The 70407-nt window shown below is 40.5% G+C and overlaps 4 protein-coding genes across 6 annotated transcripts; 3 read left to right on the top strand and 1 right to left on the bottom strand.

Annotated features, from left to right (window-relative positions):
- The first annotated feature begins 406 nt into the window (after positions 1 to 406).
- Positions 407 to 9816, top strand: Ccng1 (cyclin G1). 2 transcript variants are annotated; one of them, XM_055604409.1, is made up of 7 exons: positions 407 to 663; positions 1562 to 1822; positions 3287 to 3540; positions 4067 to 4145; positions 4225 to 4323; positions 4541 to 4735; positions 9390 to 9816. In XM_055604409.1, the coding sequence occupies exons 2-6, from the start codon at positions 1562 to 1564 to the stop codon at positions 4730 to 4732; spliced, it is 885 nt and encodes a 294-aa protein (XP_055460384.1). In that variant the 5' UTR covers positions 407 to 663; the 3' UTR covers positions 4733 to 4735; positions 9390 to 9816. The 2 variants fall into 2 exon arrangements, with proteins under 2 accessions (XP_055460384.1, XP_055460383.1); XM_055604408.1 differs by lacking the exon at positions 9390 to 9816 and having other exon boundaries at positions 4541 to 6999.
- Positions 9817 to 13347: 3531 nt separating this feature from the next.
- On the bottom strand, positions 13348 to 19998 carry Nudcd2 (NudC domain containing 2). The gene is made up of 4 exons (XM_055604407.1): positions 19493 to 19998; positions 17723 to 17771; positions 17364 to 17515; positions 13348 to 13749 (listed from the first exon to the last, which is right to left on the bottom strand). The coding sequence occupies exons 1-4, from the start codon at positions 19679 to 19681 to the stop codon at positions 13666 to 13668; spliced, it is 474 nt and encodes a 157-aa protein (XP_055460382.1). The 5' UTR covers positions 19682 to 19998; the 3' UTR covers positions 13348 to 13665.
- A 233-nt stretch (positions 19999 to 20231) lies between these two features.
- Positions 20232 to 45154, top strand: Hmmr (hyaluronan mediated motility receptor). The gene is made up of 19 exons (XM_055604406.1): positions 20232 to 20344; positions 23531 to 23629; positions 24207 to 24286; positions 25598 to 25645; positions 27120 to 27308; positions 28613 to 28699; positions 28790 to 28890; positions 33700 to 33774; positions 34130 to 34305; positions 34689 to 34837; positions 36103 to 36317; positions 39092 to 39208; positions 39751 to 39897; positions 40276 to 40422; positions 40741 to 40893; positions 40992 to 41091; positions 41561 to 41737; positions 43459 to 43621; positions 44347 to 45154. The coding sequence occupies exons 1-19, from the start codon at positions 20299 to 20301 to the stop codon at positions 44364 to 44366; spliced, it is 2289 nt and encodes a 762-aa protein (XP_055460381.1). The 5' UTR covers positions 20232 to 20298; the 3' UTR covers positions 44367 to 45154.
- Positions 45155 to 48724: 3570 nt separating this feature from the next.
- On the top strand, positions 48725 to 64407 carry Mat2b (methionine adenosyltransferase 2 non-catalytic beta subunit). 2 transcript variants are annotated; one of them, XM_055604777.1, is made up of 7 exons: positions 48725 to 48956; positions 55718 to 55912; positions 58162 to 58276; positions 58692 to 58844; positions 60861 to 61054; positions 62649 to 62762; positions 63540 to 64407. In XM_055604777.1, the coding sequence occupies exons 1-7, from the start codon at positions 48927 to 48929 to the stop codon at positions 63708 to 63710; spliced, it is 972 nt and encodes a 323-aa protein (XP_055460752.1). In that variant the 5' UTR covers positions 48725 to 48926; the 3' UTR covers positions 63711 to 64407. The 2 variants fall into 2 exon arrangements, with proteins under 2 accessions (XP_055460752.1, XP_055460750.1); XM_055604775.1 differs by lacking the exon at positions 48725 to 48956 and adding an exon at positions 51128 to 51298.
- Positions 64408 to 70407: the final 6000 nt, after the last annotated feature.

The raw sequence follows: 70407 nt of genomic DNA, 5'->3' as shown, positions 1-70407 counted from the left end.
TGGGTAAAGAGAACGAAGCATGCTTTTCTTTTTTTAACTTGTCATTGTGTTTTTAGAAAAGGGGCGCTGAATCACTACACAACAGCTAAACACCAGTGGACCAACAAAAGACAAAAAGAAAAAAGAAAGAAACAAAACCCTCCCAGTACATTCTGGAATGCTAACCAGGCCAATCTGGCTATCAGCTGCCAAACCTGCCCGGACAAGCCTTGGCACTGAGAATACAGCTTGGCAGTTTAGGGAAGGACAGTTCGGAAATGCTCCAATGAGAGCGGCTGAGAGATTCGGGTGTGGCTTCAAGGGGGCGGAGAATTGGCAGCTGGACAATGGGAAGTGTGCGCTGATTGGCCCAGCCAGCTTCCTCGGAGGCCATCCATCAAAAGAAACACGCCAATCAGCGGCGAAGATGCGTCCCCCGCGAGCTAGCCTGGTCCCCGACCCCTCTCCCCGCGGCCCTTCGCTCTGCGCTGACCCCGCGGAACGCAGCGCCTAGCTGGGGCGCTGAGGGTCCCTCCACCCGGGACGCCGGCCCCTCCCCGGGCCTCTGCTCTCTTGCCCGCCCGCGAGTCCGTTCCCCTCGTCGGCTTCTCGGATCGGGGACGTGGGCGAGCTGAGAGCAGGCCCGGGGAGGGTGGTCAACGCAGAGAAGACGTGGCTGTCAAGGTGAGAGGGGACTGTGGGGTAGGCGGCGGGGGCCGCGCGCTCCGGGAAGCTAGCCCGGGCTAGCCTGCGCTTGGAGAGGTGCAGCGGGAGCCGTGCTCTTGTCTGGTGCCTCCCAGTCCCAACCTGCACCCTTGAACCGAGTTAGTGGTTCCTCGCCGAGACCACTCTCAGCTCCTGTTCTGTCTTTAAATTGACAAGAGAACGATCGTCCTCTGTATCCAGGACTTAGGTTGTGCTCGGAACCCCGAGGAAGAGTACAATGCATGCTTAGACCAATGCTGTCCCCACCTTCGCCTAACTTTTTCTTTTGGTTTTTAAATGGTGTTAGACGGAGGAGCACCGTGTGCTAAGCACTCCGCCACCTTGAGTCATACCGTGCGTTATTCACAGACATTCCAAGAAACAGCTGTTGTTTCAAAGATGCGGACATAAGCTCATTATCTGGCGATAATTAAGCACCTATCTATGTGCTAAGCGGTTTGTGTGACTCCGCTTAAGCTACGCAATCTATGAGCTTAGGTAATAATCTTATTTCGACGTCACTGGTAAGGAACTGAGTAGGTTCACGCTGTTAATCTATATGGCAGAGTACGCACTGTCATTTGCCTTTTTGGTTTGGGTGTGTCTTGTGTGGCTGTGTCAGTTTGTGGCATGTGCTGACAATGAATAAGTCTTTCCTGAAGCTGGGAGTGTTTTCGTTTGTGTGCTGTACAAACTCACAATTTAGGGAATGTGACCGACTGGGAAAAGGTAGAAATTAACTTGCAGCCCTTTGCAGTGTCGTAGACTTAATGGAGGGAGGGGGCCATGCGCTCTAAAGCACTTCTTGGCACAATGCAAACATGGCCAGGCAGGAAAGCGTTCTTACTCTTTTTTTCTGGGTTTGTTCTATTTATAGATGATAGAGGTACTGACAACTGACTCTCAGAAACTGCTACACCAGCTGAACACCCTGCTGGAACAGGAGTCTAGATGTCAGCCAAAGGTCTGTGGCTTGAAACTAATTGAGTCTGCACATGATAATGGCCTCAGAATGACTGCAAGACTAAGGGACTTTGAAGTAAAAGATCTACTCAGTCTAACTCAGTTCTTTGGCTTCGACACAGAGACATTTTCCCTAGCTGTGAATTTACTGGACAGATTCTTGTCTAAAATGAAGGTATGTTTAAGCTACAATACACTATTTCTTAATTTTGTTCTGAGTGTGTTTAAGAGATCAAATTGCTCAGTGGTTAGGACTGCTGGTCTACCAGGCAGCAGTTCAGTTCCTAGCACCCAGGTGGGCAGTTGACAGACATCTGAGGCCCTCTTTTGTCCTCCTTCAGCACCTACAGAAATGTAGCAAACATTCACATATATACAAATTAAAGTTAATCAAAAAGGGGAAAAAGCCATCAAATTGCTGGTTTAGAGCTGGTATTGAAAACACATTTTCAAATATTATGGTAATGCTTTCTTCTCATAATCAAGAGTAGTAATACATCACTTATTAATTGTATACTGAAGTAGAAAATAATCCAGCATCAGGCAATTAATTGTAGTACTCTAGTAGGAAAGCTGGCTATATTTAAAAACCTTCCTTGGGCCAGCAAAATGATTCTTGCTGCATATGTCTTAGTCAAAACTGAGTTCTGTTCCTGGAACACTTAGTGAAAAGAGAAAACCAACTCCCAAAAGTTGTTCTCTGGCCTTCAGACATGCCCTCATATCCATCTCTCCCTTAAACACACAGAATAGTAATGAAAATAAAATTAAGGGCCTGTCATAATGGCACATGCCTTCAATCCTAGCACTTGAGAGGCAGAGACAGGCAGATCTCTGTGAGTTCAGGGACAGTTGGATCTATCATGTGTTCCAAGACAGCCAAGGCTACACAGTGAGTCCATTTCAAAAGATAATTAAAAAATTAGAAATCTTTCTCAAAAATGTTTTACATACATTTGTATGTTTGCATGTGTGTGGGCACAGTCATGCTACTTCCTATGTGGAGGTAAGAACCACGGCAGGAATAGGTTCTCTCCAACCACTGTGTGGAATTGAACTCAGGTCATTAGGGTTGGTGACCAGCATCTTAACCCAGTGAGCCATCACACTAGCCCAATCAAAACCTTTCTTGATAGACTGGATATTTCTATTCATCTACATATGTTCATAGATTTAAAGATGTTTGTTAAAGTCAGAATGTTAGGTTATAGTTGAGAATCAGATGTTTCTTAATCACGATCCATGTATATTATGGATCGTATATGTATACGTTCTAATTCCATTAACCATTTGGCATTTCCAGCGTCAACATTTCCTGCATATAACAGAAAAGGTAGCATTGTCTGAAGGAAGATCATTTATAGTTATTTCCCAGTCACTGACAAAATATTTATATGGCTTTTAAAGCTTAGCTGTTAAAACTGAAGCTATCTTCCCTACCCACTCAAAGCCACTGGTTTCATAAAGTCAAAGGCACATAAGACTTACAGCCTCCTGTCCGAGTAGATGTTAAATTTGTTGGAGCTGAGATATTTGTCTCAGATACGATGGATCTTTCATAACGATGGTTCAGTCCTAGGTTCTCTTTGTGTTCCTTTTACTGAAGCATGGTAAAGACGCACTGCTATTGTGTTTGTAGGTACAGGCAAAGCATCTTGGGTGTGTTGGACTGAGCTGCTTTTATTTGGCTGTGAAATCGATTGAAGAGGAAAGGAATGTTCCACTGGCCACTGATTTGATCAGAATAAGTCAGTACAGGTTCACAGTTTCAGACTTGATGAGAATGGAAAAGATTGTGTTGGAGAAAGTATGTTGGAAAGTCAAAGCTACTACTGCCTTTCAATTTCTGCAACTCTACTACTCACTCATTCAAGAGAACTTACCATTTGAAAGGTAAATGAACTTTGTTTTGAACAGCAACAAAAAGGTTCAGAAATCAAAGGAATACTGTCTGGCTGTTGCATAAAGCTGGTATTTTTAAAGGAGTCTGAGAAAAATCAGTGTATGGCACCTGTGGTCCCGTGGACTCTGCTGCCTTAGAGAAGTGAAAAGACAGCTGTTGATCATTTATTGAAAGTTCCTTTTTAAGATTAAATGGCATTTCTACTTTACAAAACCTAGGAAATAAGCATCTAACACAAAATACAGAAATACGTTCAAAAGATGTATAAATTTTTATTGAAACAAAATCATGCTATTTGTGGTATACTCCTGTTCACTGAATGGTTTTTTAACCAGAATCATTCAAAACTCCTGCTTAAGAAGTTCCTGTCACTGATAGGAGAGAGTCCTTTTCTTCAAATAATTTTCTACAAGTGTATACGAGTTTCATTTTAAAACTGACTTCAGTACATGTCTAAAACTGCCAACTAGATATAATACTGTCTACATAAAAGCAATCTCATTTTCTTTTTTAAAGGAGAAATGATCTTAATTTTGAAAGATTAGAAGCCCAACTTAAGGCATGCCACTGCAGGATCATATTTTCTAAGGCAAAGGTAAATATTTTATGAGATTACGCATAATCACAATGACCTATTTTTACTGTTGATTTTTACTTTATGTTTATCTTTTCAGCCTTCTGTGTTGGCATTGTCTATCCTTGCTTTGGAGATCCAAGCACTGAAGTATGTGGAGTTAACAGAGGGAATAGAGTGTATTCAAAAACATTCCAAGGTATGCCAACGTTGTAGCATCAATCCTATTTACCAGCTACAAATTTATCTACTATATATCTACAAATTTATCCGAAAATAAAATAATGTCATGTATTGATTAAAGCTTAAGTGGTTCTCCCCTCATGTTCTTTGGATGAGGAGGAAATATGGGATTAAATTTATTACTATAAATACAGTGGGGCTTTTATTATATGTTTTTTTAAATTTATGTACAGATAAATGGCCGAGATTTGACCTTCTGGCAAGAGCTTGTATCCAAGTGTTTAACTGAATATTCATCAAACAAGTGTTCTAAACCAAATGTTCAGAAGTTAAAATGGATTGTGTCTGGACGCACTGCACGGCAACTGAAGCACAGTTACTATAGAATTGCTCACCTCCCAACAATTCCTGAAACCATCTCTTAGTTGGTAAATCTGGTTGTTCTCTGTATACAGCTTCCAATGTGATAATTTTCTGTTCTAACTGAAGAATTGAAATACTCTCAATATAAACATGGGATTAAAATAGTAAAGGAAAAAATAACTGTTAATCTTGTTAGCGAACACTGAAAGATATTCACTGCATACAATGTACAGCAGTTTTAAAAGGGACTTAGCAAACCTCTAGATACATGGTAACACTTTTGTCAAATGATTAGCTCAAGAAAGAGAATCCTCCAAACCTAAATTTTAAAAGCAGTTACTGAAATAGCAGTTTTTAATTACATATCACCTCACTGAGGCTTAAAGTTACAGCCCAAGCAGAATGACAAAAAATGTGACCTATATATAAACAAATTTGAGTCTGTTCATTATGAAAGTGAAGTATGAACTTGGATGATGGACTTACAAAGTAATATAGGGGAGACAGTCTCTACATTAGATTTCTGGAAACTCCTGAGGTGTCTCAGTTCTACAGTTAGTATTTTACCTCTATCGCAGTCAGACTAATATAAATTATATGCATAAAGATATAAACTTGGTCTCTGATACATATACATTTTTGCCATCTAACTTTCTTAATCATAGCAAAAATTTGTCTTTTTATGATTAAAAAATAATGTTGCCAGGCATGGTAGTGAATGCCTTTAATCCCAGCACCTGGGAGGCAGAGGCAGGTGGGTGTCTATAATTTTGAAGCTAGCCTGCTCTACACAGTGAGTTCCAGGACAGCCAGAGACTACATAATAGACCCTGTAAAAACAAAAACATAAAGGAAAACAACAACCAAATAAAAAAATGTAAATGTTGCTGGGAAGATGTTCAGAAGGTAAGGGTGCCTGCCCCAAGCCTGACAACCTGACCCACACTACAGAAGGAAAACAAACTCCCACAAGTGCTTTGGCAAGTTCTTCTCTGACTTATGCACATGCCTCACAGCCCTGCAGTTAACATGTGATCATGCATCTTAGACATCACCTGTTCACCTTTAGCAGCTCACAGAATGTAGGCAGATTTCTGTTGACTTGGGTTTGTACTGTTTGCCTAAGCAGTAGGATTGCAGCAGCAGTTAACAAAAACTGTTCCTGCAGTTTTTCTCTGCCACTGATAAGATTTAAGCTAAGAAAGCTCACGTTAGCAAAATGATTTCAGCGTTAGGAAAACTTCTGATTCGAGGCTTGGTAGAGCTATGCTTAGATTTGAATTCACCCACGAAGCATTCAAATCCAGGCTAAAGACAAATGTGAAATAAAACTGTGAACCTTCATTTAAACCTTTATCTAACTTCCTAGATTGGATCAATATATGGTGTATTGAAAATGATAAACTACTTAATTTAAATCTCAGAATTTAAATTATGAGGTTTACAGCAAAATGAACATTTCACAAACGCACTTTTAAGGTATTTTAAGAGGTACTTAAGCAGTAAATGGTTTAAATGGTTTCTTGGCACCCATAACCAAGTAATAGCTAACTTAGAGGTGGGATTTTTTTTTTTTAATTGCTATATGAGAATTACATTTGCACTTGTGGGTGTTTTATATAAAGCAGATCTCACAAGTTTTGAAAATTTATTGTTACCTTTAATATTTCTTCTAGAGAATAGGTGGTTTGTATCTATAATAAAAGAAAAATTCTACAGATTTGCTGCCTCAATCTAGTCCCATTTCAGAAAATTTGTTTCTACTGCATTAATAACTGGATGAATTATCACTCTGAAAATTTATTAATTGCACTAAACTTAGTTCAGGCTTGATAAACACACTCTAGAAGTTTTTATCAGACTTTTTTTTATAATCTCTTAATGTAGACTATTGTTTTAAAAGAATGAATGTATTTGCAAAACTTCCCTTACTGTGTCTTAAAGGAAGTAAGGAGCCACATCCATAGTTATAAGACCACCATGGTTGTGTTCAGATTCTCCGTGCTGGCCTTGAATGTAGAGCTACACTGTTAAATTGTAGGCAGGTCCTCCGTGCACTGTGCAGCCTGAGTACCCAGAGTGGCTGTACCCATTTTGACATGTAATGGATAATGACATTTTCCACTGAGAAGCTGAAAAACAAACCAAAGAACCAGTGTATTTTATCCTTAACCTTTGTCAACCAGGTTTTAAGGATAACATTTCAGTTCTTCCTAAAGGCTGATTTGCTTCAAATTGAAAACAATGTTGATTTTGAGTGGACAGAAGCAAACTAACCAGCTATCATGTTATGAAGGAATATACCTTTCAATAAAATTATTGAAATGCAGCCCTTCCCTATGTGATTTTTTTATGATTTAAGTAGTTTAGCAATATTATAAAATAAGTTTTCTTTATATTTTATATTAATTTTACTAAAGTATGGTGCACAGAAGTAAAAACAGAATCTTTCAATAGTACAGTTATGAAGCTGGATATGGTGGCACATGCCTTTAAGCCTTTAATTCCAACACTGGGTCCAGCCTGGTCTTCATAGCAAGCTCCAGGCTAGCTACATGGTGAGACCCTATCTCAAAAAAAATAGTACCATCATCACCTAATTACTTCCTAATTTTTAAAAAAAACACAGGGTAAATATGTTTGTTAAATGTACACTAAAACACTGTATAATGCTTTGTTGTTAATCAGGTTTTCATTTAGACACACTACTGCTATGGCTGTTATTCATAATGAAAATTTACATGTGTGCTCCTTACTAAGCTTAAGTTGAGCATGGGTGAGAACATACCGGAACATAGGAAGCTTCTCAATGGGTGCAACCCTTCAGAAAACAATACCCTGTCCCAGGTAGTTTTATATCAGTTTTGATACAGGCCAAAGTCATTTTAGAAGAGGGAACCTCAAATGGGAAAATACCTCCTGTGGGTAAGTCATGAGGAACAAGCCAGTGAGCAGCATTCCTCCTGGGCCCCTGCATCTGACCCTGTCCTCCTCTCTTCCATGATGGGCAATCATGTGGAAGTGTAAGCACAATAAACCCTTTCTTCCCTAAGCTGCTTTTGGTCCTGGTGTTTTCTCTTAGAAATCCTAAGTAAAACACACCCCTTCCCCCAATCACACAGTCAATATTCCCTCAGATATGGGTGGGGCCTCAAGAACTCTTTTCCTTTCCAAAATGAAATGTTAATGGACCCAGTTTTTTACAACATTTAAAGAGTTATAAAGAGGGCATTGTGAGGAAATGACAATAACCTATTGTATTTAACACCATAAACTTGGACATCATAAACTCCCCTTTCCAAGTACTTGAACTTTATGTATTTCCAAATATAAGCCACACATATAATTACTATTTCTGCTCTAATATCTGTAGCCAGCACTGAGTCTTTGGTATACCTATAACTCACCTCACATAAGTCCTAAAGAGAATGATGTTATCAGTTAACAAATGTACCTTGTACATATGTGGTACTAGGGGATGACTTTAAAATTCAAGTACTTCTGACTCTAGAGCCTTTTGCTCTTAAGATTCTGCATATTCTGTCCCAAAAGATAACTAATCCATGTGAAATTTCACAATCTCCACAATTTAAACCATATTCTGTGTGCTATCATGATAGAATAGTATGTGGACTTTTTTAAAATAACAAAGTCATTTTTATCAAATGTGCCATCACAAAACAGCCTAACAGAATGTGCCATGTGTCTTACAGTGTTAACTGGGAAGCTTACACTTTTCCTAATCCAGAGCCAGATGATTTTTACATTAGTTCAATACATAGACATAGGAGCAATCAAAACTGCTACAGGATAATTCATAACCGAAGGTTATATAGTGATATACTATATTACTACTTAAAATATATTAAGCAATGCACAGCAACAAAAGGAGAAATCTTCAACTATACCTGGAAAACTAGATATTACTCTTGAAGATCCACAGAATTACTAGAAAATTAGTGATGATACAAAGCTGAAAACCAATAAATGAATAATAAGCATTGCATCCTAAACAGCATATAACCTTTCTAAGGTGAGTATGGAACATTCAATACAAGATAAATCTTGGGTCCTAAAAGCTAAAAAGCTGAAATCATATAAAATATGTTTGTTGAATAAAGTAGAAACATGTAACAGGTAAAATTCCAAGAACTTAAAAATGAAACTAGACTTTTGTGTTTCCAAGGATAAGCTCAAAACGGAAAGTTCTTTAAACTGAGTGAAAATGAATAGCACCATGTGTGGAATGGGCTAAATCAGTACTTGAAAAGCAAATTACAGTCACTGCATTTATTGACTCCAGTGGTCTTAAGAGCCAATTAAGATTCGAGTTTGAGAAAATGGGATGGAAGAAAATGTGAAACCCAACGGAACGGAGGAGAGAAAGCAACTGTAAACAGCTTACAACTGTCTACAGCTCTAGTTCCAGGGACTGTTAGGGCCTCTGTGAGCACTGCACATGTGGTACCTATTCATACACACAAAATGAAAAAAAAAAAAAAAGGTTAAACTATAAAAAAAAAAGTGATACATGTGACCAAGTTTGTGTGAGTGATTCTAACAAGCTAATTCAAAATGTAAAATTAGCACAATTTACCACTGTAAAAAGGAACCAAACTGAAGCAATTTTGAATAAAACTTCCATTTTGAATAGGGGTCAAGTGAAATAAAATGCAAATTCCCAAGAACTCCCTTGGTAACTGACACCTTGCTTGGCAGCAGTGATATACGTGGGTACCTGGCCTCCTGGTTGAGACAAGCTGAAACATGGACACTAGGAACGTCGACCTGCCACAGATGAATAATACAACCAATGGGAACGGGAGAAGTGTACCACCACAAACACATGCTCCTAAGGAAGTCCCCATCCCTACACCCTGATTGGAGGGATAACTCAGCACAGTTGTTTGTGCTTTTAGAGCTCAAAAACTCTGAAATATTCTGGATTGGGGTCGCAGCTCAGCTCCCAAGTCTGTTCTGTAGCCATGATTGATCAGTAGCCACCTGAATACAAGACATTTTCGTCATATGCTTAAATACTTACTAAGATGAACATTCAAGGATGCGGTCAGCTCCTGGGCCTGTGCTGCTGTCCCTGACTGGTCATTTTCTGCTGCCTAATTCAAATAAAGATCTTGCTTTGCTGAACTCCTGTGACAGGGTTGTTCTGGATTTTCGGACCCCAACATCACATTAACAAGAGGAAAGAAAATGAACAACTGATACAGAAACATCATCTGGAAATATTCATCACGCTTTCTTTTTTCTTTTCTTTTTGTTTTTGATTTTTCAAGACAGTGTTCCTCTATATGGCTCACTGGCTGTCTTGCTCTGTAGACCAGGCTGGCCTTGAAATACACCTGTGTCTTCAGAAGTACTGGGATTAAAGGCATGCAGCACCATACTTGCCTTCTACACCCTTTTAAGTTCAGGAACCTACAAATTAATAGTTGGGAAATTCAGCCTGATATAAAGGAAGTAGAGAAACTCTGCAGATAGCATTCCACATAATGATGAAAAGCAATATGCTCACAATCATATAGCAGAGCTGGTTCAGGGCTGGCTGATTTCTCTATTGTCTAGCCAGTAGAATCAGAAAAGATCAATAGGTTAATAGGTCTAATCTCAGCATTTGGGTGGAGGAAGGAAATCAGGAACTTAAGAACAGCTCAGCTACAAGTGATTTCAGGATCAGCTTGAGATTCCATCTCCAAAGCAAACAGACTAGGGTGAGGGGGTGACTACGGACTAGAAGGGGAAAATGAAACTGATTTACACAGAAAACTCAAGGAATCAAAAACAAAACAAACCCCACCAACAGAATACAAATTCCACAAATGAATCTGTGTACATGGGAATACTAAATTATAAATTCGATGGGCTTTAAATTGTTGCACCTAAAAATGAACACTGGAGAATAAAGACACACAGGATCTGTAAGCTGCTGGCATTCAGTGCTGGGCTTAGGCAGTGAAGACAGCTTCAACAGCCTCACACGTGGAATGTACTGATATGGAGATGGCTTTTGGTATGCTGTCAGTGTTGGAGGACCCTGCTGTTTGAGGTTGCAGTCCTCCCAGTCTGGATAGCCTTTCTGAGCTGGGTGCTAGATAGATGACTCCCTCTCCCCAGCAGGGCCTTCTACTCTCTGCCTGACCTCATTTGGAGAGTCTCATTAGGCACAGATGTCTCTAACCTTATCTGATTTATGACCTTTGGCACAGTTCCTGGCTAGCTCTCACCTCCTTGCATCTATGGAACAATTTAGGTACAGTGTTCCTGCTCCTATGACAGGACTGTGCTGTCACATGCGAATTAAACCATCACTGGAATCCCTAGCCTTAACTAATGTACACTATCCTGAAAACCACCCACCCACTCCACAAGGATTATAAAGCCTTTGTTCACTCAGAATAAAGTTGAATCATCTCCCTGAAATGAAAGTGGTTCCCTGAGGTCATTCAGTCATACTTGCAGCAAGCTGAGTTCCCGGTTCGTTGCCTCTGCTCCCTTGTTCCTGGGACCAGTGGACAATGAGCCACAGTCAAGTATATAGAGATTGGCGAAAAGCAGGCTACTAATGTAAGTTCTGAATATGCCACGAGAGAAAAACTAAAATAAACCTCACCGTTTCCAGTATGCATGCAGAGGTTTAACATGTGCACGATAAAAACACAACAGTGTTGACACACCATGCACATCTTGTTTCTGAAAGCATTCATCCACTAAAGAGAACTGGATTCTTAGACTGGGGCAAGGAGCGATTGACTGTGGAGAGTTGAAAGCTAATGGTGTGAGAACAAAGATTTAAAGTATTTCTCAAGAAATTGCTCAAAGATGTAAACATGCCAAAGGACACAGAAGCTACCTACACTGGTTTTACAATGGCCAAATTATATAACTGTAAGCATAAAGGTAATGAGAATAATTTTGTTTTTGTTTTTCAAGATAGGGGTTCTCTGTGTGGCCCTGGCTGTCCTGGATCTCTCTACAGACCAAGCTGACCTTGAACTCACAGAGATCCCACTGCCTCTGCCTCAGAAGTACTGGGATTAAAGGTATGTGCCAACACCACCAGGCTGAGAATAATTTTTAACCCACTAAGTAAAACAGTAAGCTCAAAGTATGGTTAAAACAGGAGGTACTTTAAAACTTTCCCACAAAACACCCAGAACTAGGTATTGCAGTGGAGAAATCCAGCAGATACCACCTTATTCACTGCTGTATGAAACATCACCAGCGTCAGCCACGGGGTGAAATTTTTTTTTTTTTTTTAATTTCTTTACCTTTGTTTTATGTGCATTGGAGTTTTGCCTGCATGTATGTCTACATTGAGAGTGTCAAGTCTTGGAGTTATAGACAGTTGTGAGCTGCCATGTAGGTGCTGAGATTTGAACCATGGTCCTCTGGAAGAGCAGTCAGTGCCCTTAACCATCTGACTGCTGAGCCATCTCTCCAGCCCAGGGTGAAATTCTTAGTTCATGACAGGATAGAGGAATATTGCAGACCATGGACCTCATCTGAACAAGCAACAGACAAAATTCCCATAATTTTCCAAAGTGCAAAAGCTACGTTAGGCACAGGTACATACCTGTAATCATTTGGCCTGGTAGCTGAGGCCAGCACATCACTAGTCAGAGGCCAGACTACTTGGTAAGACCTTGTCACAAAAACGTATCAAAACAGTAAAAGCCTAGGAAAAAATGGGAACATGTTCCAGACTGAAGTAAATGCCAGACCTCAGCTGGAGCGGCATGTCCTGGTTATAGGACTTTCTTATTTAAAGGGCATTGTTAGTAACAGTTCAGCATGAATGGCACAGGTCTAAACTGTAGCATCATGTCCATGTTGATCTTCTAACTTTAATGGCTGCATTGCTGAGAGCACTTACTTTTTACAATAAAAAAAATAAAGTCATATTGAGATGACAATATCAAACCAATTTATTTTTAAAAAACTAAGATTTTTAATGTTAATATTTCACCTCTAAGCTTTCTACACACTTCAAATTTTTTTTTTTTTTAAGAATTAAAAGACGGAGCTGGAGAGATGGTTCAGTGTTTAAGAGCACTGCCGGCTCTTCCAAAGGACCAGGGTTCAATTCCCAGCACCCACTTGGCAGCTCACAACTGTCTGTAATACCAATTCCAAAGTATCTGACACCTTCATACTAATGCACATAAAATAAAAGAATCACAAGATACAAAAAGGATGAAAGAGAAAAAAATTTTTTCTAGACAATCCTGTGTATCTGAATCAAATTAAAACACTTATATTCCCTTACACTCAGGAGCCTAAATTTTTTTTTCTGATTTTTCGAGTCAGAGGTCACTCTGTAGACCAGGCTGGCCTCGAAATCACAGAAATCTGCCTGCCTCTGCCTCTGAAGTGCTGGGATTAAAGACGTTTGTCACCACCGCCCAGCCTAAATTGGGTTTTTAACACTAACAGGTTATTTTAGGGTTTTACAAATTTTTCAATTTCTTGACATAATCACATAGGCTACACCACAGCAGTTAGACTATTTCACTAACTCAAGCTACCCAAAGTACTTCTGTGTATTTTTTTTTTCTTTCTTAAAATGTTTCCAGTACGGTACTTTCCTTGTATGAAGTAGCATTTTTAGACAAAGGGGTACACAATTACTTGGAAGTTTACTGAACATTATTTCTGCATAACACCAAGAAAAAAAATTTATTTTTTTTCATGAAGGCACCTTTTCATTTCACATGATTTATACTCCAATGTTTTTGTAGTAAAAATACAATTAAATATGAAATTAGTCAAATGTAGCATATAAAACTTAATGCAGAGCAATAAAAGTTACCATCTATCCACAGGACATCCGCTGTTTCTCCTATGTAAATCTTATCTGAATGTAATTGTTTACAACCATACTGAAATACACTTTGCAATCTGTTAACTGTAGATATCCGTATTTTTCATCCTCCATGTCTGCTGTGATCCACAAGACAGAGCAACTAAAGAACAGCAGTCATTTCTCAAGGTTTGAGAAGTCTGGTCCACCCTTTGTGTAGTTCCCTGAAATTTCTGCTCCACTAAAGTCAAAACCAGGATTCTGAAAGATATAAGATAATAAAACTTATAAGGAGAAGTTGAATTCACAATTGAACAAAAAGAAAAAAAAAGTTAAATATTTGATAAAAGATATCAAACTTCACTATAATCACCTACCGTGCCTAAAAGGCACCTTTCAACTTTCAGATCTGAGGATATGCATACGACAATGCTAGTGACTGTATAGTGAAACATACATCCCAATTTCACTATTTATAAACAAATTTTAAAAGCTTTTTTTTTTTTTTCTGGTGGGCATATTAAGGATTGAACACAGAGTCCCCTGCAAACTACGCAGGCGCTCTGCGCTGAGCTATAACTTTTAAACTTGATTTTTTATTCTTCTGAGACACGGTGTAGCTATGCTACCCAGGCTGGCCTTGAACTTGCAGTTCTCTTGTCTCATCCTCCCAAGTGGATGGAATTAAAGGTAAGCATAGCTAATACAGCATTTTCTTAACCTTACTATATGCCTTGCAGTGTTCTAAGAGCAGCATATTGATACATATTACATATTATGAAGTACTGACTCAAGCTTTAGACTTTTTTAGGGGGAGATTTCATTTGTTTAATGGGCATTTTTTTTGAGGTCCTACTTTCTGGAAAATATCATTTAAATACATGTGGATTTCAAAAGTAAACAAAGTAAAGACCACTGTTCTAGAGAAGTGTACATTGTAACAAAAAACCACAAATAACAAACAAAAACACAAACATCAAACAGAGCTTATTAAGTTTGACTTGTACAGTCTGACAGTAAGCACTTTAGATTTTGTAGACTACACGACCTCTGTTATAAACACTCAATTACAAGAAACTGCTATAAAAACCGTGTAAGATAACACGGTAATGAGTAAGCAAAGGTATGTCTCTGTACCTGCAGAGACATGCAGCAGGCTAAGTTTCCCCAGGCTACATTTTGCCAACTACTGACTTAGTGTGGTAAAGCTTTTAAGTGCTATAAAAAAGATAAATAGAAAGTATGGAAGACGAAAGAAACAGGAGAGAAAATTATAGACTTTAACGGGATAGTCAAAATGTCATTAACTATATAATGAGCTGAAAACTACCGGAGAAGAAACATTCCAGTCAGAATCAGGGAAGAGCCAGGCACATTGGCTCACACCTTTAATCCCAGTGCTTGGGAGAGAGATCTCTGTGAGTTCAAGGCCAACTTCATCTATATAGCAAGTTCCAGTCCAGCCAGAGCTATACAGTCTCAAACAAACAAACAAGCAGAGAAACAAAAACAAAACAAAAAAAGGAAGGGTAGGTAAGATAGTAACTGATCAATTATCCTAAGTTTAGGGATAAAAATGGAGCAGAGATTGAGGGAATGACAAACCAATGATAAGCCCAACTTGAGATGCAACCCATGGGACAGAGCCAACCCCTGACACTATTAATGATACTCTGCTATGTTTGCAGACAAGAGACTAGCATTAACCGCCTTCTGAGAGGCTTCATCCAGCAGCTGAAGGAAACAGATACAGAGACCCACAGCCAAACAACAGGGAGTACTCAGGGAGTTTTACGGAGGAGTGGAAGAAAAATAGAGGGAGTGTGAGGTGTCAAGGACACCACAAGACCTACAGAGGGACCTAACCTGGGCCATCGTGGCTCAGAGACTGAACCACCAACCAAAGAGCTGGATCTAGACCCCCTATACACATGTAGATGTGCAAGTTGGTCTTCATGTGGTTCCCCTAACAATGGGAGTAGAGACTGTCTCTGACTCTGTTACCTGCCTTTGGGTCCCTTTTCCCTAGCTGGGCTGACTTGTCTGTCCTCAGTGCGAGAAGATACACTTAGCTCTGCTGAGACTTGATGTGTCAGGCTAGGTTGCTACCCATGGGGAGCTCCCCTTACCTAAGAAGGGAAGGTGTTAGTGGGGAGGGGAAAAAGGGCAGGACTTGGAGGAGAGGAAGGAGGGGGCTGGAATTAAGCTATACAGTAATTAAATAAATAAATGGAAAAAAGATTTAAGATAGATAAAAAAATAAAAATAAAATTATTTCATCATATATTACAAATAAAAGAGACAGAGAGAGAACAACTTGGAAGATTCTGAGGAGAAAAAGGCATTGCTCTGACTTGCACTATAAAAGACTTCTTTAATTGCTACTTTAAGGTGACTGCTTGGAAGCCAGGTGCAGTGGTGCAAGCCTGTAATCCCAGCACTCAGGAGGCACAGGCAGGTGGATCTCTGTGAGTTGAGGCCAGCCTGGTCTACAAAGTGAGTCCCGAACAGCCAAGGTAGGCTACAGAGAAACTCTATGTTGAAAAACTGGAGGGGGGTGGTGGTGGGAAGAGATGACTGCTTGGCTGCTTGGGCAAGAGTCCAGGAGGCTAGTCAGAAATTTATTGAAGTAATCTAGACAAGAGTACTAGCAGATTGGGCAGCGTAAAGTGGTAAAATTTTGAATGTGTGAGGAAGACAATACTAACAAGGTTTCCTAAGAGTTGCCTGGTGGCTATGCAGGCTGGTGTGTAGGACTAACATCATGTCAGTTGTCTTCTTCAATTGCTTTCCACACTTCACTTACTTAGGCAGAGTGTCTCAAGCCTAGTGCTTCTAAACTCTAGGTAGTCTAGACAGGAAGCTTGCCCCAGAGAGCCTTTTCCTCAGCTTCAGTAGTGCTGGGATCAAAGGCAGCCATTACATCTCTTGAGCTTTTGTACAGATTCTGGGGATTCTCCAGGAGGCTTCTGGTCCTCATGCTTGCATGGCAAGTGCCATATGCACTGGGCCATCTCTGACCACCCCTGCCCATCACTGCTAATTATGAACAACTAGTTTCCATTAACTAATATGAAAAACAGAAAAAAATATAGGTGCTGAAATCAGTTTGTTCACTTTGAACATGTCAAGTCTGACAGACAGATAAATGGTTATGTTCATTAAATAACTGGACATGCAAACTAAAAATTTACAAGGAAAAGTCCAGGTTAAATACACTTGGAAGTGGGCATGATACAGATGGAAATTATTCACTAGAATTCTGAAAGTCTAGTGGTTAAGTAATTCATCTCCCCAATATCTATCCTGAAACATTTAAGCAGTTTCAGAGGTGAATGTATAAGCTTGTTTAAAATAGAGGGGAAAAAAAAAGGATGTTAAAACAATATCAAAGTGAAATAGCTAGATAAATATTCTCCGTATGAGAGAACCAAAGCTATTAGAAGGAATGGGTACTAGTTGTATGTAAAATTAGGGGAAGAGGCCAACGATATATTATTAAAAAAATAAAGCATCATGAAAATAATGTTTGAACCTTCACTTATGCTAAAAATCAAACTGACAAGAAGATCAATTAATGAGAGAGGCATGATGTGGAGGAATCAAATGACGGGACCCTGCCTTTTTATACATGTATACACTACCTTTTCAACTTTTTAGGTTCATTACTCATGAATCACTGATGAGCATTCAACAATCTTAAATCTCATAGCAATGCATATATTTGTGAAATTTAAAATCAACATAATAGGCTACTTTCTAGCCACTCACGTTAAAGTTCACTCAAAAGGTTTTTACAACTTAGTATCCCGCTTTATGAATACCAGAGTTTGAGTCCTGTAACTGTGACACACTCATTCCTGCATTTGACTTACTTCTTTCTGAAATCGCTCTAAGGTGAGCTTCCTCTGCATTTGATCTTGTACCCAGGGGTCAGCTGCATATTCAGATTCCAGAAGAGAAGTCCAACAGTTTGCAGCATCTCTCTTGGTCTTTGTCAGGACAATGCGGACCATTTTTCTATCCTCTAAGATAAAAGAACAAGTTATAGAGAAATTATAGTTCATCATTAAACCTTATATTTCCCAAGACTGTCAGGTAATTGTGATATGCAAGTGTTCCCAACACATTTCCCCATTTTTTCACAGCTACAAAAACAAGACTTAATACAAAGAAGAAATACCACCACGATACAATTTTTAAAAGTTTGGGAATCATAACAGATTATTCTTACCCAAAGTCCAGGTTCCTTCATCAGCGATTGTAGAATCAAACAATTTCCCCTGGAAAATAAATATAAGGTACTAAAATTACAGAATTTCAAAGTTTTATAAATTCTCATCATCAAGATTTGGCTCATTTCAAGCTAAGGTACAGGTTATAGCAGTTCCCCCTATTTGTAGGCACTCAACCTTGAACTACTCCTACTGAGTGAAAGGGAGTCCAGTTTACAAAATTTGAAAACTTTACCATACAAAAGATCAAAGGACCCTTTAAACAAAACAGATGAAAACATACTACTACTTACTGATAAAGAGTAAATGTAAAATTTATGTATAAAATGTTTTACCAAGTAAAATGAACAAGACAGGGACTTCTGCTGAAACCAGAAAAAAAGTGTTCTGTTTATTTTTTGGTTCTCTTTCTAGTTTTTGGTGGGGGAAGTGTAGTGAGACAGGGTTTCTCTGTGTAGCTTTAGCTGCTGGGGAACTTGCTCTATAGACCAGGGTGGCCTCACTGAACTCACAGAGATCTGCCTGTCTCTGCCTCCTGAGTGCTGGGATTAAAGGCCAAAACCACCACCCAGTAACTTTTTTTCTTGAAGTAAGGTCTCTCTGTCAGCAGTTCTCAATCTGTGTGTCTCAACCCCTTTGGAAGGGGGGGGGGAGGTAACATATCAGATATCCTACATATCAAATATGTAATCTAATGTAAATACATTAGATTCGTTACAGCAAACTTACACTCATGGAAGTGTCGACGAAAATAGTTTTATGGCTGGGACTCATCGCAACATCATGAGTAACTTGATTAAAGGGTCACAGCATTAGGAAGATTGAGAACCACTGTTCTATAAAGTCCTGAAGCTCACTATATAGATCTGGCTGGCTGGCCTCAAATTCAAGGAGATCCCAAATACTGGGATTCAAGACTTGTGCCACAAAGCCAGCCTTAAGACTGCTATCTTTTAAAGTCAACGTTATTAAAGCCAGTTCAATCTCTTTTGGGAAGCTGGCACTAGGCAAAGCCAATTTCTTAAGAAAAATTTCATCAGATATTGAAGATTTGATGTCTAGTTAGATGTGACTTATTTTTCATCTCCTCCTGCCCAAGGTTACAAAACGAGGCACCATGTCTCCCTTCCCCACTACACTACATGGCTATCTAACAGGCCAGGCCTCCAAACTAGAGGTGAAATATAGTCTGATTGTTACCTGAGTTTGAATAAATTCTTAACAACAACAACTAAAAAAGGTATGGGCCAGATTAAATCCATTAGTGAAATCAAATAAAAGGGTCAATATTTTCTTCAGACACGTTTTCATTAACTTGATGATCAAGATCCAAGAAACTTGTATTTGGAAAACCGACATCTTTGAATCCTCATCCCATTACCCTATCCTTGTTAGCAATTTCCTGGATCTGCCTACACATCCTGAATACAGTTCAGAAACCTTTGGCCTAGTTATCTGGGACTCTTCGACCTATAGTTAGCCTTCTATCAGCAGAGGAACCAAGAGGAATTAGAAGCAAACCAAATCTGTTTTAGAAACAAAGGGTAAAACAAAATCGTTACACTTCTGCTCGCGAAAGATCTGCGCTGGGAGAGGGCGAGGGTGCTGCGATGAAACCCCCCACCCCCTACGTCAATTCACCGCTTCTTTCTGCCAGCCAGGCACTAACCTTGGCACCCAGCAGTTATCCCTCTGAAACAGTGATATTTTAGGACTCAGGCTGCAGGGAGGCCAGAAGAAGGAACTCGGGACAAGCCCTGGCTGGCTACCTTGAGGATCTCGCGGCCACCCACGGACAGAGCAACGTGCCGGCTCTGCAGGCCGCACTGGATGTCCTGCGCGCGAGTGCCCGGGGGCACCTGGACTTCAATGAACACCTCCTCCAGAGTCTGGTACCACTGTCCCCACGGCGTCCCGCAGGGAACTACCCCACTACGCTCCTCAAACGGGGCAGACATCCTCCAGAAGCCGCACAGGGACAGCCCTCCGCCAGAGCTCGGCACCGGGAGGATGCGACTCCGGCTTTGCCCTCGGCGCCTTGGGGGGGTCACTGCACATGCGCAAGAGTCCAAACCGGCGTGTAGGAGTGTGCCCAGTGTTCCCTTTCAGAAGCCATTCAAGACAGTCGCGAGACCTGGTGTGAGAGAACCGAAGCCCAGAGATGTGGACACCCCGAGAACGGTGACGCCGGGACAAAGGAGGCAGAAGCCCTGGACCCTTTAACCTGTGTGACGCCAAAATAAGAACGCTAAGACGGGCCACCGTGCAGTGCGCTTGCGCGGACTGGGCTGCCCCCGGAACGTTGAGTAACACCAGACGTGATTGGATGCAGGTGTAGCTGCGGCGGACAGAAACAGTCCTTTATTGGCTACCGCCTTAAACTTACACACCTCCCGATTGGGCGCGGGAGAAGCGTAGTGCGCCTGCGCCTTGGCCCATGCGGGATTGGTCAGCTAGCTTCAGGTTTTCTGATTGGCTGACGCGGGGGGAAGTTGGGGTAAATTTGAATCCAGGCGAGCAGACAGTTGCAGAGGTGGTTGGTTGCTTTCACGTCGGTCTGGACCCGGGTGTCAGAATGTCTTTTCCTAAGGCGCCCCTGAAAAGATTCAATGACCCGTCGGGTGCGTACGGGTGCCGGAGCAGGGTGGGAAGGGGATGCCCCCTCTTTTCCTCAACCGTCCGGAAGCCAGATCAGGGCTGGGGTGCTGTTTCCCTTCAAATTCACGCGAGTGAACTCAGTCCCTCCCCCACACAGGCAGCCTGCAGGCGTGAAATTCTCCCAGGAAGCCGTCAGCACCGTGGAGAAACTACAGCTGGTTGCGGGGTGGGGGTGGGGGGGGCAGGGGAGGAGGTTGGGAGTTGGCGGGTATTACGTACTTAAAAAAAAAAATGTTACTTTCGTTATCATCTTTTTTGTCATTATGTACAATTGTAAAAGCATGAAGACTGAGTAATTAGTTAAGTAATAACAGCTGTCCTAGGGTTTCTTTTTCCACTCTTGAAACCATCCTTAAGAAATACTCAGTTATTTTAAAGATGAAACACTATAACTTGATTTGTACATGGCATAGTAATTTTAGTGTAGATGGTGGTACTGTCCAAAAGGTTAGAATAAAGTAATTTTTACACACGCCTCTAATCCCAGCATTTGGGAGGCAGGAGGATCTCTGTGAGTTCTAAGCCAGCCTGGTCTACAAAATGAGATCCAGGACAGCCAGGGCTACACACAGAGAAACCCTGTCTCAAAACAAAAGAAAGAGAGAAAGGGAGGAAGGAGAGAGAGAGACAGAAAAATAAATAGATGTTTCCAGGCCCAGTGGCCTGTGCTGCAGTTTTTATAAACTGTTATAAAATTAAATTGACAGAATTTAATTGACAGCCTCCTATGGATACAACCTGTGCTCTTAACCACTGTGGTGTATGTGCACAGTAACTAAGAGCCTTGGATAGTGATAGATGCTAACAGTACAACTGTACTGTTGTAAGGTCAGGAACGTAGGCTTTGAGCAGCCAGATGACCAAAGTACTCCAAAGGCCATTGTATGTCCTCTGTGATATATTGTGTTAATAGTCAGTACTCCATCTTTTGATTTCTGTCAACAGCACTGTATGCACAAGGTCAAGTGAATGATTAGATTAATCCAGCTCAAGGGCAGCACCCTTCCCAAGATTTTCAAATAATTTAGGTTCTACAGAGGAGGGAGGACTCTTGTTTTTTTTTGGAGAGAGGGTTTCATGTAGCCCAGGCTAGCCTTGAGCTCCAGCTGCTACCTCCCAAGGACTGACACTTAAGAGAACTGCACCACCACGCATGGCTCAGCTGCTGTTTGGTTTTAAGGAGCAATAGTTAAGACTTACAGTTTCAAGAATAACATTTGCCAGATGTTGTGTGTCAGTAGCAGCAGCTTCTAATCCCGTAATCTTCAAATCCTTTAAGGAAACTTAAGTATCCCAGGAAAAAAGGAAGGATTCTAATGTTTTGTGTTCACTGTGCTCTCCATATTTCTGCAAAGTATCTGGCACAGTATTTTCTGTATATTGTCAGACACAGTTGGCTAATTACAAAAGCATAGTCCATCCCACATCTCAAACAAGTTTGTTTTCTATACTGCTTAACACAACCATGAGCTAAATACTGAAGCCTTAGAAGCTGCTCTCTAATTGAAGAAGTTTTGTCTGGTGTGGAGATAGAATAAATAAATCCTTAAGAAACCATAAGAAGTTATTTGTTAGGAAAGATAGAAGGTGCTATGAGAATTTTCTGATTTTGGGACTCTGATAAAGCTAGAGGTAATATCCAGATTGAGTTCTGGAAAGTAAATGAGAACTGGCTGAACAAAATTGGAAGTCGACTATAAACTCTAAATGGCTGACAAGAAAATACAAAAGTCTGGGAGTTTGAGGCTGTATTTAATGTAATAAAACCCTCATTTGGCCCATTATGTTATTAGCTGATTTTATTGTATTAAGTGAGAAAAAATTTTATGTCTAAAAAATTCAAACCTATGTGGACACCAAAGAGATGAAATGGGCACATTTAAAAGTGCCTTCAAATAGTCTACATTTCTTAGCTGCACCTGTGCTGTCACTTGGCTGATTTTCAGTGTTCAAGTCTAGGTCTACATGCATAAGAAAGCCAGGAACATATTTGTATAAAGCACATAGTCTCTTGTATTTACTTTATAAAATGACAAAATTCTGAGGTCCAAAATTTTATTCATCCCACCTGCTTCTTTTCTTGTGGCTAAAATAAAATGGGAGAGAGTGTTTGTCTCAGACAGCCTGGCTTTTACTGCACTGACAAGCTCTTATTGATGCTACTGTTTTCCATTCAAAATATAGAAAACGGGCTTATTCTCCCTTACTCTCTGCTTCTGAGAGATGCTTCTGTGGAAAAGCTTGAGTAATACAGTTTTCAACTTGACAAGGTTAAAAACAACAACAACTTTGAAGCATTTTGAATGGTAGTACCCTAATCTTATCACCTGGCACATACTTTGAAAGAGGAAAATGTGCTAGATAAAGGAAGGCCCAGTGAGGCTAGATGTCATGCTGCATGTGATCTAAGCATCCTGGAAGCTGGTGGGGAGAGGATCATGGAGTCAAGCCTGGAGTGTGCAGTGAGTTCAGGGTGAACCTGAGCTACATAGTGGAGCTCTGTGAAGGGAGACCAAGACAGGGAAGAAAGAATATTAAGTAAAGAAATCACAGTCTATCTGGAACAATTTATAATAATTCATCAACAATGACTGACAATAGACTCAGACTGTCAGCATTTGCATTCCTGTGTGTGGGGTGGAGTGGAAGAGTTTATTTGGCTCCCAGGTTAGAGTCGATTCTCAAGGCAGAGACTGAACGAAGCAAAGGTGGAGTTCTGCTTACTGGCTTGCTTTGCTTGGCATGCTTTGTTATGCAACCCAGGACCACCAGTCCAGCGGTAGACTACCGACAGGCCCATCTGATGAAAGCAGTTCCTCAGTTACTTCTTCTTCCAATGTGTATAACCAGTGGTTCTCAGCCTGTGAGTCTTGACCCCTTCGAGGCCCAATGACCCTTTCACAGGGATCGCATATTATATACATTATAATTCGTGGCAGTAACATAATAACAGTTACAAAGTTGTAATGGAAATAGGTTATGGTTGAGGGTCACCACAACATGAACTATATATTAAAGGGTTGCAGCGTTAGAGAGCTTGAAAACCACTGGTTTAACTTAAGATCATAGATACTTATCATAGGCATTGCTAATATGATAATAGTATTAATAAGATTAAGTGATACATTGCTATTTTGTGTTTTCTGTAGGTTGTGCTCCATCTCCAGGTGCTTATGATGTTAAAACTTCAGAAGTATCTAAAGGACCGGTGTCTTTTCAGAAATCACAAAGATTTAAAAACCAAAGAGGTAATGGATCATTAAACAATGGTCAAACAGCCTTATAACCTAACATGATAGACAACACTATTGGAATTTTAAAATGCTTTTGCCTAGAGTTTCATGGTCCGGGGTATATTTTAATATCCTTATTTGGTATATTTGTGAAAGAATCAAGTACAGAATGATGTATATCACAAGGGAAATTAAGCAAGGTATTTACAGATAGTTTCCCTTTTGATAATTGCTTATTCTTTCTGTCAGAATATGGGACGATGAAGAAAGGGGTGGAGCGCTAACTCGGTACTTGGAACACATATTGCCCCTGCAGAGGGCCTGAGTTGTAACTGGCAGTCAAGTGCACATAGCCCCAAACAGACACATACACAAGTTTATGTTTTTGAAAATAAAAAAAAAATATCAGGAAGGTTGTAGGTTCCTTAACAAATAATTGTGCAAATAATTATTTGAAATGTACAATCTAAAAGAAAGCTTACCATGCTTCAATTACTGTCTGCAGTGAGAAGTTTGGAAATTTCATTGTATTTGGTTAAAACATGTAAATATCAATGGTTATGTAGATTTATTTTTTTTTTTTTTTTTGCAGAATCTCTACAAAATCCTCACATTGACAAAGATTCTACCTTGCTTGCTTCCACTAAAAAAGCAAAGACTTTGGTGTCAAAGGTGAGAACCACTTGTAAGACAACTGTTATATTCATTCCATCATTGACTATCTAACTGCAAGATACTGTATTTGATCAAAATGGCTAAGTGTGAACTCAAATTTATAAGTAAGCTGGCCTAGAAAGTTAGCTGCACAGGAGTAGTTGTTGTTCTTCAGGAGATCTGACTTCAGGTCCCAGCACCAGGAGCTGCAGTTAAAAATCTATTAATTAATGAAATAAGTATCATTAGAATTCTATCAGGTTTTACGTTCTGCCTGTGTTATTAGTAAGTCTCTTTAAATGTGCTTTTAGTTCACAGTCACAAAGCCAATTCTTAGCTGGGCATGGTAGCACACACCTAAAATCCTCGAAGGCGGAGGCAGGCAGGTTTTTGTGAGTTTGAGACCAGCCCAGTCTACAAAGCCAGTATACGACAGCCAAGGCTACACAGAGGAACCCTGTCTCCAAGGGAGGAAAGCCATTTCTTTAAATTATAGAGATAAATCTGATAATTACATAAGGTTTTACAAACATGCCATGCTTTTTTTTTATTATCCCATTGGAATTGCTATATTTGTTTGTTGTTTGTCTGCTTTTTTGTGGGGAAGGATAAGTATTGGTGAAAAAAAGAGAAAAATAAAAATGTCAATGACTAACAGGAGGTTACTCAAACTGTTGAGCAGTAGTAGATTAAATTCTTCATAACAGAACTGACAATGGTGGCATAGGCCTCTGATGTTCTAGCACTTGAGTAGTAGAATAAGGACTAGGAGTTCAAGACTTCAAGCCCAGCCTTGGCTACATAGAGAGCTCAAGGCTAGCCTGAGTTGCATGAGACCTGACCACAGAAAGTTAGAAGAAAAAAAGAGCAAAACAAAAAGCTAATATTTCGTGACCCTCTACAGTGTTTAAAATAGACACGAAGGTGAGTGTATTGTGCACGATTTCAGTCCCAGCACTTGAAAGTTGTATTGTGAATTCAAGGCCAGTATTTACTACAAAGTAAGATGTCTTAAAAGACTGAAAATTAGGAGCTAAAGAAGTAGATCAGTGTTTGCTCTTTCAGAGGACCAAGGTTCGTTTCCTAGTGCTCACGAGGAGATTGACAACAGTTTATAAGTCCAGTTCCAGAGGATTCAGTGCTCATCTCTGGCTTTTGCAGTTAACAGGCGTGGATGTGGTCCACAGACATACATTCAGGCAAAATACACATACATGTGAATTCATTTTTTTAATTTGGAAAAGAACCAAAAATAAATAGTCAAATATCAGATTGGGCTGTGACATTTGTGGCGTGTAAACTCATAATTGTCCTTTGACTTTTAAACAGAAGGAGCCTCAGAAGAATGATAAAGATTTGAAGAGATTAGAAAAAGAGGTAAGCCACACTTTCAACTTACGGGAAATAAACATTCATATCAGAACCTCTAGGGAATGGTTCCTGGCTCGTCACTGGTCTCTCACTTGCTGTATTGTTACTGTCTCTCCTGAGGCTCCATGGCAGTGAGGGTGTTGTAGATTCTTACACTTGTAGTGATTGGCTGAGTTACATTGCGGATGAGTGAGTGGCAGTGCCAAGGTTGAGACTAATTATTTGCATCAGATTTTAGGTTGGCAAGCTTACCCAACACTGCCCCCCCCCTTTTTTTAGCACTGGTGTGTGGTATACATACATACTTGTATATATGCATGTTCACATGTGCATAGATGTGGGTGTCAGTATCATCTTCGATTGCTCCCGACCTTGAAGTATTGAAGCAGAGTGTCACAGAACCGGAGCTCGCCATTTCAGCTAGTCTGCCCGGCTAGCTTGCTCCAGAGAGCTCCTGTTTCTACCTGAAGTGCTGGGATTAAAAGAGGGCCATAGCACCTGGCTGGCATTTACATGGATCTGGGACCTTTAAACTCTAATCCTCATGTTTGAGCGGCAAGCCCTTTACCCACTGAGTCGGCTCCATAGCCATCCCCAGACATGTTGAATATGTTGTTTCTTTTTGTTTATGTTTACTGTTGACACATATTAGCCTCTTTTGCTGCTGTTGTTCAACTAGTAGAAACAACAAAACTGGCTTCTCACTGCTGTCTAGGAAATTCTACTTCGGACTCTGTTTTCTTGACTTAAACATTTAGCACTTCAAGCTGTAATTTAAATTTGTGTAAATAGGACCAAAGAAAATAAGAATTCTTACAACTTTTAAGTGATTAAATAGAGCTGTCTTACACTTGTGAGTTTATGGCAATTAAAAATCATTGTGTTTTGGTGCTGTTTGTTTGTCTCTATGTGTATCTGTCTCTGTGCTGATGTTTGAGACAGGCTCTCAGTATGTAGCTCCCACTGGCCTGGCAGAGCAGTTTGGCTTGAAAATCACAGAGATCCTCCTGCTTCCACCTCTCAAATGCTAACTATTCTATATTTATACATATCTTTAAAATGTGTCATAAGACCCATGGCAGCTCCGTATCCAAGTGGGTACCCTAGTAAGGGGAACAGGGACTGTCTCAAACATGAACTCAGTGACTGGCTCTTTGATTACCTCCCTCTGAGGGAGGGGGAGGTAGCCTTACCAGGCCACAGAGGAAGACAATGCAGCCAGTCCTGGTGAGACCTGATAGGCTAGGGTCACATGGAAGGGGAAGAGGACCACTCCCCATCAGTGGACTGGGGGAGGGGCCTACAGCTAGTATACAACGTGAATAAACTGTAATAAATTAAAAAAAAAAAGATGTGTCATAAAGTAAATATTCAAGTAGCAAGTAAAGTAAGAATATCTGAACATCTTATCAAAATGTAGGTTTCCTGTCTTCTGGTACCAGTAAGATCAATCCTATCTTTTTTTTTTTTTTCTTCCCAGATTCGTGTTCTTTTGCAAGAGCGAGGTGCTCAGGACAAACGGATCCAAGATATGGAATCTGAGTTGGAGAAGATAGAAGCAAAGCTAAATGCATCAGTCAGAGAGAAAACATCTCTCTCTGCAAGTAATGCTTCCCTGGAAAAAAGGCTTATTGAACTAACCAGAGCCAATGAGCTACTAAAATCTAAGGTAGTTGAACCTCATGATAACTCAAAATTGAATGGTTATTAAGCGCCTTCACATTCAAATTGTTTGGCAGTTTAAGCCTGTGAAAACAGCAGGTGTAGTTGCAGCTCTTTATTCACTTACAGTGCAGGTGTAGAAGTTCGTGTCTTCACTGGTTAGGCCGGAACGGTTCTGAATAGCATGTAGTAGGCAATGGCAAGCCATTAGTCTAACTGTGACTATTACATTAACTACATTATTACTATTAACTACTTTAAATAGTAGCCTACTTCTGTAGGATTATTTGTACATTTAAAAAAGTTATTATTAAAGGGCTTGGCATATAATGGGCTAAATGAAAAGCAGCTTTTTGTTTTGATATTTGCTATTTTCTCAACCCTTGAAACACCTCAGTAAATGTGACCATCAAAGACTATTACAGAATTTACGTTTTGAAGTCACTTTTACAGTCTTCTCTTGGAAAAAAGCCATAGTGCCACATACAAGTAATACGATACTCAGAAGCTGAGGCAAAGGAATATAGGTGGGAGGCCAGCCTATGACAAAATCATGTCTCAAAAAAACAAAACAAAACAAACACTCTTCTAAGGGTTTTCAGGGAATGTTGTAGGAAATAATGAACCGAATGTGCTTAATGCATATGTTTATAAGTAAATAACATAGTAATATATACTAGAGAATATAATATGGTTCTATTAACCACTGGGAGAAATAGAAGAGACAGCAAGTCACTGTTGAGTTGAGTTCATCATTTATTCAGGGCCTGTATTAGGCTTTGATGTAGGGAGTACATGCTCTTTATGTAGGGAGTAAAAAGTGTATTAGAGCCCAAGCGAGATTCTGACCTAGAAGACCCGGACTAGGCCCCACATGCTGCATACTGCAGGTGTCCCAGGTAGCCAAGGCTGGTTTAGCAAACATAGTTCCACAAGTCGTTCTGGGCTTGTCTTCAACTTTGCAGTGATCTTTCCAGCATATAACAGTAACTGGCCACTTAGACTGTATCAAAATAGGCTAGAAAATCAAGGAAGAAAGGAGAAAATAGTGCTGGCATACAGTCAGTACTTGTGGTCAAAGCTGTTCTCTCTGCCAAAGTATATTACACATGATAGCTCCAGTGACAGGCACATTAGTCAGTATTTAAGGAATTCTTGTGTTTTTGAGACAAGATCTTAGGAAACCCAAGCTATTCTTGACCTCTTGCCTTTATCTCTGCAATGCAAATATACAGGCATCTTATGCCACAATCAACCTTAAGTAATATGATTTAGCAGAAAAACATCTGAATTTTTATTTGTTTGTTATAGTTTTCTGAAGATGGTCACCAAAAGAATATGAGAACTCTAAGCCTAGAACTGATGAAACTTAGAAATAAAAGAGAAACAAGGATGAGGGTGAGTGATACATTTGGTGTGTATCCTGTCTGTTGACTCTAAGGACCTAAGAGTTGCTCATTTCCTAATGTAGCTATCTCTGTTGTGCAGAGTATGATGGCTAAACATGAAGGCATGGAGCTGAAACTGCAGGCCACTCAGAGAGACCTCGTAGAGTCTCAGGGGAAAATTGAACAACTGGAAGAAAAACTGTAAGTAGCAAAAGGAAAAAAATTGTTAAATGTGATGATTTCTTATTCTTTTTCCTTTACGTAACTGTTCTACCAAACTGTGCCTATTAACAGGGTTCTGCAATGTTTTAATGTACATACATGTTGTTTAATGAGGAAGTATGAGTCTTCTCATTTCCTTATAATGAAAACAGCCTAGCTTTTTGAATTGTTATACAAAACTCAATCCACTCACCCTACTGTAGCACACCAACTTCTATATTAGAACTCATTGACCAAACGTTACCATTGATCAACCATTCCCATGCTGGCCTTCCCCTGTTTTTCCCAGCTTCAGTAACCAGTGTTCTATGATAATCAATTTTTTTTTAATTCCAAAATTTTGTAGGATTTGTCTTTCTGTGCCTCCCTTATTTCACTTGACATAATGAACTGTAGTTCCATCCATGATGTCACAAAGTTCACTTTCTATACACTTATATACTATTCCTTTGTATATCTTTGATACAGTTTCCTTTTCCATTCATCTCTTGAATAGATGTCTGGTTTCTGTTACATGGCTCTTGTAAGTAATGCTCTTGAAGGTAGCCATGACTTCTGTATAGTGATTTTGTTTCTTTTAGCTGTCTACACACAAGTAGGATTGTTGATCTTATGGTAGTTTGTAGAGGTATTTTAATTCAGAACATGGCTGCTCTGGCAAGAGATCACATCCAAAGACCTTGTAGGTCTATGTGATCCTTCTGGGATACAGACATGCCTTTAATCTAGGAGACAAAGGCAAGCAGATCTAAGTTCAAAGCCAGCCTGGTACAGAGCAAGAAAAACGTAGGTTCAGGCTTGGTGATACACACCTTTAATCCCAAACTGTGAAAGTGAATTAGTTTGTAGAAGGAAGCACCCATGTTTGAAAGTGATGTCTAATTGAGTGGCAGAAATAAAGACGAATCAGAGAAAGATATGACAGAATGGGATATGCCCAACTCTTACTAAGGGAAGCTACTTTTAAGGGGCAATGAAGAGAGAGAGAGAGATTTACAGAGAGAGGTTGATTGAGAGAACAAGCTAGACACAGGTGAAGACAGAACAAGCCAGAGAATGAGGAGCCAGAAGATTAAAAGGCATTGCTGGAGTTAGCTTGAAGCCAAGCAGAGCAATTCAGGGTCCTAGAGAGAAGCCAGATAGAAAAAGTCAGCTGGGAGAGGAGTTTGAGCCAGAACAGCTGAGTTGAACCAGCTAGCTGTGAGCTAAAAAAAGAACAAGAAAGGATGAGCTTATTAAGCAGTAAGTTTCAGAGGCTGAAAACATTCTAGGCCTAGGTTAGATTGTTCAGAGGCTAGAAGCTTCCAGGACTTGGTCTAGGTTAACAGACAGAAGCAAAAAGCCTCTGAGAAAACAACTGAAACAGGCAAAATAAATGTTCACTCATTTTACAGTAGTTTATTTTCAGTTTTTATTTTCTTTTATGAAAAACTTCTGTTTTCCATAATTTTCCAAATTACTTTCACCAGTGTACAAGGGTTCCTTTTCCTCCATATCCTTATCAGCACTTGTTAACTTCAGTCTTTTTTAAAAAGATCTATTTAGTTATCTTTATGTGTGCATTTTGCCTGTATCTGCACCATATGCAGTCCTGGTGCACAGGACCACAGCAACTCTTATAAAGAGAAACATTTAATTGGGGCTGGCTTACAGTTCAGAGGTTTAGTCCATTATCATCATGGCAGGATGCATGGCAGCACACAGACAGACATGGTGCTGGAGAAGGACCTGAGAGTTCTATATCTGGATCTTCAAGCAGCAGCAGGAGACTGCCACCCTTGGCCTAACAACCTTATAAGACCTCAAAGCCCACCTCCTCAGTGACATACTTCCTTTTACAAGGCCACACCTAATAATGCCACTCCATGTGAACCAAATATTCAAACACAGATGGGGCCATTACTAATTCAAACCACCACAGTATTAAAACTTCATTAGAGATATACTTTGCAAATATTTTCTCCAATTCTATAGGTTATTTCATCATACAGACAGTTGCTTCCAGAATGTTTCTAGTTTGATATAATTACATTTATCTATTTTGCTTTCACTTTTTCTGCCCTGGGGTTTTGAGACATGCACACAAGCCAGTTGGCCTTTCCAACTCCAGTGTCCTGAAGCATTAGCCCTGGATATGTGCTAGTAGTATAACTATCTGAGTATAAAGGGTATAACCCGTTTTGAGTTGACTTTGGAAGCTGGTGGGTGATAGGGGCCTACTCTCATTTTTCTGCACATGGATTCAGTGTCCCCAGCACCAATAGTGAGGGTTCTCTAGTCTCCACTGCTTGTGCTGTAGGTGTGCTTGTTGCTGTTAATATACCTAATAGTCTTGTTTTCACTCTAACACAGTATCTTCATTATAGTAGCTTTGCACTATATAAAATCATGTAGTATAATCACTTGGGTTGCCCTTTTTTGCTCAAGGTGTTGTTTGGTTATATGGTTTTTCATTATTTCGTAATTTCATACAAGTTGTAGATTTAGTTCTTGCTTTGTGAAAAGTATCTTTGTCTTGTTAGAGGTTGCATTGAATTTGTAGGTTTGAGGAGTATGGACATTGTAACAATATTTTTTCCCATCTATAAAGAATTATTTACATCCTCTTTAAGTTGTTATATCATTATTTTATAATTTTCATTATGGAAGATGATCACCTCTGTTGTCGTTTGAATGGCACATGTCCCAAACATGCAAGCTCATGTTTTTAACCTGTTCCTAGTTGGTCATGCTGTTGGGAGGCTGTGGAACCTTGAACAGGTTGGGTAGAACTAAAGAAAATAGGCCTGTGAGGATGGATCCTTAGAAACTTTAAAACAAACCAAAAGAATTGCAAGGGATCAGTGAAAAGAACCAGGTATACTGATGCAGCATCTCTGAGGTGGAGGCAGGAGCATAAGAGGTCAGTCAGTCTTGACTACCAAGTGAGCTTTTTTCAGTCTCCATTTTGTTCATTTCTACTCAGATTTTTATTATTTCCTTTTATTAATTTAAGGCTGCAGTAGGTTGTTAAACAATTATTTATTTTTCTTTCTCTGAAAGCTTTTATTTACTAAGACTTTACTCAATACTTTTTTATTGCCTTTCTTAACCTCTTACGTGACAGTTAATCCTAATCATTTTCAAATATTATGCATGTTACCTTTTATTACTTTCATGCATCACCAGTTTTGATGAACAGGAAATAACCTAAAGAACATGTTTGCATCATTATGTTGAAGTCGTTGTCTAATCCAAACTGAAGCACTGGTATAGGAAGATAAGATTAATGTCCAATTATAGCCCTGTAAAAAATTACTGAGCTATATCCTCATATGACATAGGTTGTGAAAACATTAACCAGACTCAAAACATTTCCTCCCCTCGGAATGCTGCCTTTGTAATCTTGAAATATTCCCTGACCCTAGACTATTTTCTGTCTTTTATAAATTTCTATTTAGGGAAAGTTTATCATGATTCAGAGTACGGAAATCATTCACCATAATTCATATATACTGTCATGTGTATTGTAATTTATTTTATTTTCATTGCTTAGCTTAATTTCACTATATGACTTTCTCAGTTTATTCTTGATCATTTGAGATTTTTGTTTTGTTTTTTTGACAACTGAGTAAGACAGGTATGAATATGCTGTATGTGTTTGTGAGCATGTGTGTTTATATTTCTTTAGTAAGCATTTAGGAGTAGGGATTCTCAGACCAGAAAAATGCATATTAGATACTTTTTCAAGCTCAGAGTTAAGGGCTGGGAGTTGGCTCAGAGAACGACATGCCTGCTGTATAAACCAGAGGACCTGTATTTAGATCCCTTGTACCCACATAAAATTTGCCCGGGGGCTGTCTCTATAAAGATGGCTGGCCGCCAGCTGATCAACCAATATAACCAAAGCAATGAGCTCTACATTGAGGGACTCTGAACCCAAAAATAAGGTTAAGTGCAACAGATTAGGCCATCTGATCTTGACTTCTGGCCTCCATGAGCACACACTGCACACAAAACAAGTCTCACACCACTTACAGACTCCCACATGCATACACGTGTGTATCAGTACGTGCACTACTCATACGGAGACATATCTACAGATACACCACATGCACACAGAGCTGTGTTGCTTTATAACTCTTCAGCAAAGTGTGGCTTGGAGTTCTGTATTCATAGTGTTTGATATTGCTGCTCTATTTCAGCCTTTCTGATGCTATGCTAATTTGCCATTCGTCATTTGTTCCTGTTTGAAACAAGGTCCTGTGTCTCAAGTCTTCAGAGTCCAGATCCTCCTGCTTTCCAAGTTGCTGAGATTTACAAGGCTGTACCATACAACTTGGCGATAATTTATTATTTTAACTTTTGTTAATGTTGAATGCTGTTATGTACGTTTATAAACCTTATATATTTTCTATTATTGAAGTGTCTTATTTAAATCTCATTCATTCCTCAAACTAGATCCTCTTGAAGATCCTAAATCACATAGAATTAGGATTGAACACCATAGAGCCTGGAACGAAAGCTTCTTGGCATACAAAATGTGTTTTGGGTTGGTAAGGAAAGTAGGAAACCTGCAAAATAAGATCATTTCTAATGTATACTGTGGTTCTTATCATAACTGTTCCAACAGAGTATCTTTGGAAAGCCTTTTCATGTGAAGAAAATTTAGTCTCCCATGTTGATCTACATTGTTAATCTGAAAAAAAAATCACATGTAATTATAGGTAAAAATTTGACCTCTAGAGTTACCTTGTCTGACATAAATAAGTGAAGTATTTACTTCTTTTTTCTGATTTTTTTTTTCAGTGTTTCCATAGAGAAAGAAAAGATCGATGAAAAATCTGAAACAGAAAAACTCTTAGAATACGTTGAAGAAATTAGGTAATATAAATAGTAGTTTTAAAATTACCTTCCAGGCTGGGGAGATGGCGGTTAGTGGGACTGGCTGCTTCTCCAGAAGACCCATTTCAGTACTGCATACATGTGGTACACAGACATGCATGCAGGCAACATACTCATATACATTGAGTAAATGAATAATTACAGGAAAAGATTAATCAATAAAGTAAACTTTCCTGATTGGGAATATAACTTTCTTGATAGAGCACTGGGTACGGGAAGCCCTGGACTCAGTGTCAGCTGTTTTGTATATGCAAAACAAAAGCACCTCATTTTGCTGGACACGTTTCGCTAGTACCTTAAGAGGAATTCTCTTCAACATATTTTTGTAATGCAGCTGTGCAGCTGATCAAGTGGACAAATACAAATTTGATATTGCCCAGTTAGAAGAAGATCTGAAAGAGAAGGATCGTGAGATTTTATGTCTTAAGCAATCTCTTGAGGAAAACATTACATTTTCTAAGCAAATAGAAGACTTGACTGTTAAATGTCAGCTGCTTGAGAGAGAAAGAGGTACTGTGCTATTTCTATCACTTACTTTGCAAAGGCTTGGATACTGTTTATGAAAGCAACATTTTTCATAATTCTGTGAATAACAAAAAGAAATCCATGTGCTTTATTTAAGAAGTTGTAGAATGCTTTCTATTATTTCAATACATTGTATTCTGTGATTGAAAAGAAAGTTGTATTGGTTGCTGGCTTCTAGTCTAGGAAGCTGTTTGTAATTGGTGCAAACTCGAAGCTAGCATATCTGTGTTGTGTATATCAGTAACTGTCGCCCTCTTTGGAAATGCTTGATCTGTGTACTGTGCTGAAGCAAAGGGATGAGTGACTGCGGGAGCTGAGTCCCTTAACACTAGTGTTTAGTTATGGATGTTCCATGCTCTCCTTTACAGAAGATCTTGCCAACAAAGCTAGAGAAAGGGCTGAAAGTCTTAGTGCTGAGATACAGGTTGTAACACAGAAGCTGGTTCTGGAAAAAGAAAAATATGAAAAGCTGCAACAAAAAGAATTGCAAATCCAGTCACTTCTGCAACAAGAGAAGGTAGCTTACTACATTTATTTTTGTTTTGTAGAAAGACTATTTATAACCTTTTTTTATGTCAAAAAACATTCATGTATATACTTTGATTGTTTAGCCACAGATAATGGTAAACGTTTATATTAAGTAGATGACATAGGTATTTAAAGAGAGTGTCTAACAATAGAAAAACAAATTTGAAAATACAGGTTACAGGGGCTAGAGAGATGGCTCAGCACTTAGGAGCATTCACTAGCTGCTCTTCCAGAGGACCCAGGTTTAATTCCCAGCACCCACATGGCAGTTCACAACTGTCTGTAATTCCAGTTCCATGGCATTCGACATTCTCACACAGATAAATATGCAAACAAAACACCAATGCATATAAAATAAAAATAAATTGAAAAAAAAAAGAACCACAGGTTACATAACGATCTTACAATATCAGTGAGAAAAAAAGCCCACTAAAAAAAATACAAACAAAAAAATGTGATCATGTGATAGAGGTAAACAATTCTAAATGAAATTCAGTCAACTTGTAAAGATCTCCCCATGACAGTCAACGGATAGAGATTTTCATTGATAAGATGTCCAAAATCTGAGCCATTTCAGTGTGACGCTTTGGTGAAGGTTGAATCAATAGCAATGACCGTGCACTCCGTGATATATTTTGGGGCAACAGACAATAAAAGGGGTTCGGTAGGATAATATTAATATACACTGACCTAAAAAGAGCTCAACTTTTTATGAATTTAAAATCTGTATATATACAAAATATATAACAAAGCCCCCCCCCCCCCCCCCAAAGTGTATATATGTGTACAAAAATATATGGGCAATATGTACTCAAACCAAGTTACCTCTGAGAAGGAAAATGAGATTGGGATAAGGACTAATGAAAATTAATACTTAAAATCTAGAATTATTTTTCTCATTGATGTCTTATTATAAAACTTTAATGTGTGTATCTTACAACTTGAACATTTTACATAATATTGGGATCATAATACATGTTTTATCGTGTGTAGAATATTGAAGTATATATAATTATAAGACAATTTTAAAGCAGTTATAAAGATGGTTTTACACTAAAAATGTCAGAAATTACATTTTCCACAGTGTTAAATTATAACATATAAACGGGAAAATGAGTATGGTGTCTATATTTTGCATTTCCTTTAAGCTTTCTAATTTAGTTTCCATACTTTACTATTTTTATTGCATTCCTGTCTCTGTGAAGGTTTGTGCTGTCATGCCAGGTAATTTTGTGGGTACCTGTCTGAATGCAGGAACTGTCTGCCAGTCTTCAGCAGCAGCTCTCCTCTTTTCAAGAGGAAATGACTTCAGAGAAAAATGTCTTTAGAGAAGAGTTAAAGCTTGCCCTGGACGAGTTGGATGAGGTACAGCAGAAGGAGGAGCAGAACGAGAGGCTGGTTAAGCAGCTGGAAGAGGAAAGGAAGTCAACTGCAGAGCAGCTGAACCGGCTCGAGGAACTTCTGAGAGAGTGTGTACTATTAATGGGTCTTGTCTTTACGTAGGACTTAAGGGCTTCCAGCATGTTCTCTCAGAATTCCCAAGTCACCATGTACATGCATGGAGGTGGCCTTATCTTACAAGATAAGGAAGAGATACAGAGAAAGACATGGCAAGAATATGTATATGCTTACACATGTATGTACACACGTGTTTGTAAGCAGATATGGCAGTCAGAGTAGAAAGTTACCTGGCACACTTTTAATCCCAGGACCCAAGAGGTTAAAGCAAGAGGATGATGAGTTTGAGGTTAGTCTGGATTGCAAATTGAATTCAAGAAATCCAGACTATACTAGTGAGCCTTTGTCTGAGAGAAAATACAAAAAAACTTTTTCTAAAGCTAAAGACTTATTTATGCGCTTTACTACATTTTCTAAAAGCTGCTAGATATCAGCATGAAAACAATCTATTTTATATTTGAAAACATTTAAGCCTTTTTACTTTGTAAATGTCCTTAAGAGAATACAAACACTTCATTAGTGTGTGTGTGTGTGTGTGTGTGTGTGTGTGTGTGTGTGTGCGCGCGCGCGTGTGCGTGTGTGCGTGCGCACAAGCTCACATATCACTGCATGCATGTGGAGGTCAGAGGACAACTTTCAGGAGTTGCTTCTCTTCTCACCATGTGGGATCCTCGGAGTGCAACTCAGATCCCGGTTGACAAGTGCCTTTTCTCCCTCGGCAGTCTTGCTTCAGAAGTAACCATCAGAAGGCAGGTCAGAGTGGCTCATAGGTGTAGCCCCAGCCCTTGAGAGGCCAAGGCAAGAAGAGCGCAGCGAGCACGAGCACAGCCTGAGTGGTAGAATGGAGGAGTAAAACAGTCAGAACTGGCTGGCCAACATTCAAAACAACGTTCTTATTACAAGTAGAAAAAGTAGTATCTCACAGCTTTATATCAGTTTCCTATTACTTCAGTCCTATTATTACTTTCTTCTCCAGCATATGCATTAAAGCTAAAAGTGACAATTTTATAATTTATAATTGAGAAACTTATAGTTTTTATTATTTGCCTAAAAATTTTTTTTAGCTAGGTATGGTGGCACAACTTTAATCCCAGCACTTGGGAGGCAGAGGCAGGTGAGATCTAGGACAGAGTAACCCTGTCTCGAAAATCCAATGTGTGTGTGTGTGCATATATGTGTGTACATAAATAATAAAACATGTATTTTTAATATATTAATGTTTTTGTGAGATGGCTATTTGAGGTGTATGTGTGTGAGTACAGGCAAAGGAAGAGATCAGGACAAATTTCAGGAGTCAGTCCTCTCTACCATGGGTTCCAGCGATCAGACACAGGTCGACAGGCTGCATAGCAAAGGCTTTTATCTGGCCCTCGAAATTTGATTCTTGAATTTAAATTACAAATAAGTTTCTCATTAAGTTCTTGAAATTTCCTCATGGAAGTAAGGTGCTGTGGATGGGATATGAATGTGAGGTATTCTTGGGTGTCTCACACCCGCTCCTGTTGAGAAGTTAATAATTTCTTCTGGGATTTTTGTGCTTGGTGACAGAGAGGCACCGCAGGGCTTTGTGTTCCTCCATACTGGGGCAGTAGTACAAAGGTGTTATTATGGGGATTATTCTTCATTGCATCTGATTTGGGGGAAGAGGAACCTGAAGAAGTTGAGTAGATAACCCATTTCTTAAAGCAAGGTTGAGAATCATTCACTCTAGCAAAAAGAATTCTGATTATCCAAGATCTTTAATTGTTAGCTTCACTTGTTAGCTGTGTGACCCCAGGGGAACAGGTTTGATGTGTTCATATTCTCCTTCACTTAGGTGCTCTATGAGATGTTGTCTCTAGTCTTTGCAAGGCTAGACATTTTAGGTTCAGATTAAAAAACAAGAACTGAAAGTCACTCTTCTAAGGGATAAGGAAAAATATTTTTATTACAAACCATTTAGTGGCATTTGATGGTTTCTGCTGTAGCTGTTCTTACTGTGCAGTGAGTTTGCTCCTCAGTTGTCTTAATTTGAGTGCTCGCTTAGGATTGTGTATAGTTCATTTTTACCTCACCATATTCTCTAAGAGGCCTTTCATAAGCTCTTGTGCACATCTAAACACATAAAAGCATCTTAATAATATGCAGTGTTTGAAAACTACTTGAGATTTGTAGTATACATTTAGAAAATTACTTAAAACCTATTTTGTTACTATACAAAACCGCTCATCAAGATTTTGTCAAGGTTGGACATCTGCGATCCTTTCACTTGTATGTGGAGATGGGAGGATCCTGAGTTCAAGGCCAGCGTGGCCTAAATAGCAGGATCTTATCTCAAATAGAAAAAAAAGAATGAGTAACAGCATATGTGGATTTAATCATATAATCAGAATGTCTATAATATTTACTCTACCTTTTAAAAGGTTTTAATGTGAAGTGTCTTTAACTATGTGTACTTTCAATAATGTGTTTCAATATACAGATTTAAACTCCAGTAAAGTGCTTTTAGCTGGTGTTGCATTCAGTCAGTCTTTAGACCTGACAACTCTGTAGATTGGCTTTACAGATTATTGTTTGTTTTTCATTGTTTTTTCTCCTGAATTAGCTACATACTGCAGGAGACCTGAAAAGAATTCCCATAGAAAGCAGATATAGATGAAACCAGTAAACAACTTAGTAAAACTGTCATACAATGAGATTAAGTCATAAATGTGTATTTTTAAACGGATACAGCAGTTATGGAAAGGAGCATATGTGATAATATGGTGCACAGTTTCTGATCTTTAGAAATTGCCCTTTTTCTTAGGAAAGAAGCCGAACTGGAAAAGAGTAATGCTGCTCACGCACATGCCACCTTGATTGTGCAGGAGAGGTACAGTGACACAGTGCAAAATCTTAGAGACGTTACTGCTCAATTGGAAAGGTACTTTTCTTTGTAGTGCCCACTATTGAAAATATGGATGGGGAGAAATGTTTTCCCACAGAAATTTATGAACAGAGCAATCCAATGGAGGATGACTTCTATTAACCTTAAATTCCATCACGGGCAGTCAGTGTCATCTAGTAATCTTCCTATACTACAAAGCCAGTCCAGGACAGCCAAGACTACACAGAAGAAACCCTGTCTTGAACCACCACCACTACCCCCCCCCAAAAAAAAAAAAAAAAAAAAAGTTCAAGGGGGCTGTAGAGATGGCTTTCTTGGTGTGTAAGACCCAGGTTCAGTTTCCAGTGCTCACATGGTGGCTCAGCCACATGTAACTCCAGTTCTGGGTCCTTGAGCACTGCACACACGTGGTTCACAGATAGACGCGCATAAACAGGGTTACGTAAGCTCATTACCCAGAGCACTGAATTTATATTCACGTACGTGCATAAGGTTTTTTTCTGCAGAGAAGTATAGAAAATCTAAGCTTTGTCATGGATATGGTAGTAAAAAGTATTAATTGCTTTCATTTTATTAAGCTGTAAAGCATCAACGCTTAAAGAAATAGAAGATCTTAAGCTGGAGAACTTGACTCTACAGGAAAAAGTAGCCATGGCTGAAAAAAGTGTAGAAGATGCTCAGCAACAGATGTTGACAGCTGAAAGTACAAATCAAGAATATGCAAGGTGAGTAACAAACGCATCAGTCAGAAAAAAAAAAATGACAATTTTCATTGGCTTTGTTTTGAGATAAGAGTCTCACTATGTAGTTACTATGCGCCACCCACACGGTGGCTCAGCCACCTGTAACTCCAGTTCCAGTATCAGATATTATCTTCTGGATCCTTGGGTACTGCACATGTATGGTTCACAGACATACGTGCAGGCTAGACACGCATAAACAGACAAGGTCATGTAAACTCATTATTCAGAGAACTGAGTTTATATTCATGTCTAAGTGCATGAATATAGTGTAAGTTTTTTTCTGCAGAGAAGTATAGAAAAAATCAAACCTTTGTCATGTATATGGTAGTACAAAGTATTAACTGCTTTCTTTTTATTAAGCTATAAAGCATCAACACTTAAAGAAATAGAAGATCTTAAGCTGGAGAACCTGACTCTACAGGAAAAAGTTGCCATGGCTGAAAAAAGTGTAGAAGATGCTCAGCAACAGATATTGACAGCTGAGAGTACAAATCAAGAATATGCAAGGTGAGTAACAAACGCATCAGTCAGAAAAAAATGACAATTTTCGTTTGTTTTGTTTTGAGACAGAGTCTCACTATGTCTTACTATGTTGTCTTGGCTGGAACCTTCTGTGTAGAGCACACTGGCTTTAAATGGAGATCTTGCTGACTCTGCCTCCCATGTGCTGCAATTAAAGTCCAGTCCCACACCCAGTTAGAATTATAACTTTTAAGAATTTTCTTCTGTTGGCTTTTGGGGTATTTTGTTTGTTTTCCAAAAGAAGGGGGAATAAATTACAATAACTGCCAAATGTTTAGTGGATTCTTCTTTCTCAAATCTAAGGATGCTTCTAGATTTGCAGAACAGATCAACACTGAAAGAAACAGAAATTAAAGAAATCACATCTTCATTTCTTGAGAAAATTACTGATTTGCAAAATCAACTCAGACAACAAGATGAAGACTTTAGGAAGCAACTCAAAGAGGAAGAAGCAAGGTAACTCAGGCTTGACCGTGAGTGAGTGGGGTGTTATTTTTTTCTAACAAATTGACAAAATGAAATTTAAATTTTTAAAATTTAATTTTCCCATGCAGAAAAGCAGAGAAAGAAAATGCAGTGACAGAATTAACCATGGAAAATGATAAATGGCGTCTCCTTTACGAAGAACTATATAACAAAACTAAACCTTTTCAGGTTCGTTGCTTATAATTAAACTTGTGAACTGGAGAGATAGATGGTCCTGCCATTAAGATACTACCTGCTCTTCCAGAGGGCCCAGGTTCACTTCCCAGCACCCACATGGTGGCTCTCTCCTGGCTGTAACTCCAGTTCCAGGCTATCCTCTGTGTGAAAAAGTGAGAATAGTGCTTGTATTGTTTTTATGTTTTTATGCTTTATGTGAGATTAGTAAGATTTGAAAGTGTAGGTCAGGCATGTTCTAAATGCTTATAGTGCTGGTGTGAGGCAGGAGCAGAAGGGTGCACAAGTCTTCTGGTTTGTTTCTGTGTAGGCTTGGCTGTCCTGGAACTCTGTAGACCAGGCTGGCCTCGAACTCACAGAGATCCACCTCCCTCTTTAATCCCAATTGCTGGGATTAAAGGAGTCCTCCACTATCACCCAGTGGGTGCACAAGTAGAAAAATATGTTTTGTTTTGTTTTCCAGCAACAACTGGATGCTTTTGAAGCAGAGAAGCAAGCATTGTTGAATGAACATGGTGCAACTCAGGAACAGCTAAATAAAATCAGAGATTCATATGCAGAGCTACTGGGTCACCAGAATCTAAAGCAAAAAATCAAGCATGTTGTGAAATTGAAAGATGAAAACAGTCAACTGAAATCGGTTTGTAAAATAACACTTGTATTCAGATATACTAAAAGCCAAAAAAGTTGAACAATTTGTAGAGGAGAATTCATCTGAGAACTTGTGGGCTTACTTAGTGTTGGCCAGATAAGTGTTGTTTTACTTAGTATTAGAAATGGCTATGATAATTGGGAAACAGCATAAAGTTTTACACATTCATTTCTGTTTACAAAATACCCATTCCTTTTTGTAAATGCCATGAAGATAAACAGCATTCAAAAAAGTAATTATTTAATTTTTTTCCTTCTAGAAGGTTAATTTATATTTTATTTTGGAATACAAAACAATGAGTTACATTACCTGACCCTATGGGTATCTATTATATGTTGATTTTGATTCTTCCTGGTATATACCCAGAAGCTATAAGCTGGATCATGTAGTGATTTTAATTTGCGTTTTTTAAGAACTTGATATAGACTAGTATACATCCTGGTAATTAAAAGGTGACAGTTCTACCCTCAGTATAAGCCCATGGCCTCAAAAGTGTCAAAGCAAGTTTTGAGATTTGATGAGAAAGCAGTTCCATTGATGGATGGGTCAGCAAAGAGGAAATCTGTTTTGTTACTGTGCAATTGAGAGGACAGTGTTTCAGAGCCATCTTGGGAAGGAACCTATTATTTAAAACTAAACTACCTTGAAGGCCTAAGAATAAGAAACAATCCCAAGTCAGGGCACCAGAAGGTAGCCTGTCACAACTCCAAAGGTAGCCCTGAGATGCAATTCCCCACAAGCCATAGCGCAGACAGTCAAGGGCTCAGCTCAGGCAGTGAAATGATGGGGAAGTAGCTCTGAGCCTAAGATCAGTGGGTGTTGGATCTTTGCAGCTTCCAGTCTGCAATTAAGTTCTGTAGAGTCTGAAGGTCCAGTGATGGACTTGATCTCCTGTGAAATTTGTTGTGACTCCAGGAGGCCAGTCTCAGCTCTGACTCTGTAGTATTTCCATTGGACAGACTCTGAGCTAGTGTTCTAGCACAGGACTGGGGCAGGTAATCCTCTCTTAGTGGCACCCTTGGTGCTGTGGTTCTCAGTGACTGCAGAAAGAAGGTGAGAGATAGCCTCAATTTCTCTCAGCTTTGCATCTCCTTAGAGTCACTGTTATAAACCAGAGCAAGGATGATCAGTGTTTCCAGCACTGCACAGTGTGGCTGAGCAAAAGAAATCTTGTACTCTTAATATATTTGCCCAAGAACATCACCTCAGGAAGTATGAGCTGCTGGCAAAATGGGCTCATCCTAGATAGGCTTTGGGAGTTGGGAAAAAGGAAAGCCTGTGTTCTTGTGTGGTTTCTAGAGGGGAGGGAAGGAGCTCTTTGGTTTCAAATGCCAGACAAGCTTTTGTGGGTCTTTTTGAATAGCTGTTTCTTTCCTTATTGTGCTTTTAGGACCATTACCAGAGGGAGAACATAATTGCTTGCCTTTTTATACTGTCCCTGCCACAGATTATAATGCTGGCAAACCAAAAGTTGATTTGAGGGCAATATATTTGTACCTCAATTTTGATCAGAAAAGTGTACGTCTAACTATAGGACAAGAAATTTTAAAATAATTTGTTTACTTTGCCAGATCTGTTCCAAATCAGTCTTAGTGAGTAGTTATTTTTGCCATTAGCTTTGATGCATAAACAACTTTTGGAATATGTCTATAAAAACAATAACACATTTTATCACTGTGTGCCTTAGTGATTATATTTTTCTTATACAGGAAGTGTCAAAACTCCGATCTCAGCTTTTTAAAAGGAAGCAAAATGAGCTCAGACTTCAGGGAGAATTAAATAAAGCTCTGGGCATCAAACACTTTGACCCCTCTAAGGCTTTTCATCATGAATCTAAAGAGAACTTTCCCCTTAAGACTCCATTAAAAGAAGGTAAAAACAAAACAACAAAAAACTAGTATATTTATGCACCTGTCATTCTCTCTCTCTCTTCTTTCACAGCAGTTGGTGACTTAAAAACTTTTATAAACTATGAAACTGTTGATATCTTCTAATATAGAAGAAATTTTCACTGAGTTGATGTATTCAATGCCATTTTCTCCTCCCTTACTCTGCTTCTGTATGTCAAGATTCCCTGTCCTTCAAGCCCTATTCAGATTACGTCTTCCTGAACGTCTTTCATTGCTCCAATCAGCAGCTCTTCTGTCTCTGAACTGCATCTCTCTTTTGCCCACAGCTGTTCCTTCTTTAGAACTCACTTTGTGACCCAAGTGTATCTTAGATCCGTATTTTTTACATTTCAATTTTAGAGAAACTTTTTCTTGGCAGATACTTTGTATAAGTATATATGCATTATATTTGTGCATATGATATGTGTATGTATACATATGATATTATATATGTATATTATATGTGTGTTTTATATATGTTATAATTATTGTACAGAATGTAAAATTGCTTCTCCTGTCTTTAAGAAAATAGGTCTGGTTTTAGTTTATAATGACTTAGGAATTTGATTTGGTTTGGTTCTTAAAGATTTGAATCTAGGCCCTTGAACATGCTAGGCAAGTGCTGTACCTCAGCTACATCCACAGCCTGGCCCATCGGTTAGCAGTTTAATATAAAATACTTACAACTCTTTGTCGTACTCTTTTCAGGTAACACAAATTGCTGCTGAATTCAGATGTAACATCAAGGATCATGGAAGTATACGTCTGAAATACCAATTGAAGATTATTTTCTTTATTATTCTTGATATTGTGTTTATAGTATATATTATATAATGTATTTAATTTCAACTGCCTATTTTTAGGTATATGAAAGGACATTCAGCGTTTGTTATCAAAATGTCTTGATTGTAGAGTTCTTTCTCCTCTGGTAAAGAGTGGAAAGGCTAAAGCACTTTGGCTTGCCCTTGTGTTTGCAATGACTTACTGATCATGCTCACTCTGGCCTCTGTCATCCATCTCCTTTTCACTTCAAACAGAAATAAGGGCACCCTTAACTCCACAGTAACCTTGGTTATTTGTTTTCTTCTTTTTTTTTTTAATCAAAGTCACTGGATTATTTTAATTATTTCTAAATTCTTTGGCTCTATTCCAGTTGTAAATTAAAACATATAACGGCCTATAAACTTATATATATATATATATATATATATTTTTTTTTTTTTTTGAGATTACCCTGTTAATTTTTAGATACATTGGAAATCTAAAATTTTGGGGGTGGGAGTGTCATGAGACAGGGTTTCTCTCTTTAGCCCAGGCTGTCCTAGAACTCTAGACTAGGCTGTCCTTGAATTCAGAGATCTGCCTGCCCCTGTCTCTTAATTGATAGGATTAAAAGCAAGCACACCATGCCCAGGCTCAAGGAAATCTGAAAAACTTTACATATTAAGATTTTTAGAGAATTTGTCATCTGCATAGCCTCTGAGTGTGTATGGAATATAAAATAAAGTCATATAGAAACTCATACGCAGCCAGTGATTTAATTTTTATTTAATGAAGTTACAGCATTGCTTCTGTTTAAGATGTATTTAATCATATCTACCTACATGCTAATTTGTCCCAAGAATCATAAATGATATCTTTTATTTATTTCTTTTAAAGGTTTATTTATGCCAGGTTTAGTGGAACACACCATTAATCCTAACACTCTGGAGGCAGAGGCAGATGGATGAGATTGAGGTTGACCTGGTCTACATACTAAGTCCCAGGCCAGCTAAGACTATATTTTTACATTGAAACTTTAGTCATTCTTCTTCTAATATACCATAGAGATTTAATAGCTTTTAATCATAGTGACCATACACAGGGAAAACAGAATATTCAGATCTTTTGTGGACTACTGGCTTAGTAATAACTTATCTACAAAGTATTTGTGGGGCTGAAGATCAGGCTCAATGATTAAGAGTCCTTACACCACAGTCATAAGGACCAGAATTTGCGTTATAGGACCCAGTTAACAAGCAACATCTGGAACATGCCTGACAACCCAGGTCTGAGACAGGATGCGACAGGAAAATCACTAGGACTCATTGGCTTCTGGCCTAGTCACAAAGACATCAAACTCCAGGATCAGGGAAGGGCCCTACCACAAAGGATGGAGAGTGATAGAGGATCACACCCGATTGCCCCCACCACCACACACACACCGGATATAGAACAAATTCTTTGGCTTATTTAGGTTAAGTGAAATTTTGGTACAGTTCCTGTCCTGACTCATGAGCAAATAACCAACTGCCTAAGTATATGTAGTTATGTGGTCACACTGTTCTGATTGCTCTTTGGCTCCACTGTCCTTTGTGAAAACCAAATCTTGCGTTTGGCAGTTGATTTTTATCCCTTAGCCCTGGCATCCTGAGATCTTTTATTCCGATTGCATTTAACTTTGCAGATTCAGTGGCTACTGCTCTCAATTTAAGGTCTGGCCTCCAGGGGAGATTGATTATGGAACTCTGTAAAGGATCCCGGGATAAAGTGTCCAGTCTCCTGGAGACCATGTATTCAAGTTTGTGGTATAGAGGGGAGATGGAATCCTTTGAAGTTGGCCTAGTGGAAATAAATGAGGATCCTGAGGGCATAACATTTGTGGTTGTTTGAATGAAAATGGCCCCCATAAGGTCATGTATTTGAATACTTGGTCACCAGTTGGTGGAATTGTTGGGGAAGGATTAGGTGTGTTACTGGGGTTTGAGGCTTCAAGAGCCCTTGCTATTCCCAGTATCCCAGGTGTCTCCTGGCTGTCCCACAAAGTAAAGCTGAATGGCTTGCTTACACACATTGCGAGGAGTTATATTTGTACCTATCAAGGCACAGTTCTTTGTGCAGATGAGAAATTGCTGTGATTTCTGCTCCTGTGGTGAAGCAAAATGTCTGGTATAAGGCTTCTCTTGAATGGCACTTCTTTGCCTCCTTTTAAACCCTAGAGTGGACTGAACCGGTTATAGAAAAGATTATTCATGATGGCAAAGGCAACAGTGACAGTGGCAATAGCGTCAGGACAGCAGCACAAGAATCAGAACACCAACATAGCACATATCAGAAGTGATGAGAAGGATTATAAAATGCTGAGAAAGGCTGGAGTGAGGCCTCTGTGATTAAGTGCACCAGCTGCTCTTCCAGAGGATCAGAGTTCAATTCCCACCACCTGCGTGGCAGCTAACACCTGTCTAGCTCTAGTTCCAGGGTATGGCATGGTCCTTTCTGACTTTCACAGGCACTGCACTCATGTTGTACAAAGATGCAGATAAAACACCTGTAACATAAAATTAAGGAGTTGAACAGGCATGTAGGCACTGATGGCCAGAAGAGTCCCAGAGAGCTGCCAAAACTTAAGAGTTATGGAATTCAACACTCTTGGTGCAAGAACTATGGCACTTTGCACTCTAGAGCTAAGGATCCGGACATTCATGAACTATGATGGTTGTAACAGTACAAGGTGCCACGACCTTTTGCTCTCTGCTGTCACTGCCCATTGCTGACAGAAGCCATTTATAGAATGTGTCAAGGACCAAAGCTGCTAGTGGTTAAAGCACAGAATGATAAGATTTAAACTTGATCCTAGAATCCAAAGTCCCTGGTGAAGCTTTTGGGTGTATTAGCCTTGAACACTCACCTAAGATTGCCATCAGCAGCTGCAGCAATAAATGTGATTCATATTCAAATAGAGTGGACATGTATTGGTAGCAAGATCACTAAAACAGCTTTATTATTATGTTTACTTACGCGTGTGTGCTCTCACACTTGTGCCATGGCACATTTGTGGAGGTCAGAGGATAATTTATAGGCTTGGTTCTACAGGGTCCAACTCATGTTGGTGGCAAGCACCTTTTCCCACTGAGTCCATCTTAATAGCCCTTATTTTGTTTTGTTTTTCCTTGTTTTTAAGTGAGAGATGCTGTATGGAGATTCAAAGAGGAGATGGTTAGATTTCACTTCTACAACTTTGGAGGCACAAAAATTGTTCAAAGAAAGGAAAACATTGGTTTTTGCCTTTTGAGTACCATAACTTAAAAGATAATCTTTCAAACTTGCAAAATATATATACACACCCTATAAAGGAAAATATATTTTGACATTGTTTTCCCATGTGCTATATGCCCACTGGGTAGACTATAATGCTGAGTGACACACACATACACACACACAATGTTTCTCTGCGTAGCCCTGATTGTGCTGGAACTTGCTCTGTAGACCAGGCTGGCCTTGAATGCCAGCCTCTGCCACCAGACAGCTGAGATCAGAGGCTTGAGCCACCACTGCTGAGCTGAGAGATACTTTAAATTTTGTTTGTTTTGGTTTTTTTTGTTTTGTTTTGAGACAGGGTTTCTCTGTAGCCTTAGCAATTCTGGACTCATTTCGTAGACCAGGTTGGCCTTGAACTCATAGTGATCCTCCTGCCTTTGCTTAATTAAATGCTGGAATAAAAGGTCAATTTCAATACCAGCTTCTGTTGATTTTAAAGTTAAAACCGTGCAATGCCCTAAACTCAAACAGTGTCTCAAAGCCTAACTACACCCAAGTAGTCCTTGAAACTGTTAAAAAATTTGTTGTCTGTGTTTCACTCCTAGAAAATGGCTGCACACTTGCTGTTACCAGCAGGTGAGGGAAGTACTTCAAGCAGAATTTAGTGCTTGGCTAAATTTAAGGAGAAGGTAGTTATTGGAAATGACCACATCTCTGTGTTGTTAGCACGAGGCTTTTTAAAATTGCCATTTGAAATGGTTAAGTTTAAAAAAAAAAAAAAAAAAACCCTGGGGAATTTTACTGAGGGTTCTTTTACTGTAAGGTGTGAACCCTGTGACATATTTCACAACAGGAATCAGTTGCACAGACAGTGTGCCTCCCAACCGTTGGCCCATTGTAGCTCTAGAAGAGACAACGTCAACAAGTTCTACTAAGGAATTGCAGAGCTTCTTTGTTTTTATACTTTGTCGTTCTGACATATGGATTTTAGTAGTGGATCCTCGCTTGACTTGGCAGCTAAACATGCAACTTCTCATTGGGTAGTTTTAAAACTAGCAGGAGGAATCAGCTGCCAGCTTACTGCACTGTGGAAAGCTGCACGAGATTCCAGGATTGGAATGGAAATGCTAATTTGAAAGGTCGAGCGGAGCTGCGGCTCACGTTTTTTGGCTTCCGTCTGCCCTGTAAGGGCGGAGCGAACAAAGACCGGGCCAGAGAAGCCAGACGCTGAGGTTCCCCTCGCTGCGTTTTCCCAAATTAGTACTGGAATCATGCCTGAAATGCCGGAGGACATGGAGCAGGTAAGAGCTAGCAATTCAAGACACAGCGTCGACCCATCATCGCTTTCAAAGCGACTCGAAATGGCTGGTAACGGTTGAAAGGGTGTAAAGAAAATATTTGCCGGTGCCAAGTATGTCCTTAAGAAATAAGAAGCTTGGGACACAGGATAAACTATTTTGGGTTTCTCACCCAGGAAACCAAACCCATTTGGACAGAAACAAAACGTGAAGCAGAACGATTGCTTCATTCTCCGCACGAAGTGCAACTGTGGTGAAGTTAAGATTTAAGTGTGTAAAGTGTACGATTTAACCAGCGGTGCATGCCGGCTTTTGTCTCGCAGGGCTGGAATCTGCTACAGAGACTCTCAGTTCCGGTTTGCGCTCTTTTAAGACGTGACCTCGTTCGGAAATCCGACATTGCCTGTAAACATAGAACCTTCTCTTATTAAGCAAAACGGTTAAAAATCGCACTTAAATATACCCCTCTAGAGCTATGCCCAACTTTTGACAAGCGTCAAACCGTGCTCTTATAAGGAGAGGCAAGCAAAAATTTCCTCACTCACCGACGAGGTTGCTCTGAGAATCAAACTGCTAGCTGCAGAAATTCTCGAGTCTTCCTATTAGGTACATTTTATAACCCCCTGTAGGAAGAGATACACACATTCCAGCTAGACACTTGAAACAGGAGGGAGCTGTTCCCTCCCTCGGACCTTTTCTTTCTAATTCTTTTAACTTAGTGTTGGGCTAGATAGCCCTTTCTTTTAATAACCATAAGGCCTGGATTAGGGAAAAAAAAAAAAAATCGAAAAGTGAGGGGCCGCAGGCTGCCTTTGTTTTCTCTTCCAAAGAATCACAAGAAACCAGGGAATGGGGAGGGTGGGGTGTATCCTCTGGCTCTGAGGAAAACTTTCAGGCAGCTTGATCTTTAGTTTAAAAATAAACCGAAAGGAAAACGAGGCGTCTGCGGGAGGGGCGGTGGTCACGTCTTGGGGAGAATTTTAAGTCCCTTATATCGTGGGTGTCTGGAGAACAGACTGTTGGGTAGAAAGTGGGCGAATCCGCTCGTGCGTGCCGGCTTTTTTCAGTCTAAGTTTCACAGGCTTGCCTGTTGCTGCTATACTTTGGAGCTTGGAACCTGCAGGAAATATAGTTGATTGCTGAGTCAGACTCCAGGGGCTGTTGTTTCTGATTAACTTTTAAACACCACACAGGTTTGGAAGAGTGCCCGGCATTGTGCTCTTCCTTTGCTCCATCATTTTAAGTTTCTGCAGCTCCTCCAAGGCTTGGCTCCAGTAGCTCCTGGCAGCAGCCTCTAAGTGGAGCGTCCAAAGGGGAGTCAGGAAGCTTGTGAAGCCACTTAAAAGTAGACTCTGAGAAAAAAAACGAAAACTGCCTTTTAGAAAGTATCAGTCAGGGAGGCAGGGGCAGGTGGATCCTGTGGGTTCCAGGCCAGCCTGTTCAACAAAGCGAGTCCAAGACTGCCAAAACTACACAGAAAAACCCTGTCTTGAAAATCAAAACAAAGAAAAAGAAGGAAAAAAAAAAGTACCCAGATAATATTCTCTCCCACGCCTTTTTATTTTTAATTACCTAAAAATAATTAAACATTTAAAAAAAATTTCACAGCATTTTTTAGCATTCCAGAAGAACATAGTTTCCAGAGATATTAATGACTCAGAGGACAGCACTTATTTTTACTCTTTTTCCCGGCCTTAAACAAACAAACAACCACACCTTGCCTAGGTTGGTCTGCCACTCCCATAATCCCAGAGTTTAAGAGGGGAAGCTGGAGGATCAGAAGTTCAAACTCTTTCTGAGCCCAAGGCCAGAATGAAAGCCAAGCTGTGAATGAAAGCCAAGCTGTGAGTGTAGGGAACCAACCTTAGGTGCCTCCCCTCCTAATTTCACGGATGTTTTAGTCTACTTTGCCGTCGGTTCTTAGGCACTTCGCAGTCTGCAAACCTAGAACTTTAGGAGAATCGATTCTTTACCCCTTCACTAAGAAGGAGAGATTAGGAAAGCGCCTGCATTCCTTGCTTGGCACCAGCGCCTGCGTGCACTAGCTCTTTAAGAACCGGCACGTGGGCTGAGAGCGTCCCTCGGAGTCCCGCCCCTCTGCGAATGCGTGTCGGGAGGCGGCCAATCAACAGGCGCGACCATGGCGGCGGAAGCCGGAAGCGTCAGCCGGGAGGGCCTGGGCCTAGGGGAGGAGGGCCAAGGGCGCGGGCGCTGCGGCCCCCGGCTGTGCTGCGCGGGTGGAGGCTGCGGTCCGCGACTGCGGCGGCGCCAAGACGGCGGGCATGGTGGGCCGGGAGAAGGAGCTCTCCATCCACTTCGTCCCCGGCAGCTGCCGGCTGTTGGAGGTGAGGTGCGGGGCGTGGAGCCCCGGGTGGCGCCTCTGAGTTTGTTTACCTCGCTCCCAGCTAGGCTACGCTTACGCGGTAGCAGCCGGGGCGCTGGGAGGTGGAGGCTCCCGCCGTCCCCGGGGGCTGGTTAACATTTGAGCCCTGTTTTCGTCTTTGTTTTGTGTTCCTGGATCTTCACACAGAAGGGAGGGTGGCTTCTCCCAAAGGGCGGTGTTGGAGGTGTCAAGTTGGTGAATTCAGTTTGCACCAGGGCACGTTACTTCAGGCACTTTATGGACGTCTGTGTTTACAACTATGCGATTCTGTTAACGCTCAGTCTCAGGGGTGGGAAAGCGGGCATAAAGGGTCAGGCTTTGCCTCAAGTTTATTCTGTAAGGTTTGATCAGGGACTCCAGTACAGATCTGTTTGGCCCTGGCCCCTAGGGTTCCGCGACCGTATTTTGCATGGTGGGAGACTGCTGATATTTGGAAAATGCAGGTCTAGTAAACTTGCCCCTGCTTGTTTCCAATTCCGGTCCATTATTCCATTTCAAGCCCCCTAGCATTACTGACTCTCAGAACATATCCAGCACAGTAGATAAGACTTAATTCCCAAATCTACGTGCCTTGCAGTTTTGCTAATGCAATTTTTAAAAATTATTTATTTTTATTTTGAGACAGCCTGTGCTTGTTTTATGTCAGTTTGTACAAGCTAGAGTCACTGGAGAGGAGGGAGACTCTAGAGAAAATGCTTCTATAAGATTGGGCTGCGTGCAAGCCTGTAGGGCATTTTCTTAACTAGTGATCGACATACCTCCCCGCCCACCCCCCAGCCCATTGTGGTTGGAACCACCCCTGGGCTGCTGGTCCTGAGTTGTTTAAGAAATCAGGCTGTTAAGCCAGTAAGCAGCACTCCTCCATGTCTTGTGTCAGTCAGCTCCTGCCTCTACGTTCCTATCCGGACCTTTTTCAGTGATGAACAGTGCTGTACAAATGTAAAGTTTGTTTTATTACAGTAGTAGTAACCCTAACTGGGACAGATTCTCTCTGTGCAAGCCCTTACTCTCCTGGAACTCACTGTGTAGACCAGCTGGCCTCCGACTCAGAAGCAGATTCCTCTGCTTCTGCCTCCCAGAGTGTGGGATTAAAGGCATGGGCCACCAGGCCCAGCTATTAATGTAAAATTTATCTCCAAATGAATGGGCCTTAGCTAAATTTCAAATTTATTTGCAGTTACAGACTGCTGACAACACATGTCCAACTGTTTATGCCTGCATACATGTATGTATGCATGTAAGCTTAATGTGTTTGTACAGTTCTGTAAAAGTGGGAAGTGGTAAACTGGGTACTAACTCGTATGCCTATGATTGTTTTGTTTTGTTACCAGGGTCTAACTGTGTATTCATGGTTAGCCTCAACTCTTTGGAGATCTGCCTGCCTCTACCTCCAGTGGACTGGGATTAATGATGCCACCACAGCCAGCAATGTTTTTAATTAAGAAAAAAAAAAAAAGGTACAACTCGGAGTGGTACAGTCCTTTAATCCCAGCACTGAGGGAGGCAGAGGCAGGAGATGTCAGTGAGCCAGTGAGGACAGCCAAGGCTACACAGAGAAACCCTGCCTGGGAGGTGGGGGGGGTGGAGGGGTGGCATTAGCTGGGGTATGATGATTTGTGTGTTAATCCCAGCACTCTGAAAGCTGAGGGAGAATGATTTCCAGGCAAGCCAAGGCTACACACTCTGTTTTGAAAAAGCAGAACATCAACAGAAGGTACAGACAGCTATGATATGTGGATATTTGTTGCTCTCTCAATCAGTGCAACTGAGATTTGCTCTTACTGCATGCTGAGAATTGGCATAGCTAATGTTAGAGAGGCACCCCTTCTCAGAATACTGCCTGTGGGTACATTGGGAAGACAGGGCGTTGGCCTTCTGCCATCTGAAGTCCATTCCTACTTAAGCAGTCTGGATGTCTTGTTTCTTAAATCCCAAGGGTGCTCCAGAATGTTATAGAGGTAGGAAGTCAGTGGGAAACTTTTTTTTTTTTTTTTTTCTTTTGGAGCCAGAACTTGATCTATACCCAGGGCTGGTCTTGATCTCAGGATCTTCCTGCATCAGATGACAAGTGCTAGTGCTGTAATTTCGGGAGCACACTAAGCTTACACGTGGACTTTCCAGTTTGTTTGGGGTTTTTTGGGTTTTTTTGTTTACTAAGTGTATAGCTGTGTACCATGTGTCCAATACCCACTGAGGCCAAAAGAGGGAGTCCATTCCACTAGAATTGGAGTTAGAGGGAGTTGTAAGCAGCCTAGTATGGATGCTGAGAACCCAATTCTGGTCCTTTTTCTTTCTTTCTTTTGTTTTTTTTTTGTTTTTTTTTGTTTTTGTTTTTGTTTCATAGTATGGGTGTTTTACCTGTTTGTTCACAACATGCTCCCCAGGAACTGGAGTTACAGATGGTTGTTAGATGCCATGTTCATGTTGGGCTCAAACCAGGGTCCTCCAGAAGAGCAGCCAGTGTTCTTACCCTCTGACCCACCTGTCAGCGTGCCTCTTTCATTGTATTTTCCCAGGCATCTTCATGGTATTTATCACACATCAGGGTTTTCTGAATCTATACTAGACTTAGCGTGTTTTGACCCCTTTCATTTCAGGTATGTGTGCGTGCACGTGCGTGCATATGCATGTGTGTGTGTGTGTGTGTGTGTGTGTGTGTGTGTGTGTGTGTGTATACAACTGTGGTTTTTGTGACAGGGTCTTGTTTTACAGGCATGGGTGGCCTAGAATTCCCTATGTAGACCAGGCCTTACTCAGTTTGCTGACATCCTGCCCCTGCCCACTGAGTGCAGGGATTTAAGAGGTCATCATCAGTACACCTGATTTACATGTAAACCTTTGGAGAGTTATTCTCTTGCTAAAGTTCGAAGAAAATTTTGCCAGCTCAAATTTTTATTTCCATAAATTCCCTGGCTTAGAGCCAGGTTGTGTTACAGCTACCACCTGAAATTTCTTTAATTTTTAAAAAATGTTTTGAGATTGGTTGAATTAAAATTCTTAATACTTTTTTGTATACTGCACCCCCCTTCATACCTCTTTTGATTTCAGCTTTTGTATATTCTAGAAACACCCGATTTTGGAGTTCTTAAATAAAGTGTACATGTTTACTAAATCATTTACCGAAAGTTAGAGCTCAAAAATGTCTTTAGCTGTTGCATATTATATATGTATATATATGTATATATATGTGTGTGTATATATATATATATATATACACACATATACACACACACACACAGCTCAGAATTAGGTGACTTTAACAGAAATAGCACTGCATGATAAAATCTAATGAGCATTCCAGCCACATGCTGAGTTTACAGATGTGACACCTTGATGGCTAAAAATAGTATATTTAAAAAAGGAAAAATTGACTTTTCCTTTTGCAGGAAAAGTGTTAGTCGATTTTTGGAACTTTGCCTTGGGTATACAGAAATCAAATTATTCCTTAAGTGGTGACTTTTTACAATTTCTGTGAGCACATTTTTTTCAATAACAACACAAATTTTATGGTTTCTGTAGCTATCAGTCATAAGTATGCTGTGTAAGTTAATTTAGTGCTGACAGATGGACATATTTGCTCAAATTTAAAATGCATGTTTTTTTTTATTTATTTAATCTTATTTTATATCCATTAGTGTGAAGGTGTCAGATCCCTTGGAATTGGGGATTGGCATTACAGACAGTTGTGAGCTGCCATGTGGGTGCTAGGAATTGAACCCAGGTACTCTGGAAGAGCACCCTTCATAGCCACCAAGCCATTTCTCCTACCCCTTATTTTTTATTTTTCATTATGTGTGTGTGTGTGTGTGTGTGTGCGCGCGCGCGCGCGCGTGCTTGTAAATTCAGTTACCCCCAGAGGCCAGAAGAGTTATCAGCTATAGAGTTTAAATAGTTGTAAGCTACCCAATGCCTGTCTTCTCCAAAAGCAATGTGTGTTCTTAACCACTAAGGAGTCCTTCTAGCCCCAATGAGACTGATTATTGAAACTTACTGAGCGGGGAGGGGTGGTGTCTTATGGATAAGAGTACTGTGTTGATTTGTAGAGAACCCAGGCCTCGTTCCCAGCATCTACTTGGTGGCTAGAGAGTTGCCTCTAACCCCAGTTCTGGGAGATTTTATACCCTCTTCTGCTATCCCCAGGCAACATAGGTAGCGCACACACACATGCATGAGGCAAAATACTCAGACATAAAATAAAATAATTAAAAACAAATACTTTAAGTCATGTGGTTGATGCAGTTTGATTAATCTAGCTTTAAAACTGACTTTTAGCTATGTGACATTTAATTTTATAAAGGTATTTGGTACACAATAGTGGCAGCTTTCATTTCTTTCAGAGAATTGTTTTCAAACTGTGGCTCTCCTCTCTTCCTACTTCTAGGAGGAAGTAAACACCCCTAGCCGGCGGGTTCTAGTTACCGGAGCCACCGGGCTTCTTGGCAGAGCAGTTTACAAAGAATTTCAGCAGAGTAACTGGCACACCGTTGGCTGTGGCTTTCGAAGAGCAAGACCAAAGTTTGAGCAAGTGAACCTGTTGGACTCTGAAGCAGTCCATCACCTCATTCATGATTTTCAGGTATGGGTTTGTATATTTGGAATTGTACATGTCTTTTGTTAGTGGTTGTCTGGATTACACAGAAGGTGTGCTTACTGACAGGAAGCTGTGCTTGAAAGCTGCAGCCTGTTGAGCAGCAACAATGCAGAGTGTACTTCCTTCTTTGCAGTGACCCAGGGTGTTGGGGCCACAGGCCCCGCATACTGGCTTTCTCCCCAGAGTCCTCCTCCCTCTCCTGCACAGCCTGTAGCATGGCACAGCTTGTGTTTATGCTTTCCTAGTCTCACTTGCCATCAAATGTCCGTGTATTATCTGGGAACTGAGAAAGAAAATATTATTTCTACTTTAATGCTGAAAAAGTATGGTCAGAAGAATTTAAAAGTAGGAATCTGGGAGCATGAGTACTGCAAACACTGGGGAAAATTGATTTCAGGCCACATGTCCAAAGAATAATGTATTATGTCTGTGATGGGCCAGGATATTGTATTTGAAGGATCCCAGGTGTTGTACACTCAAATTTGAAAGCAATTCGTAGAGTCCTTGAGCAGGTGTTGAGAAAATTGGGTGTGTCGGCATTTTCTCTCTCTCTGATGTATTTTCTGTGTATGGGTGTTTTGGTGTCTGTGAAACATGCATACAGTGCCTTCAGAAGACAGAAAAGGGTGTCTGATCCCTTGAAACTGTAATGATTTATTTGTTATTTATATGCATTGGTGTTTTGCCTACATATATGTCTGTGTAAGGGTGTCAGATGCCTGGGGAGTGAAGCTACAGACAGTTGTGAGCTGCCATGTGGGTCCTGGGAATCAAAACAAGTCCTCTGGAAGAGCAGCCAGTGCTGTTAACCAGTGAGACATCTCTCCAGCCCCTGAAACTGGAGCTATAAATGGTTACTAGCCATCATGTGAGTTCCAGCCTCCAGCACACAGACTTTTAACACCAATCTTAGTTCTTGCTTTGTCCCACTTGCATTAAAAAAGCCTTCTCTCTGTAAAAGATATCCTGTGTTGGGCTCTTTAAATGTGTCGTACTCACTCAAATGTGAAGACCTTTCTTTTCTCAGTACTTACCCCTGTGTCCTGGTTAGTTGTCAGCTTGACAGGAGCTAGAGTCATAGAGTCATCTACAAGGAGGGAGCTCAGTTGGGAAAATGCCTCAACCACATTAGTCCATGGGGCATTTCCCCCCCCCCCCCCACCATTTGATTAATATGACTGATGTGGACGGGCTTGAGTTGCATATGAAAGCAGACTGAACATGTCATGGGGAGCAAGCCCATGAGCAGAGTTCATCCATTGCCTCGGTACCAGTTCCTGCCTTGACTTTCCTCAGTGATGCACTTTGGTATGTAAGTGAAATAAACCCTTTTTTCCTCAAGTTGCTTTTGATCCATAGTAAGAGTAAAACAACTAAAAAATGGTGGCTTACTGCGCTTATGGGCAAATGGACATGTGTTTTCTGTAGGTAGCTGAGTCTTGTTAAATGAGTGCTCACAAGACTTGAACTTAGGAATTTACTTGCAACTGATGGTACTTGCCTCTTGTCCTGAATTTATTAAATGTTAGCGCTGGCCTGTAGCATAGTGGCAGGGCACTTAGCAGTTTGTGTGGGGCCTGGGCCCTGATGAGTAAACAGTCATGATAGTCATGCTAACTATTCCACCACATTGGGATAGTGGGCTTATTTTGATTATAGATAGTTACTAATAGTTTTTTCTACGTTTTTGTCTAAGGATTACTAAGTTGTTTTTACCTTGGCTAGGGATGTAGCTCAGGGCTTACATCCCTGCCCAGCATGTGATGTGCAAAATGTACAAGGTAGCACTGTAGCACTGCCCCAAAAAGCAAATACAAAAAAATAAATTGTTCTTTCCTTTCCAGAGCGTGTGTGTGTGTGTTTGGGTTTTTTGTTGTTGTTTTGTTTTATTTTTTTGGTCTTTTTGTTTTGTTTTTAGGAAGAAAAGAAACCTACGATAAAACTGTGTTAGAAATTAAATGAGCCTGGAGGTGATAGCACACCTCTTTAATCCCAGTACTCAATGCACAGGTGGAGGCAGGCAGATCTCTGAGTTCAAGTTCCAGGACAACTAGAGCTATATGAAAAAAACCCTGTCTTGAAAAACCAAACCCAAGAAAAAAATTAAAATGGTTTCTTTTTAATTGAAGAGCTGTTGACTTAAGGAACCTTTTTCTTTGCCTGAAATTACGCTAAGGAATCCATGGTTCTCTATTGTTTTCCATTTGGGTTAAAACTCAATGTTTAACTTTCAGCCTCACGTCATAGTGCATTGTGCTGCAGAGAGAAGACCAGATGTTGTTGAGAGTCAGCCAGATGCTGCTTCCCAGCTGAATGTGGGTGCCTCAGGGAATTTAGCAAAGGAGGCAGGTAATGCTATATTATAACTGGGTTTTTGGTTTTTTTAAGACATACTTATTTTATCTCCAGAAATGTTTTGCCTGTGTGTATGTCTGTGCACCCTCTGTGTGCCTGGCATCTTTGGGAGTCAGAAGAGGGCTTCTTATCCCTTGAAACTGGAATTACAGGTGGTTATGAGCATCCATGTGTGTGCTAGGAAGTAAGCACAGGTCGTCTGGAAGAGTAGCCAGTGCTCTTAGCTGCGCTGAGCTGTCTCCCTAGCCTCCTTCACTGGATTTTTGAAGTTGAAAGTTTTGTAGCTGTCTTACTTGTGTTTTTGTTTATCTCAGGGAAAAACAAAATGAAACAAACAAAAAACCACAAAAAAAAATATTCTAAATTCCATGTAGAAGTAAGGCAGTGGCTTTATGCTTTCTTTTTGTAGCTGCAATTGGAGCGTTTCTCATCTATATTAGCTCAGATTATGTGTTTGATGGCACCAATCCCCCTTATACAGAAGAAGATATACCAAGTCCCCTGAATCTGTATGGCAAAACAAAATTAGATGGAGAAAAAGCGGTCCTGGAGAACAATTTAGGTAAGATCCAGCATTGATTGATTTTGAAATGTGTTTTTGTTGTTCATGAGTAGATGTGTTCTTAATTGATAAAAATATCCAGAATTGGTGTGAGTGTGTGTGTGAGTGAGTGTGAAATCCCGGCACTCAAGCTGGCCAGGATTATGAGTTTTAGGCTAGCCTGGGTTGTAAAGTTACATCCTGTCTTCCCCTCCTCTAATGAAAGAAAGGAAAGAAAGAAAAGGGAAAACAAGGACTATCGGTCACTGGAAATTAGAGAATGCATGCAGATGAGATAGCTCAAGAGGTAAAGGTGTTGCCACCAAGCTGAGGACTTGAGTTCAATTCCTGAGATTCACATGGTGGTGGAGAAAACCTGCTCCCTACAAGGTGTCCTCTGACCATTCACATGTGTACACACACACACACACACAAACACAAATAAATGTAATAAATTTTTTAAGGTATTCTATATCGTGATCTTTTTTCTTTCCCCATGTCTGTCTATGTTTACGTGTGTACATATATAAAAGTAATTTCTTTGAACATAAATTAAAAAGAAATTTAAAACTGGGAGCATGATATCTCTCCCATGTGCTGATTTCTCAGGAAGACAAGCATGAAATGCAGGTTCTTAAGAGAAGTATTTTTGTATAATTTTTTCAAGTATTTTTGTTTCGATCTAAAATCTGACTTTCTTCCCATATCTTTGCATCTCATTATATGTGGTGCTAGTTCTGCTGTGCCTTCTTCCTGTCCGTGGGAGCATGGTGCTCAACTTCATTTCTCTCTGGCCGCAGCACACTCCATGGCACGATCCTTGTGGGAACTGATGTGATGGGAGGAGTGTGCACCTGAAAACAGCCACTAGCTTGTGATGCCCTCACTACAGACATTTACCTTGTCAGGGTTTTCTGTCTTTTTAACATCATACATTATTCTGACTCAGAGGTAGGGTGCTTGCTGAGCATGCATGAGGCCCAAGGTTAAAGCTGCAATACCACCAAAGTTCATCAGAAATGAACCATCAGTCCTATATAAGTCTCCCTAGCACCATCTCCCTTGCTCTGCTTCATGTTGATATAACAATGCACAGAATGGATCATTTACAAACAGTTGAACTTTATTTCTCACAGTTCTGGAGGCTGCGAAATCCTGACATCCAAGAGCCAGCACGAGGTAAAGGCCTCCTTTCTGCTTGGCCTCAAGGAATCAAACTGGGCAGCTCCCCATTAAGCTCTTTCATGGTGATATCTTCATGACCTAAATATCTCCCCAAAGCCCTCCCCAGCCCAACCACCCACTCACACTGCTGGACTGGGAATTAATTTTGGAGTGGGTACATTCAGACCACAGCAAGACCTGTGTTTATAATACTCCGGCTGGGTGTGGTGGCACACACTTATAATCCCAGTGCTCAGGAAAGCAAAGGCAGGGGGATCTTTGTGAATTCAAGGCCAGCCTGGTCTACAGAGTGAGTTCCAGGACAGCCCAGGCTACAGAGAAACCCTGTCTCAACCCCCGCCTTCCAAAAAAAGATGATGAGCATTCAACCCTAGTCCCTAGATTAGTTTTGTTTGGTACTGTGTGTGTGTGTGTGTGTGTGTGTGTGTGTGTGTGTGTGTGTGTGTGCATGTGCGTGTGTGTGCGCGCGTGTGTGTACTGGGACAAATCCAGGGATGAATTCTTCAGTCTCCAGACACTTGGTTGAGTATCTTCTAGCAACAGTAGCATTGTTTCCATAATCACAGCATGGTTACCACAGTCAAGAAACCTTACACTGTTTTTCTCTTGCTATCAAATGTATAGCCTGTGGAGATGGCTTCCAATTTATTTGGTCCTAAATTGTTCTTCAGTCCTTTTGTCTGCATTTGACTTTCAATCAGTGGTTTCCGTTATGAGCTACATCCCATCCTGGTGTATTTTTATTAAAAGGCAAGGTTTCTACTTTCCTATTGTTTAAATCCACACAATTTGTCTTTACACCCAAAGTTGGAGAAGATCTAGCTGTGAAATATCCTCATGTGTTGTTCCTAGGGGCTGCTGTTTTGAGAATTCCTGTGTTGTACGGGGAAGTTGAAAAGCTTGAAGAAAGTGCTGTGACTGTTATGTTCGACAAGGTGCAGTTCAGCAACAAGTCAGCAAACATGGACCACTGGCAGCAGAGGTTCCCCACACACGTGAAAGATGTAGCCAGCGTGTGCCGGCAGCTGGCGGAGAAGAGGATGCTGGTAAGTCTTGCTAAGGATGTTGCCTGACTTGTGTCTTAGCAAAAGTTCTGTTTTGCTTATCTGTCCTTGAACTTCTGTGTGTGTACACAGATTATCACAGGCTCAAAATTAAATGTGCTTTTAAAAGTAGAAAACCAAACAAAAGCAGTTTATACAAAGTAGATGCTGTATTCAAGTAGCATGCAAGAAATAAATTCAAATAGAGAAATCCTCCCTTTGCCTTCCTAGTGCTGAGATTTAAAGGCCCAGCAGACTAAGCACAGACATTGAGAGTTCATTTTTTTAATTTATTATGCATGTATATGTGTTCATGAATTTGTTTGTACCACATATGTGCAAGTATACACATGTGTCCAAGAAAACCAGAGGCCTGTGGGTGGGTGGTTGGGTTGGGCAGGGCTTTGGGGAGATGTTTAGGTCATGAAGGTATCACTATGAAAGAGCTTAATGGGGAGCTGCCCAGTTTGATTCCTTGAGGCCAAGCAGAAAGGAGGCCTTTACCTCGTGCTGGCTCTTGTATCGCCTGAGAACTGAACCCTGGTCCTCCTAAAGGAACAGGAAGCACTCTTTTAACCACTGAACCATCTTCCAGCCCAGAGTGGGAGTGAATTTTAAGTATGTTGGCAATGAATAGAATATACATAAAAAGATTGGGAAAGTTTAGAGTACTAATGATGGCCACAGCATAACTACAGTGTTTTACTATGAAAATTATACCGCTGTATGTAGTGATAACAAGAGGGTTGTCCTTTGACCTCTATGTATGTGCTGTGGCATGCACATCCGAGTTCGAACACCCACAGTTAGTTCTTTTTTTATGTAAGGAGCTTTTTGAAACCTGTTAGAAAAAAAGAAAAAGAAAAAAACTCAGCAAGACTGAAAATGTCATAGCATGCCATTGTAAAGAGTATTTAACTAGCCAGGTGTGATACACGCCTTTAACCCCAGCACTCTAGAGGCAGAGCATGCAGAGCTCTTGAGTCCTAGTCCAGGACATCCAGGGCTGTGTTACACAGAGAAACCCTGTTTCCAAAACAAACAAACAAACAAAGAGTGTTTAATTAGTTCATCTCTTCTGGTTTCTTGAAAAAGGGCTTCACTTTGCTGCCTAGAGTGGCCTTGAATCCCTGTGTAGCCCAGACTGACCTTGTATTCAAGGCTGTCTTTCTGCCTTAGCTTCCTCAAATGTTAGGGTTACTGGTGTGTGGTACTGGGCTTCTCAGGTGCACACCTGTGATCCTGAGCTGGAAAGGGAGGCAGGGAGAAGCTGGAGATGAGTCTCAGATGTGTGCTCTCTTGAAGGACAGCCTTGTCTGTGTGAGATCCTGCCTCAAAACTGTTAAGTTTTGATTTTAACTTAGAATAGCTTAAAATGTTCCTCAAAATTAGTCACTATCAATTGGAGGCATTTGTAGTATTTAAAAAAAGGTCCTATGTCTACAGATTTGGGTATTGGAATATTTGTGGACATTTGATCTTAGGTATTTTGAGGAGACTATTTCAAAAAAGATATGTTTGCATTTTGATTTTTGGACCTTTAACTTTCTTGGAATCAAATTTGAAACTGTTTTGATTTTCTTTTTTCCTTTGTTAGGATCCATCTATTAAGGGAACCTTCCACTGGTCTGGCAATGAGCAGATGACCAAGTACGAAATGGCGTGTGCAATAGCAGATGCCTTCAACCTCCCCAGCAGTCACTTACGGCCTGTAAGTCTTGCGTCCCTCTGACTTTTTATTTTTTTAATTAACTTATTTATTCACTTAACAACCCTATAGTAGCCCTCTTCCTCCCTTGTCCCCCTCCCCACGCCCCTCTTCCTCAGTAAGGGGGACACCCCTACCCACCCACCCACTCATCAAGTCCCATCAGGACTGAGCTCGTCCTCTTCCCCTGTGGTCTGACTAGGCAGTCCTGCCAGGAGTCGGTGATCAACATGCAGGCAACAGTGTCCATGTCAGAGACAGATCCAGCTCCCCTTACTTGGGAACCCACGGGAAGCCTGAGCTGCCCATTGGCTACCTCTGTGTAGGGCCCTAGATCCAGTCTATGCACAGTCCTTGGGTGTATGTATAGAGCCCCTCTGGGTCTCCTGACTTCTTAGGCTGTTGTGTTTTTTTGATAACACTTTTCTGTCCTGGATAACTAATCAAAGTGAACTTGGCTTGGATCTTGACAGTCTCTGGCATAAGTTATCCCTGAAGAAGTCAGAGAGTATTGATGAAGTTTACAGAGAAGTATGGGTGGGGCTGGCTGGGAGTATTGGGGTAACCTGCAGAGCCTGACAACCTGAATCCATCCACATACTCTACTCATGTGAGTGTGTTCTTACATACCACAATTTTTTTTAGGTGTTGCCTTGATGCTTATTTTTTGTAGTTCTGATAAGATCAGGTTTTTTCCCACTAAGGGAAAGCTGAAATAAAGTTGTCAAGCTTCAGGATGTTATTTCCTTTACTCAGAAGTTGTTTTGTTTTTCTTTAAAGATTACTGACAGCCCCGTCATAGGAGCACAACGCCCCAAAAATGCTCAGCTCGACTGCTCCAAATTGGAGACCTTAGGCATTGGCCAGCGGACGCCATTTCGAATTGGAATCAAAGAATCTCTCTGGCCTTTCCTCATTGACAAGAGATGGAGACAGACCGTCTTTCATTAGTTTCTGTGCTGTGTATTTTTTAAATGAAAAGTATAGTCTGGCACCTTTTCAAGAATAAAGGAACTAGTTTTGTATGAGTACTCCTTAATTGTGACTCGTGAGTCTTCAGGTAAATGACGCTGTTGCACTAGGGGGACGCTGGACCGACTGAGGGCGGCAGCACCTTGTTTGCAGTCATGACTTTCTTTTGATTGTTCTGTTCCGGCTTACCTTGCTGTTCAAGTAATGTAAATTATGATTCTTGATGTCCGAGAGCCAGGATGAAACACTGTTAGCCTTTGGATGAAATGCATTGTTCATCTCTGTAACTTGCTCTTTTGTTTTGTTGACTTTTGTGTATTGACAGTTTCAGTGTGTGTAGAATCATATGAAAATCATCGGTGTTCATTATTTGCTTTGCTTGAGCCCAGATCAAAATGCTTGAAGAAAAGGAAACTTTATTTTTGCAACCTTAAGTATGGTTTTTACGCTTGATTCTTTAATGTGTTATGTATATCGGAACTTGTATAGCCTGATGCCTCCTTCATAGCTCTATGTGGCAAAACTTGAGTGCGCGTGTGTGTATTTTTTAATGTAAATACATATATCTGTCTCTTTCACTGTCACTAAGTGATATTTCATACATGTGGTTATAATAATGAGCCTTGTAAGTCTTTTGACCACTTATGAATAATAATAAATACTTGCTGGCATGTAACACCTTGGTTTCTTTTGGGTTTTTTGTTGTTTGTTTGTTTGTTTAATGTAAGGACTGTTGGGTGTGGTGGAACAAGTCATTAAGTCCACCAGAAGCAGGTAAACATCTGCCTTTGGGGCCACCCTGGTCTAAATAGCAAGTATCAGGCAATCCAGGGCTACAATAGTGAGAACTTGTCTCAAGAAAACAAGTGCAAGGGCTGTTTACCAATCATTCTCTTAGTTTTTAAATTACATACTTACAGTATCTGATATGAAGCATCAGCATGCAGTATGGCATAAGGTAAAGCGGAAGTGGACACTGAGGCTTTACACAAATTCTAGAAGTATCTTTTTATACCACCTGATTAGGACCAACTCCATGATCGAGCCACATTTTCCACGAAGGATATGCTGCCAGGAGGTGTGCAGTGTGAGCTTCTCATCTGGACTGTCATTTTCAGGTAACTTTAGCCTCAACACGTAGCTTTAATGTTTGCCTAGAATTTGGGAATTAGAGTAGGTCTTGTTTAGATCATTTGGTTACAGCAGCAGTCCCCAGACTACATTAAGTTTTGGAGTTGACTATATAATATTTGATACCATGGGCTGGTGCACTGAAATAGAATATAAAAATTAAGGCTTACTAGTTGGCTATAATGAATGGTATATTTCCAGTATTGGGAGGCTGAGGCAGAAGGATTTTTGTGAGTTCAAGGCTAGCCTTGGTTACATAGCCAAAACTAAAAAGTGAAATTGAAAATTTGGAGGTTTTCTTCAAAATGTACTTTCGAATTTCAAAAAAATTGAAAAGTGTGTGAGTGTTAACACCTGCATGTAAGTGCTCTGCATGGATACCTGGTACCAGATAAGGGCATCAGGTCCCCTGGAACTGCAGCAAAAGACTGTTGAGGAGCTACATGTGTGTTCTGCAAGAGCAGCCGGTGCTCCTATCCACTGAGCCATCTCTCCAGCCCCCTAATTGGTGTGTTTTTTACAATGCAAAATATAAGTTTGTGAGGGCTGCAGTTTTCTCGTTTTTTTTGTTTGTTTGTTTGTTTTATTTTTGAGCCAATCACATTGTGTATCTAGGGCTTTATATATGGAGATTATGCTACTATGAGGTGCACAAGCTCACGCTCTTGTCCTCTATTAACAGCACAGTACGCATTTTCTACAGTTGTTCTAGACTTAGGTTTTTGTATCAGTTACGCTAAATGTTTACACTGTTTTCACGTTTTTGAGTTTGCTTTACTTGCCTCAGGCTCCCCAGTGCTGGGATTTATAGGTATGTCACAGCAGTTGAGAAAGCCTTCTGCCAGAGGCACAGGGACCTCCCACCATTGCCCTTCATCCTAGGAATCACAGCACAGAAGAGTGCCACCCTTTGGACAGAGGCTTTTAGCGTACGGATATTTGGGAAGGTGTCCTTTTGGAGCTTCGAGCTCCTTGAGAGTTAAATGAAAAACAAAACAAAAACCTATTTCACAAGCCCTGGGAAAACATCTGAAAGACAGACTTGCAAATACCTGTTCATCATGCTTTTGGGGCCAGATGCCATGCTTATTTTATTACCTTCACTTTTAGTTGTAAGATAATTTTATAATGACTGCTCGGGGGTTTTGTTTCTTTCTCTGCTGTTTAAAAATATTTTCTAAAAGGGTAAGGGTGGGAGAAGTGGGTTACCAATTAAGAGCATATTCTGCTTATAGGTGACTCAGAGTTGGGTTCCAGTGTCCAAATCAGGCAGCTTCTAACTTAACTGCCTGTAACTCCAGTTCCACAGGCTTTGAGGCCCTCTTCTGGCCCATCAGGAACCTGCACTTAGGCCCATAAGCATACACATGTACACATAAATCTCCCCTTCTGGATTTTCTGCCATGAGCATAGTTACGTAGTTTCTGGAAATATATTTAAGTAGATTTTAAAGAGAAATTATTTCGTCCGGTGTTTTGCCAAATGACTTCTGAAAGCTTGTTACTGTATTTTAACCACATAAATGTCAACATAAGTGGATTTAAACTCATATGGTTATGCCTAGAAACTGAACCGTTCAAGTTTATGTATTTATTTACAGTGGATTGTATCTAAGGTTGGCCACAAAGGTGCTCATCCCTTCAAACAGTTGTTATCCCCTCTCTCCCCAACCTGATTTTATGTTACAGCATATATACATACTATAAATCACTGAGCAATTTCCATTTTCCCCCAGTGTGTTAAACATTGTTTAAAACGTCATCTTTAAAATGTGAATTTGTCAAAAAGGTTTCAGAATGTTTTCTTTTAGTTTATTTGTTTAATCGCTTTACGGCCTGATCCCAGCCCCACCCTTATGTCCCCTCCCTCCATACCCCCTCCCCCATTCTTTTTCTCAAAGCTAGGTCCCCAAGGGTTACCAACCCACCCTGGCACCTCAGAACACATCAGGGCTAAGTACATCCTCTCCCACTGAGGCCAGACAAGACATCCCAGGTAGGGGAACGTGATCCAAAGGCAAGCAACAAAGTCAGAGACTGCCCTTACTCCCATTGTTAGAGGACCCACGTGGTGACCTGCTGTACATTTGTGTAAAGGCTCTAGGTCCAGCCCATGAAAGCTCTTTGGTTGATGTTTCAGTCTCTGTGAGCCCCTATTGGCCCCAGTTAGTTGACTCTAGGTCTTCTTGTAGTGTCCTTGATCCCTCTGGCTTCCTCTATACTTCCTCCCACTCTTCTATAAAACTCCTAAGCTTGGTCTATTGTTTGTTTGTGGGTCTCTGCATCTGTTTCCATCAGCTACTGGATGAAGCCTCTCAGAAGGCGGTTATGCTAGGCCCCTGTCTGCAAGCTTAGCAGAGTATCATTAATAGAGTCAGGGGTTGGCTCTCCCATAGGGTGGTCTCAAGTTAGGTTAGTCATTGGTTTGACTCAATCTCTGCTTCATCTTTAGCCCTATACTTTTTGTGGGCAAGACAAATTTTGGGTCAAAGGTTTTGTGGGTAGGTTGGTGTCCCCCTCCTACCATTGGAAGTCCCACCAAGCTACAGATGGTGATTTCAGGCTCTATATCCCCCTGCTAAGAGTCTCAGCTAGGGTCACCCCCATAGACTCACTGGAGTCTCCTCTGTCCCAGAGATGCTCCCCACACTGATTTCCATTCTCTCTGTCCTCACTCCCACCTCCCCCAAGATCCTGCTTTCCCTATACCTGATCCCCTTCGATGATGCGGTCCCCTCCCTCCATCTACTTCAGATATCGATTTTATTTTCCTTTCTGAGTGAGATTCAAGCATCCTCTCTTAGGCCATCCTTGGCTTCTCTGGGTCTGCGGATTGTAGCATGGTTACCCTGTACTTAAAATCCAAATGTCTCTATTTCCTTGACATCATGCTGCTTCCCCCCGCCCCTGCCATAGTGGGCAACCTGGTACATAGCAGATGGTGTTCTGACATATCTTTAGCACCTATAGAAATATTTATAACCTATGTGTGGCTGCCATACTCGGCAATCCTCTCAAATGCAGGGGCTGGGCTTTTCTTCCCTAGCCAGAGGCAGGGACATCAAGGAGAGTCCAGAGTGAGTCATGAGCCTGAGCCATGTAGGAAAAGAGGGGAAGATAAGAAAGAAAGGGGACCCAGGTGCAGCAGCAGGGAAACCAGAGGTACAAAAGGGGCCATTAACCTAAATGGCTGGAGTATGTGAGGACGTTCCTTATAGAATCCAGCCATTTTGGTTACCTGCCCCTTTTGTACCTCTGCCCTCTTGGTTGCTGCACCTGGTCCCCCCCCCCTTCCCCTCTCCACTCCCCTCACTTGGCTCAGGGTCATGACCACTCTGGATACTCCCAGATGCCTCTGACTCTGGCTATGCTCTCCCTTTTATCTATAATAAACGTTCTTCTCCTCCTTACCTAGGAGTGCTCATGTCTTTTCCCTTTTTATCTTTTTTTCATGTACTCTCTTGACCATCATCCTAAAGTTTCCCTTCTGGCCTATATTGGATCACCCACTCTCCATTGTTCATTTCTTGTACTGTACTTTCTTGTACAATGCTTTCTCTATTGGCTGCACCTCCCTCAGTAGCTTTCTGATAAAGGATTCATAATAGAGCAATGTTAAAACTTGACTGAGTGCCTGATGTTAAGTCCACAAGCCCAGCAGTGCTAGGTTGCTGTCCCAGCTAGCTTCAGCTATCAACTTGACACAACCTTGAATCAGTTGGCCAGAGGGGAACATTAATTAAATGTTTGCATCCATTAAGTTGACTTCTGGGCATGTCTGCATGTTCTTGATTGCCATTTTATGTAGGAAGGCCAGCCCATGGTGGGCGGTACCATCACTGGGCCTGAAGAATGAAGGTATGACTGCTCATGCTTTGGCCAGGCATGGAATAAACAGATAGCTTCAGACCTGTGGTGTGAGGCCTTTTCAGTGAAAGTGCATGAAGGTAAAGTTTGTCACAGAAAGTGAAGTTGGAAAAAAGTTAAGGCTGAGCACATCACTATCTCACAGTCTTGCCTTTAAGTGACCTGGGAGAGACAGCAGCCCAGAAGGGCCGTGAACCTGAGGTCTCCTCTCAAGCCATCCTCTTCCTCTTCCACTGATCACATCTTAGATATTTCATAATTAGTAATGTAGAGGGCCATTGTTTGGACCCGACTTGCAGTAAATCTAGTGGAGGCTTAGCCTTGGAATGTAGGACAACCAGTTTTAGTCTTCTCGCTAGAATATATTGGCATTCCACACACAAAGTTTGAAGATACTGAAGCTAACATTCTACCTTCCTGAGCTGGGCAGGGTAGCCCATGCCTGTAATCCCAGCAGTCGGGGAGGCAGAGGCAGGCAGAACTCTGTAAGTTCTAGGCTAGTCTGGTCTACAAAGCAAGTCCAAGACAGCCAAGGCTACACAGAGAAACCCCCTGTCTTGAAAAACCAAAACCAACCAACAAAACAAACAAACAAACAAAACATTCTATCTTCCTATGTCCATGTCATTTTCCTCATGGTCCCTCTCTCCTAAGCTTGTCCATATATATCTCATCAGTCCAGAACTCATCTGTGTTGGTCTGTCATAGAAGGAAGTCTAATAAGCTGGAGGCATTTGGGAGAATATTAATTTGCTTCTTTTTTTACTTCATCATTCCCCTTATCCAAGATTTATATCTATGTTTTGAAGAGTTTTCAGATTCAGTTAGTTTATTCTTTAGCTTTCACACTGCTGTCTAAAATTCAGCTTTTTCAGGAGCAGAGAGTGAGCAGATGTGGGAAAGTGAGCCAATTCCATTAGTCTCTTTGCTTTCTAGTATTTTGTTGTGGGTCTCTCCTTTCTTGTTCTTTCTGCTCTTATTATTTTACGTCTTATTTTTTTTCCCAAGGAAGATTTCTTTAAAGTATGATCTGTGTTTCCAGTCTGCTTCTTAATATGGAGCAGTGTAGACCATTATTGATTTTTGTGGGCCTGGATGCTGTGTGCCTCTGACCTGCCTTAGGAGATTAAAGTCTTGGCTTTCTTTAGCTCAATACCTTACAGAATAGTTGGTGAACCTTAGGCTCATTTGAATTGTGCTTCTTGTACACTATGTCTTTGGGAAAGTTAATTAACTACAACTGGAACATTTTGGATATTAGAAAAGGTCATCATTTAACTCAGATGAAATACTGCACTAATGACTTTATTTTTGCCTATTAATACTGACTACTTTCACCTGGAAAATGGATGCTAATATTAGTCATGAGTCCTATTATTTCTGAAGTATCTGTAGTTGCAAAGACATGATTTTTTTTTAACTTTGGTGGATTTCTTATTACAGAGTATCAAGGTTAAGCTTCAAACTAGCAAACAAGTAATTCTCTGATTCCTTCCAAGAACAATTCTTGGACTATGATTAAGGGTCAGGATCCATATTAATATTCTTATTCTGAGAGTTATTAATTTCCATCCTTCTCCCAATGTTCCAATAACTTTCTTAATAATTGCCACTTTCTGAAATGAGACTGGACTATCTTTTCCATTTATAAATGTGGGTTAATTTGATTTTAGTAACCA

Source organism: Psammomys obesus, unplaced genomic scaffold (genome assembly GCF_907164565.1).
Source record: "Psammomys obesus unplaced genomic scaffold, mPsaObe1.curated_primary_1811, whole genome shotgun sequence".
Lineage (NCBI taxonomy): Eukaryota > Metazoa > Chordata > Mammalia > Rodentia > Muridae > Psammomys > Psammomys obesus.
Note: the sequence above shows the minus strand (reverse complement) of the source record. Positions and strands in the feature narration are given on the sequence as shown.

Coding starts and splice junctions, on each gene's coding strand:
- Hmmr (XM_055604406.1), top strand. CDS start 20,299: ATGTCTTTTCCTAAGGCGCCCCTGAAAAGATTCAATGACCCGTCGG. Junction 28,891..33,699: donor GAACAACTGGAAGAAAAACT/GTAAGTAGCAAA, acceptor TTTTTTTTTCAG/TGTTTCCATAGAGAAAGAAA. Junction 33,775..34,129: donor GAATACGTTGAAGAAATTAG/GTAATATAAATA, acceptor TTTGTAATGCAG/CTGTGCAGCTGATCAAGTGG.
- Nudcd2 (XM_055604407.1), bottom strand. CDS start 19,681: ATGTCTGCCCCGTTTGAGGAGCGTAGTGGGGTAGTTCCCTGCGGGACG. Junction 17,772..19,492: donor GTGGCCGCGAGATCCTCAAG/GTAGCCAGCCAG, acceptor TTTATTTTCCAG/GGGAAATTGTTTGATTCTAC. Junction 17,516..17,722: donor TGAAGGAACCTGGACTTTGG/GTAAGAATAATC, acceptor CTTTTATCTTAG/AGGATAGAAAAATGGTCCGC.
- Ccng1 (XM_055604409.1), top strand. CDS start 1,562: ATGATAGAGGTACTGACAACTGACTCTCAGAAACTGCTACACCAGCTG. Junction 3,541..4,066: donor GAGAACTTACCATTTGAAAG/GTAAATGAACTT, acceptor TCTTTTTTAAAG/GAGAAATGATCTTAATTTTG. Junction 4,324..4,540: donor GTATTCAAAAACATTCCAAG/GTATGCCAACGT, acceptor ATTTATGTACAG/ATAAATGGCCGAGATTTGAC.
- Mat2b (XM_055604775.1), top strand. CDS start 51,236: ATGGTGGGCCGGGAGAAGGAGCTCTCCATCCACTTCGTCCCCGGCAGC. Junction 55,913..58,161: donor ACCTCATTCATGATTTTCAG/GTATGGGTTTGT, acceptor TTTAACTTTCAG/CCTCACGTCATAGTGCATTG. Junction 58,845..60,860: donor GGTCCTGGAGAACAATTTAG/GTAAGATCCAGC, acceptor TGTTGTTCCTAG/GGGCTGCTGTTTTGAGAATT.